Genomic DNA, 72,089 nt, shown 5'->3' with positions numbered 1-72,089 from the left:
TGTCTCTCTCTCTCTGTCTCTCTGTCCTGCCCCCGCTCATGCTGTCTCTCAAAGTAAATAAATAAAACATTTTAAAAATAATAAAAAGAAAAAAGAAGAAATAGGAAAGAAAGGAACATGACTGTTGTTGGTTTGTTATTTTAAAATTAATTTTTAACCCACCTAATTCAAAAAAAAGGATGTAAGGGAGCAGGGATGCTGGGTGTAATGTGCTGTGCTTAATGTCACCGTGCCTGTGCTCCCCAGAGCACACAGGAGAGGGTGGGACACAGTGATTCAGACCTCATCTGTGCTCAATTCAGAAAGACACATTTCCCAGCTTGCCCAGGGCTCTGGCAGGGAAAACTCAGATCCCCAAACTCAGGTCATTCTAGTGCAGCAGTAACCAGCTGGGTTTTCAGCGACTTGGATGGAGCCATCTGTTTTCCCAGCCCACATAAAAATATGCACAAGTAGGGTGCAAATCAGCACATCTACAGCTTCCAGGGGACCTGCTGGGATGTGCCCTCCCTTTGGGGATCACTGAAAGGTAAACCCAGCGTGGGAAGACAGAGGGAGAGCAGCAAGGCTAAGGAGCTAAACAAATCCAGACCCTGCGGTCCCTTCGCCTTTGCCTAGAATAGAGCCCATCTGGCTTCCCGGCCACGTGGCCATTGTGTTCGCGCTCCTGTGCGGGGCACCGCGGGGCATGCTGAGTGCCCGGAAAATTACCAGCGGCCTCACGCAGTTCCCACCCGGCACCGGCACCACCGGGAACTGGCGGCATAGGAACTCCCTTCTCTGATGCTCCTGGGTCCTCTGACTGCCTGGGCCAGCCTCGGATTCCCACATAACGAGCCTGGTGAGCCCAGGTGGTCGGGAACAGAGGGGCTTTTTGTGTCCTGGTCCTAGAGAAGAGAGCCCCTTAGCTTTTCCCACATAGCCACCCCCTCCCACCCTTCTCGGGCTGCAGCCTCCCCTCTCCTGCCCCTCCACATCACAGAAGGGAATTTAGAGCAGTCTTGGCTCTCCAGCGAAGACGGAGGACAGTAAATTCCACATGGAAAATGGAATAAAATGGGGGTGCTGTTAGCCAGCCACCCAGGTGCAGACGGCTTTTGGCAGCCCAGGACCAGGCGGTGATTTAGAAGGGTCTGTCTCCAAGCCATTACAGTTAATTGTCGCAGAGTTACAGACTCATCAGCAGGCAAAGAGCCAGCTCCAAATCCCCAGGGAATTTCGGATGGATTAATAAACAAAGTGGCAAGCATGTAAGGCAGCCGATTCTCTATAAAGAAATGATTTCATTTTGTTTCTTTATTCCTCACTTCTGGATCCACTGCCTAGGATCCACTCCCCTCCACGTCTTGGAAGGCGTCTGGCCAACAGGCTCCTGGGTTGGGCGAAATTATCATGTTCCTTATTTTTGATCTAGCAACACAAACACTTTCCCCATGGGGTAGTGCATTTTCCGAGACTCCTGATTCAGTTCAGAAAGATGCATCTCAACCCGGTCATCTTCTTGACTCGGTGGCAGTCACTGTTAAACCAAGATTCTGCAGAAAGACAGTTCTGCGTCTTCACATCGGTAGCACGGATGACATCACCACTGTCTATGTATAGAAAGCCTATGCGCAATTGGGAGCCGAAGCGGTAGCTTAATTGACATCATACACGGGATCAGCGAATCTGTTCATTGGAGCTGGTGCTGAGGAAAAGAGAAACGCGGTGCTGGGCTTTGAATGTAACTTCCTCTTCCAGTTTCTCTTTCTTTGATGTTTCTGCTAAGGTCTCTCCTGTTACTCCTGAGAGGCAGGAACTGTCTCAGAGAGTACACTGCTCTTTGCTGTAAATGCCTGCTGGCTCCCCTGCCCCACAAAGAGCTGTAAAATCCACGCCATCACAAAGGATCGGGGCCTGCCTTTGTCTTTCCTTGCTGCTTGTGAATTCCCGTCTCCTCTAAGCCTTCTCTATTCCACACAGCCCAGAGAAGTGGAGCCATGAAAAAGCAAAGAATCCAACTTATAAATGAAGAGGGAAATGCATTTTCTAAAAACAAATGTTAAAAAACTAAGTGAACTAATACCTGTGCGAGGAAAAGAAAGTTCTTCTGAACTGCTTAAGAGTAATGATTTCAGGGGTGCCTGGGTGGCTCAGTGGGTTAAAAACTTAAGGTTACAGTTGAACAAAGCACCATCCGACGTGGGCTCAGGTCAGGATCTCATGGGTTCGGGGGCCTGCAGGCTGCTTCTGATTCTGTGTCTCCCTTGCTTTCTGCCCTTCCCCCGCTTGCGCTCTGTCTCTCTGTCTCTCAAAAATAAATAAAACGTTAAAAAAAAATTTTTAAAGAGTAATGATTTCATTTCTGTGTTACTTATTTGAAGATATACTTTATATTTTGCTCTTATTGTGCTTTTCTATTTAAATTTCTCAGTATGACTGAACGCTCTATTATATCGAGTCCGAGCTTCCCGGAATTAAAATTGCAGGGAGATAATGCAGAAAATAAGTGGGTAGTGTTGACCTGCTCCCAGCACGGAAACTGGTCAGGCAGACTTCTGAGGAATAATGCTTCGCAGCAAAACTTACTACTTCCAGCAAGCTTTCCCTGCAGGGGGCCAAAGAATAAGTATTGTATGTTTTGTGGGCCATGCAGGCTTTGCTTCGACTCTTCAATTGTGTCCTTATAACACAAAAACTGATACAGCCGACATGCAAATGGATGAGGGTGTCCGGGTTCCAACAAAACTTTATAAAAACAGGCCACAGACCAGATTTGACTCGTCAGTCATAGTTTGGTGATCTCTGCTTTGTAGTAAAGCCATAGTAAGTTTTCTTCTTTGGCCAAATAATGAGTGGGAGCTTGCAAAACCAAAGTCATTCCGAGGGGATGACACGGCCCCACAAGGTCGCCAGCACATAATAACTGGGTCCCTGTCTTCCACTTTCTAGCAATAATAACTGACAATTTAACAGCTATTGTCAGCTTACAAAGTGCATATTAACTACTTGAACTGCAAATTCTGTGGGATAATATCTTCATATTGCAGATTATTTTTTATCATGGGCTTTAAGTTTCTGGGAATAAGCAGGTGAATTATCCAGACCAGCCATCCCAATAAAAACAACCAAAAATGCTAAATACAATACAAAAAGCACCTACTTAAAAGCACCCCAAAACTAACACATTAGAAAGGGACTAGCAGACCTAAATGGAGGGAAATTATTAAGAAAGCACAGAAGCAACTTTTGCCTTGATACTATCTGCTGATCCGGGCAAAATGGAACTTTTGGTGACTTTATGGAGTGATCAGGACAGAAATCAAGGCCTAGAGACTGTATGAGCTACCACGTCTACCAATAAATCACCCCTATGATAAAGTTGAACCTCAAAGAAATAACCCCTGGCGTAAAAGAGCCAGAGTGAAGCAGCCTTCCTGCAAAGAAACAGGTGGATTTCATATCCCCAGGTAGGTCAAGGACCCTCAAGCCTTGAAATTTGGTTTAAGGCAGCAGTTCCTCCAGACATCTTTCAGAAACAAATAATAAATTCTTTTTGGAGGAAGGTATATATAATTCATCCTGGGCCTCAAATTACTCCTATAAATGATTTTCCAAGCACAAGGACTTAGCATATAGTCAAAAACGTAAGGTTACAATTAAACAAAGCACCGTGTAGTCAACTAAAACAGATTTGCAAATATTTAGCTAGTAGAATTATCAGATACAGGTTACAGAGCAAGAGTGTTTACTATTCTTAAAGGGGAAAAAAAAGAACAGGCATGATAGCAGAAAGCCATAAAAAAATGACAGTGTAAATTTTTCTTTAAAGAACCAATGAACTTATAAGAAGGGAAAATGAAGTAACCAAAAGTTTAAACTTAATACAAGTTTTTAACAGCAGACTAGACACACCAAAGGAGATAATTAGATATTAGAAGCCCCATATTTGGGGGGAAAAAAGGTGGCCAATATTCCACTGGTAGTAAGTACCCAAAAAGATAAATTTATTTCTTTGGAACCTAAAGTCCCACAAACTTTTCAATCTGTGGCCAACTTTGTGGTCATAGGTGTTTGTATTACTAAGGGAAAGAGGAAAATTTACCCCGTCTCCATATCAAACTGACAATTTCTAACCCAGTTTTGATGCCACGTTCTGCCCCCTGGACTACATATTCCTCACCACGCCACTAGGACACTGATGTCTTTGTCCTGTCCAGGAATTTTGATCTATGACCACATCCACTTGATCTGCCGCAGTGGAATTCCAATTCTTCCCTTGAGTTTCAGTTTGCTCTAGATAATGAAATGAAGAAAGAACAGCCTGCTACTTTGATCAAAGAGTCCTTGTGGTTAATAACCAAACAGGAACAAAGTTGAGAGTAGAGGAAAAAACAATGAAAGAAGTGCTAATAAATATATTTCTTCATCTAAAACTATTGAAGAGTCTCTACATGAGAATATTAGTTCCCCTGGTAGTCCCACTGCTCAGAGAGAGGGCTGCACAATCGTGCTCCTCAAACAGCCCCATATGCTGCCCTTAGCTTGGCACTCCCAGGGTCCCCCAACTGCTTTAGTAACTAACTTCACAGTGATTGAACCCTGTACAGATGCCTTCACACGGACCCTCAGGACTTGACCAATTCAATAGGATTCTTTTTTTTTTTTTTTTTTTTGCTTCCTATAATAAACTATAGTCCAATTGAAACCCCTGTCCTAATTTTCTGTTACGCTTTTCATGAATGTTAATTCTGTCTATATTTTAAGTCCCATAAGACAATCAGTACACATTACATTTACCATCTAGTCTTTCTACTGGTCTTCATTCCTTCTTGGATTTCTGGGATAACTTTCTCAGAAAAGAACTCCCTTTAGCATTTCTCTTAGTGCAGGTCTCCTGGTGAGGAATTCTCTGCTTGAATTTGTCTAGAAATGTATTTGAAAATATATTTGAAAGGTATTTTTACTGGATAAACAATTCCAGCATGACATTTTTGTTTTTTCTTTTGGCACTTTGAAGATATCATCACATTGCTTTCTGGCTTTTATTTCTCTTTTGAGAAAATAGCTATCAGTCTGATTAATGGTCCTTTAAAGGTAATGTGTCTATTTGCTCTGAATGCTTTTAAGACTTTGGTTTGCAGAAGTTTTACAGTTATGAGCTTAATCATGGTGATTTGCTTTGTATTTATACAGCTTGGAGTTTGTAACACTTCTTTGATATATTTCATTAATTTTGGAAAAGATCCCAGCTGTTATTTTTTGAGCTATTGCTTCTGAACTATTATCTCTCCCCAGGGTTTCTGTGACTCCAATTATATGTATGTTGGATCTTTCCTCCAAGGTCCACGTATCACTTCTGTGACTTTCTGTGTTCTTCATCCTTTTCTGCTGTGTACTTCAGTCTGAATATTCTAACTGACCTATCAACCAGTTAACACATCCTCTTTTTTGTTATGTCCAATATGCAGTTAAACCCTGTATTAAGATCCTAATTTCAGTTATTACATTCTTGAGTTGTAGAAGTTCCATTTGATTCTTTTACAGAATTCAGTTTTCTGATAAAATTCTCCCTCTTAACATCTATGTCTCTTGAACACATTAATCAGTTTTTTTTAAGTCCATGTCTCCTAATCCTATACCTAGGTTAACTGTGGGTCTGCTTCAATTGTCAGTTTTGTTTTTAATTCTGTTTCTTGGTATTTCTAGTAATATTTTATGGAATATACAACACTGTTTATGGAAAACTGTAGATGTTCAGGACGATGTCATGTTTCTCCGGGGGGCTTTATCCTATCCTCTGATGGACAGCTATAGTAAACCCCAAAAAGTGAGATGATTCAAGTAACTTGTAATCTTACTAAGGTTTTGTATACCTCTGGCATATCAACCGAGAGCCTGCGGTATTTGCTAGAGCTCCTCCTCCTTGGCAAATTCCTGAGCTCCAATTTTTATCTCCTCACCCTCATGACACTGCCTCAAACTCCTTTTTGCTTTCTGCCTGCTTTCCTCTTTGGCTTCGTGCCTGCACACCTTAAGAGTTTAACAAATGCCTCCAGGTGAAAGGTTCTCCTCCTCTCCTGTCAGACAATCTTGGCTCCTCATGTCCTGTCGGCCTCAGCAGCTCTGAACTCTAGTTTGTGTCCCTCTAGCTGCACAAGACCACTGAAATCTCTGCTAAGTTCTCTGCCTCTTAGCATCACTGCCTTTCCTTTCAGGCCGAAAATTGTCACATTTCCTGAATGTGGCACAGGGAGTGTTGGACTCACCTTAATGAGCCTCTCCCTTTCATGGATCTTCACACCCTTCAAGTCCTAGATACCTTGGCTGCTCTTCGATGTCTTAGAAAAATGTGTATTTTGTGTTTTATACGGATTTCCTGGGTGTTTTCAACAGGAGACGTGGCCTGTGAGATACTCCCTTATAACGAGAAGTAGGGTGAGCTTCCTAAAATAGAAACACAAAATGTTTATCTTTCTGCTCTCCTCTTTCTTCTTTTGTCAGGAACAAAAAAAATTTTCATTCTAGATTCCTTCTCAGATGCGTGAGAATATTCTTCCCACACTACTTAAAGGTCTTCAGGCTTCATTACTTTAGGGCTAAGCCTACCCAGATCACACTTCTGAATATGTCTGGGCCTTCAAGTAAGAGAACCTGGCTGTTGCATGTTGCCTGTGGTGTAAGCTTCTAGTCCAATGTCTGGGAAGACACATTTCCTTAATCTGTGTTTTCAAGTTTTAGGTTAGTCTGCAAATTTCTAAATTTCTCAAATTTAGTGAGGCTCTTCCTGCTTTTCAGAAGTGGAGTTTCCTTATTTATTCTGCAAACATTTACTTGGCCCCAATAACTTCTTGGCCCTTTCCTTTTTGAGTCCATCCTTTTTTCAAAATGAAGAAACTATGAGACAACTCTATGTAAGTCTGTTCTTACACTCATTGCTATCCCTCCCTTTTCTTGATAACGCCTTTAAAAAAATATCTTTTAACTATATTTAGAATCCACCCAATGAGGCCCATTTATTAAAATCGCATTAGGCATTATTAATCAATTAAAATATATCACTCAGTAGACATTGTATTGAGCCTAATTTAAAATGCATATGTTGGAGCCATAATGGATCACTGCGTTGTCAGATATGGTGGGTCTTCATCTGTTGCTGATAAAGATGAAACTGTTTCTTGAAAAGTAAAAGCCATCTGCAGCTGCTTTGAAAGTCAATTGACATTTTGTTAATTAGCATTTATTTACAGTAGTTGAATAACAATATCAAACTACAATAAGGAATGAGCAGTTAACAGTAGGGGAAAAAAAAAGCTGGTGCCATTAAGTTTCATCATTTGGCATCTAGTTAAAAACACAAACTCTTTCAGAGATGTAGACGGGGATCATTGAAGTCTGTTTAAATGTAAAGTGAACCAGAGAAGAGAATGGGATCCCAGAGAGGTGGGGTCAAGGTGTGGCTCTTGGGTCTTAGAATGGAACAGATGAGCAACCAGCAGTGGAGTATCCTCTTGAGCAAAAAGAGAGGATAGGAAGTGAGATGAAATTATTTCCTTATTTAGTGACTTTTTAACACATGCCAAATCATCACTGGAATTTTGGCACTCAGCAGATTCCAAATGACTTGGGTGGTCAAACTAAGATGTCAAATTCAGCTCAGGTCCTGAACTATTATCACCCACCTCTGGGCATGAAGCAGGCAGGGAGTGAGGGAAAAAGAGAGGGACCTGATTTTATCAGGAACATTTTGACATGGGGGGGGGGTGGTGGGATGCCTATAATCTTGATTTTTGGCTTGCATCCTTCCCTCCCTGTGACTCCTAAAAGTATGAATGTCAAAACTGAGAATAACGAAGATATTTTCATAAAAAATAGCTGGCGCTATGTTACCAGATTTCCAGTTGATCTCAACTGCTGTTATCAATAAACAAATAAATCACAATTTCACCATACTCCATAGACAGGCACATTTGCCACCTCTACATTTATTCCCTATAATTGGCACCATTCTAAATATTCATTGACGAAAGAGGAAAAAATAAAATCTTCTACTCTTTTGTCTTTTAGGAATGTTAGCGGGCTAACCCAGAAGTCCAATGTGGCTGAATTTTCGTATGAATAAGCAGGACACAGTCCTGCTTCTTCTTTCTTAAAAATGCTGGCAAGCCGGGTTTGCCCCACACTTACAATATTCTGTAACATTACTGTCTTCCAAGAGAGCAATAAAACAAAACACATTGCCAGTAAAGAGCTAATGATTTCCATGATCATAAGCATGCTAACAGCTGTGCACTTATGGAACTGGTATCCATTTTCTCGTTTCTCTACAGGTTTGTTAGGATTTTCCTAGCGGGCCGTGACTCCCCCTCCATGAAGTAGGATGGGCAATTAGTGATGTGGAAGATCTCTGTCGTGCTGGATGGAATCTGCAATTCTGCCTATCTTAATGCTCATGTACAAATTAAGAATACAGATACAGAACACTTTAACAGAAATTTAAAAAAAAAAACAAGCGCATCAACCTTTCCATTTCCTGGCTCATTTCAGGCAATTGACAATGACCAACTAGCTCTGACCAGGAGTGCAAAACTAGTTTTTTAAACCACTCTCATTTACTGCAAAGCAATTGATGAGAGACTGTAAAGCCCAGTTGCTTGGAGAATTTTCACTCTGCTGAAGCCAATGATTGTACCTTAAAAAAAAGTGGTGGCTTTATATTTTAATGATTAATCTCACTTTGAACAGATGGGTTCTAAATCTGCCCAGCTACTTGTTGGCTCAAGTCAAGTGAACTATTCCTTTTGTGAATATTAGCATGTGAAACACTAATAAATATAATATTTATGCTATAAAGTATTCCTCAGTTTTCCTAAAGATTTAAGGTGGGGAGATTTTTAGGGGTGCCCAGGTGGCTCAGACAGTTGAGCATCTGACTTTGATTTAGGCGCAGATCATGATCTCATGGTTTCTGGGATGGAGCTTTGCATCTGGCTCTGCATTAGCAGTATGGAGCCTGCTTGGGATTCTCTCTTTCTCTCTCTCTCTCTCTCCCTCTCTCTCTCTGCCCCTCCCCTGCTCATGCTCTCTCTTTCTCTCTCAAAATAAATAAATAAACATAAAAAAAAAAGATGGGGATATTTTTTAAAATAACCAACCTGGGTGACTCAGCCAGTTAAGCATCTGACTCTTTCTGGGCTCAGGTCATGATCTCCCGTTTTGCGAGTTCGAGCCCCACATGGGGCCCTCTGCTGTCACTGCAAAGCCTGCTTCAGGTCCTCTGTTCCCCTCTCTCTCTGTCCCTCCCCTGTTCCCCCTCTCTCTCTCTCTCTCAAAAATAAATAAACATTTAAAAAAGATAACCAGCCTAAAGTACAATATGGTGGCAGGACACCATCTAATTTTGTATGTTGGATCTGCATTTGGTGTTAATATTCTTCAGGTTACCTTTTTGCTTCAGAACATAAAAAGGCTTAATGTTTTTTTTAGTAAACATCTCCCCGGGGCTCCTGGCTGGTTCAATCAGGAGAGCATGTGACTCTTGATCTCAGGTTTATGAGATTGAGCCCCACTGAGGGTGTAGACATTAGAAATAAATAAATAAATAAATAAATAAATAAATAAACAAATAAACTTTCCCTTTCACATCAGTAACTTTATCTGAGATCTAGGGAGGGCTGAGCTTGCCTACCCTTATTCTAATACCCAGAAGACCACTGGCTTGAAAAATAAATTATCTTTTGCCTGCTGAATTATCAACCACTTTACATTAAATCACAATGTGCCAAGCACTTCAACATATACCATCTTCTTTCATGTGATTCAGTCCTTCAACAGTCTTGCAAATCAGGCAGAATTATTCCCATTTTATGTATTAGGAAACTGGGGCTCACAGAGGTTAAGAGGAGAGTTCAAAGTGACACAACTGGAGAGCATCTAATGACAGACAAATCCTTCTGTGATTCCAGTGCCGGCGCTCTGTCACAGACCAATTTACTCAATTATGAAGACCATTGGGAAGATAGCTGATATTAAGATAAGGCCTTATCCCTAAGTTTTTAATTCAGTTCTGAGCTGTGCTGTCTTTTGTTTGAATTGGTCCTCTCTTCTCTCAAAATCAAAACTAATGCCAAACCCCCCATTATCATTAAAACATCCAGAAAAGGCCAGCTCACCTTTTGTCAGATTAGGGGAAAAAAGTAGACGTATGTGCTATGGAACTTTCAAATTCAGAAGTCAAGAGAGGTAAGATGGGGCACCTGGGTGGTTCAGTCGGTTAAGCGTCCGACTTCGGCTCAGGTCATGGTGAGTTCGAGCCCTGAGTTGGGCTCTGTGCTGGCAGCTCAGAGCCTGGAGCCTGCTTCAGATTCTGTGTCTCCCTCTCTCTCTGCCCCTCCCCCACTTGCACTCTGTCTCTCAAAAATAAAGTAAAATGCTAAGAAAAAAAATTATAAAGAAAAAGAAGTCAAGAGAGGTAAAAAACCCAAAACGATCTCTAGAAGTTACCAGGGACTTTCTTATGCTGCCATAGACTAGCCATCTCTCTCATTTTGTGAGGGGTTCTTTCTTCTTGCCTTGCTTTCCATATCCAAGCAATGTCTGCATCTTCTTAAATGTTCCTACATATGGAGTTATGATCTTCAGTATTTCAAACTCGACGAAAACTAGCCCTTTAAAGAAAGTGCAGTGCACAAGAAAAGTGTGGGCTTTGTCACAGGCAGGCTTGGCATCGAATTCCTTACGTGGCCCACCCCCACACTGTAAGAATAGGCAGGCTAGTAACCTCTGAGCCTCGGTTTCCTGATGATATTTGTCCTACTGAGTTTTTGCTGAGTGTGATAACATGAACATAATATTTGAAATAGCAGGAGACTTTTACAGTAAAAATTATTCTCTTTCCCTTCACTTCCTTGCATTAGTTCATCTGGAGGCAACTTATTTCTGTAAAGAACTTTTCTCCGTTGCTACTTTTTCTGTCCTGAAAAAGTAATTATTTATTATTGGTGTTGTTGTTGTTGCTGTTTTCATTGTGGTAAAACTCACAAAACATAAAATTTACTATTGTAATACTTTTAAGTGAACAGTTCAGCAGTCCCAAGTATATTCACACTGTTATGCAATCATCACCACCGTCTGTCTCGGGAACTTTTTCATCTTCCCAAACTAGACCTCTGTACCCATTAAACAATAACTCCCCATTTCCTCCTCCCCCAGCCCCTGACAACCCCCATCCTACTCTCTGTGTCTATGAATTGGATTACTCTGGGTACCTCATATAAGTGGAATCATACAATCTGTGTCCTTCTGTGACTGGTTTATCTTACTCGGCATAATGTCCTCAAGGTTCATCCATGTGGTAGCGCGTGCCATCATTTCCTTCCTTTTAAAAGCTGAATAATGTTCTGTCACATGTGCAAAGCACATTTTGCTTATATATTCATCTGGGGAGATCATTTTGATTGTGTAGATGCCTGGGCAAAAATATAACTGAGACCATCTTCCTTCAGAAGCTCCTTCCGGGGTTTGAGGTTGAGGAACAGAGGACTACCCAGGAAAACTTAGCACTGGGTGGACAAAGCTTTATTGTACTCATCACCTTCTCACTTCTTCCTCTCTGTGATCCAGCACTTTTCCTTCTGTATCATTCAAGTAGCAAGGGCCTGGCCCAAAACTTAAACCCAAGCTTTCATCCTGACATTAAGTCAGGCAACCACCCAGTGTGAGGAGAAGGTAAATAATATCTACTGTGAATTTTAAAATCTTCCTTAGGCAAAACTTGGATATGGAAGGTTGAGGGTTGCCACGCCTGTGAAGTTAGGAAAGAATCTGTTTTCATTCATCGCTGTCTTTTGTTTCCCTGCTCGCCTCCCTCTCTGTCTTCTCCCTTGCCCCTGCAGGAGAGCAAAACTTGCCACCCCAAAATGTATCTCTTTGGCATGGGCATTATTTGAGGCTGATTATTTTTAAGAAACAGAAGACTCAAGAAGTTTTTCTTTTTGACCTTCCTCTCCCCCTAACTGCCTAAAAGAATTTAGAGAGAGTACCCGTTCCAGGAAGGAAGCTATCACCACAGATAACCATAGGATACTCTGAATTAGGTGTGGTAGACAGGGAGGAACCTAGCAAAGACGATTTGCTAAAATTCCTCTGTGTCCCATTGTCTCTGGATGGCCCAACAAACACTTGATTACCAAATATTTACTCTTTCCATTTTCCGTGTGAATTGTCTTCCTTCGTGTTGAAACCCCAGGACCCTACTCCCTTCTCCTTAGTTCAGAGTGACATATATATTTCATTTTGTCCGTCTTTGGAATCTTTCATGTTTATGTGAATTCCCCATATGTACATAATTAAATTTGATTTTCTTGTGTTAATCTGTCTCATGTGGATTTAATTCCTAGGCAAGCTTGGGGCGTAAAGGAAAATTTTTTCTCCTTAACACCCCATTTTCATTTCTCATACTCATGATAGCTCTTTTGCTGTCATGATATATTTGAGTCTATATTCTTTCCCTGAAATAGGTGCAATGAAACACAGTATTCACCTAAGTAAATAACTTTCTACTTCAAAAATATTCCCAAGAAATGCTCCCTTTTTTTGTTCATTTTGTTTTGTGAATCCAGGTCCCCAAATCTTAGGAGGAAAAGAATAGTGAGACACTAAATACCACAGAGCAATGTTGTATAGTTTAATGGGAATTTGAAATAATGAAAAATCTAGTACAAATACAATCCACTTACACCAAACTTCCGGGTTAGTTCTCAAGATATTATCTTTTTGGAGAATTGTTTCAACCCCAAATCCACTGTAGATAAAAAGAGCACATGGAACGTCCACCCTTCTTTCTAAAAAATGAAAAAAATACAAATCAATCTTAGTTTCTTGCCTTCAGAACAATGTGAAAAATCACCATTGGAAATGTATGCTCTTTCCCACCTAGGCAGATTTCTAATTCTCTTTTTAAAAAATGGAATGAATGATTCTAAGCAGAAGCTGTTTAAAGCCCAAATCCCAAAGCAAAAATTTTCATAACCAAAGTGTCCCTGGTAACGTTCCCACCATTAACAGTGGATTGCTTGGTGCCTTAAAAAAAGAATTGTAGAAGTTTAGAGATGGAAGGGTCTTGGTCCAAGCCTCGAAACAGATGCTTCTCTTCCAGTTTACAAAGTGGGAGACATAGCCCCACAAGTGTGGGGACTATGGCTGGTGTGATCATTGCAGGATGCTGGGTAGTGGAATCAATGCACTTGGGCAGCATGAAGGTGGAGGAAAGAAAGCGAAAGAGGGAGGAGGAAGGGGGGGGGAGAGCAGAGGGGATTAAGGAGGGAGGAAAGAAGCAGAGAAGGAGGGACAGAAAAGTAAGTAGTATTTGTCCTATCTATCTATCTCTCCATCTATCTCTCTCTCACATAGATACATATATCCAATAGTTTTTACTATTCAGGTTAATTAAATTATCTCAACAAAATAGCAATGAAAATATTGATATCCCATATATAGAGTTGAGGAAACTGAAGTTCAAAGAATGCGAACTCCTGTGTTTTTAGCACATTGGAGAAAGGAGGTGTAAATAAGAGAGGCAGAATTCCTCTTGAGGGGGACCCAAGGCAAAAGGATGCATGTGATAGGCTGAAGTGTATTAAATGCTTCCTACCGGGGCGCCTGGGTGGCGCAGTCGGTTAAGCGTCCGACTTCAGCCAGGTCACGATCTCGCGGTCCGTGAGTTCGAGCCCCGCGTCAGGCTCTGGGCTGATGGCTCGGAGCCTGGAGCCTGTTTCCGATTCTGTGTCTCCCTCTCTCTCTGACCCTCCCCCGTTCATGCTCTGTCTCTCTCTGTCCCAAAAATAAATAAAAAACGTTGAAAAAAAAAAAAAAAATTAAATGCTTCCTACCTTTGACTACAGTACTACAGGGAAGAGATCATAGCTCTGCCCACGAGTTACATACACCCTGGTTAATAGTGACTGAGGTCAATTTCTTCCTTATTTGTCAGATATGACAAAAGAAAATAGTAGAATTTATAATGTTTTCCTTTCTATAAATTCTTTTATACCACTAATGTCTCCTTTAACCCCTTACCAACTGCAGGACATAGTCAGTTGCAGACACAGTAGGAAACGGCCTAGAACGAGGATGTAATGCTAAAGAGGAGGAAAACATCACTTTGATCCAAGCAGTGCTTCTATCCCAAGATGTGAGCTTTGAGTATTCTCATTTCAGCTCCTAGAACAATTGGTACATGACTGAGGGGTCAACAACTGATTTCAAAGGAAAATAAAAGATTCCTGAAATACATTGTGTCTGTGATTTGCAAACAGGACTTTACTGACACATTATTTGAATAATTTGGAAAAAGTGAAGGGCTCTCAAATTCACCAGCGTCTCTTGCTTCAAAACACAGAAGTCTTTTTTCAAGGTCTTGAATGTAACATTCTGAGGCTTCATGCAGATTTCTCTGGCAAACTATTAAACTTCTGTGTCTCTCAGTTTCCTACACACGCACACACACACACGCACACACACACAATTAGAAACACTGACTGGTCTTTAAGTCACGTGCCAGCTCCAGCCTTCCCAGCTTCTGTGATTTCCTGAAGGGTTCTTATGTGGAATGCTGAGTTCACCTGACATTTATGCACCACTGAAGATTTATAGACAAATTTTTGTCATCATCATCATCCCAGAAACTTTCAGAGTATCGGTTATATGCTAAGAACTATCTGTATATTGTTTCTACTTTTCACCATAATCCTTAGAATAGGCATTGTTCTCTCCAATATACTGATGAAGAAACCGCACTAGCTCAAATGTTATTCAATAGGGGGGATTAATTGGGGTACCTGGGTGGTTCAGTTGGTTGAGTGTCCAACTTCAGCTCAGGTCATGATCTCTCAGTTTGTGGGTTCAAGTCCTGTGTCAGACTCTGTGCTGACAGTTCAGAACCTGGAGCCTGCCTTGGATTCTGTGTCTCCCTCTCTCTCTGCTCCTCCCCCCCCATTGGTACTCTCCCAGTTTCTCTCTCTCTCAAAAATAAATAAACATTAAAAAATTTTAATAGTGAGTATTAATCTTAGAGTAAGTGCTATAGGATATTTTTAAAGCTGACTCACCAAGAAAGGTTTTTGTTTGTTTTGCTTTGCTTTGTTTTTGCCTAATTCTTTTTCTTTATTTAAGATTACATCCTTAGGCTAGAGTCATAAAAGAATAATTATATTTGCAAAGACATGAAGGTGGGCTCTTTTTCAAGGCAGCACAATTCTCACATCTATCAGACAGTTCCTGAACTTCTCTTCCCACAAACAGAATGGAACCATTTCTATCTTAGTGTCTGTTTTGGACCCTGAACATATTTTGTCCCAGCATCTGTAACATTTTATACAATTTAATCATTACATGCCTATCTCCCCTCACCAGAGTCCCTAACATGATTACTTTTATCTTTGCTGGAAGAGAGTTTTTATCTTTATTGTTCCATCAATTCAATAGCACCTGATATATAGTGGGCATAAAAACCCCTGAATTAATGAGTGAAATGCTGATAAATTAGCTTTCACAGTATTGTGTAAATTTAAACTACAAGCAAAAGAAAACTGTGTGAGTGTATTTTATCTTGTCTATATTTGCGTCAGCATGATAGGCTGGCAGGGAAAATGCCCTCAAGCCCTCTTTCCTTGCCTAGGCTCCCCACTCTCTATGGAAGGTTTTTGTAAGTACTCTCCCTTTTAGTTCAGGAAATACTCTCAGCTCTACTAAACTTCAAACCGTCTAGCCCTGATATCACTTCCACAATTTCTGCTTTATCCCTGTGCTGTGTTCTCCTTCTTCACCTAGCTCCTCACTGTTGACTGCCAGGTGGATGGTGAAGTATTTCTCTACAGTTTTCATTGACAAGAACATCATCACCGTCATAGATGGAGATAGTAACCATGATCTCTCAGCTTATTTCCATTATTTCTTGACTGACCAACATTAGCATTAGATTAGTTATTGGCTTTCTGCTGAAGCAAGTCCATAATTTACCTCTTATCCCTTGGGGCACCTGGGTGGCTCAGTCAGTTAAGCGTCTGACTCTTGATTTCAGCTCAGGTCATGATCTCATGGTTCATGAGATCGAGCCCCATGTCAGGCTCTGTGCTGATGGCGTGGGGCCTGCTTGGGATTTCTCTCTCCCTCTCTCTCTGCCCCTCCCCAGCTCATGCTCTCTCTCTTTCAAAATAAATAAATAAACTTAAAAAAAATTACCTCTGACCCCTCTTTTTCCCTACGTACTTGTGATGGTTAGTTTTATGTGTCAACTGGGCCATGGGATATCCAGATATCTGATTAAACATTAGTTCTGGGTGTCTCTATGAGGGTGTTTCTAGAAGAGATTAGCATTTGAACTAGTGAATTGAGAAAAGTAGACAGTCTTCCCCCTTTGGGGTGGTATAATCCAAGACACTGAAGGCCTATAATAGAACAAAAAGGCAAAGGAAGTTTGGACTGCCTTCCTTCTGCCTGACTGCTTAGTATAGGACATCTATCCTGCCCTTTATCTCCTGGTTCTCAGGCCTTCAGATAACACCACCAGCTGGCCCAGTTCTCCAGCTTACACGCATCAGATGGTGGGACTCCTCCGTAATTGAGTGAACCAATACCACATAATAAATCTCTAGCTACATAGACACATTTCATTGGGTCTGTTTCTCTGGAGGACTCTGACTAATACAGTACTTATTTTTATTTCCTCTGTTGAATCTACCTAAACTTCCTTTTCCATCAGTACTCTTTCTTAGCTTATACCCTCAATTTGTTGAGGAGCACATCATCAGGTAACTTCCTAAAAATCTACATGGGAAGGTAGATTTTTAAAGCACTTGTATATCCGAATGCTTTATTATTGGATTGATCATGTGGCTGACCATTATATTTTGAATCGAAGACATTTTCTTTCATACTTCAAAGATATTCATCCATTTTCTTTTATCATTTGCTGTTACTGTTGAAAACTTTGCTGCCAATCTGGATCTCATCCATTTGACCCTTCTCCCACCCTCCAATCCTGCCCCCATGTCTGGAAATGCTATTTTCCCACAACCCAAATTCCACGCTGTTATGTCTAGGTGTGTACAAACATTCACTAAGCCTTCTTGTCATCAGGTAGGTTCTTTTTTTGTAGGAATTTATATGTTTCACTACTTAATTTATAGTGATTCTCTAGTGACAAATGCCAACATCAGAGTGAGATCTTCCTTGACCACCCAGATAAAGTTGTAGAAATGCCCAGTGCTCAATCTCTCTTCCTTCCTTGCTTTATTTTTATTCAGAGCACACACCAGTCTCTAAACCACTGCATAATTGGTATGTCCAGGTGGTTTAGTCGACTAAGCATTGGACTCTTGATTTCAGCTCAGGTCATGATCCCAGGGTCATGGGATCGAGCTCCACATCAGGTTCCAGGCTGAGTGTGGGGTCTGCTCTGAATTCTTTCTCTTCCCCTCCCTCTGCCCCTCCCCGCTATGCTCTCTCTCTCTCTCTCTTTCTAAAATAAAATAAAAAATAAAACAAAATAATTCACTTACTTTTTTTTCCTCTTCCATCACTAGAATGTAAGACGACAGGGGGTTTGATCTTTTTTCTTCACCATTGTGTGCCCAGAACACTATCTGGGTCCTAGCAGGTATTTAATAAATCTTTGTTAAATAAATCTTTATTTCATATTCAAGGAAGAGGCAATAAAAACTCCCTCTGCATGTGTAGGGCTTGTCAACTGTCAGATTTCACTTCAGACTGAGTGATTGAGTTAAGGCAGATGGACATGAGGAGAGCTGGCCATTAAACCGGGGCCTCTCAGATGAGAGATTAAAGAATTTACACCCAACTTCTCCCCAAACAGTTCATTCTGAAAAACAATTCAGATAACAAAAAAATTTTTTTATAATTTTTTTTTTAACATTTATTTATTTTTGAGATAGAGAGAGACAGAGCATGAACGGGGGAGGGTCAGAGAGAGGGAGACACAGAATCTGAAACGGGCTCCAGGCTCTGAGCTGTTAGCACAGAGCCCGACGCAGGGCTCGAACTCACGGACCACGAGATTGTGACCTGAGCCGAAGTCGGCCGCTCAACCGACTGAGCCACCCAGGCGCCCCTCAGATAACAAAATTTTATTCAGAGTTACAAGTAAATAATTTTAAAATAATGTGTGGGGGGAGGATGTGGAAAGAGAAAGAGAAGAGAAATCGGAAGTAACTCCACCTAAACGGACGATAGGGTTGTTGGTGATGAGTTTTTATCTTTGTATTTTCCTGTACCTTTCAGTTTTTTCCGTTTATTATAGAAATTTGTAAAAGTCTAAAAGTTAATGGAATACGTTTCCCAGATGCTCTAGTGAGGATTATCCCCATGTTAGCCGTCTCCAGTGAACTGCTTTCATGTGAATATTGATTCAGTTCTTCCTCTTCATTCCAAGTCACTACCTGATTCTACTCTCCAGTGTTCTCCATGTCCTTTTAACTCTTTAACCATCTGGAAATATCACTTTAATTTAGGCATAGGTTTATTTAGAAATCTTACATTTGATGGCATTAGCATTTCCGCTACCTAGGCAACAAAGTATGCGTTTTTTTCTCTAACATTTTTTCATTTTTAGCAAAGTGAAATCTCAAAATCTTTTAATAAACTTGTAAAAGAAAATCCAAACTTAAATATATTCCTTTCTCTTAAAGAAAAAAGTGAGGGGATAAGTATAAAGGGCTGCATATAGGACCATGTTTCTTAGAGAAAGCAGAATAAGCCTGGAAAGAGAGAAGAATGTATATTTCAAAATAAAACAGAAAACATCCTGAAATGTCAATGAAATCCACATCCAATTTTCAAAGTTCAATTAATTCCTTGAAGAGCATCCTGACTGAGTATACACACTGCATCTTAAATACACATAGACCCACATACACTATTTCTTCAATTCTGGAAGCAATGCATCTTCTAGAAACATTCCAGTATTAAAAATGCAAATAAAGACTCCAGCAAAAAATGCCCTACCCTAAATTCTAAAGATAACTTCTCTAGGATGCAATTTTGAGTTCTACACTTTTACTTAAAAATTATGGTGCAAACACTATCATATCATTTAAGTTCTTCAAAATCGGATTTTTTTTTCAGAACCATCAATGTACCATAGCCTAACCATGCCGATAAAATTTCTCACTTAATTTCTTTCCAGTTTTTGATATTATAAGTAGAATATAAAGAACATTCCTCTGCAAAAAGGATTGTCCACATTTCTTTTTTCATTTCTTTTTTTAAATGATTTTATTTTTATGTAAACTCGACACCCAGCATGGGGGTCCAACTCACAACCAGAGATCAAGAGTCGCGCACTTTACCGACGAAGCCAGCCAGGCACCCCTCTTATTCATTTCTAATGACAGAATTGTCGAAGAATCCTTGGGTCAAAGGACCAGGGGTTTTGAGGCTCCTAAAACACACTGCTGAATATCCCCCCAGGAGAATGGCACCATGGGACACTCCCTGCCCCAGGGTTACCTGACACTATCCACCTGCTGACCCTCTCTAGCCCTGACTTGACAATTCGGTGAGAGGTGATGTTTGGATTTGTGGGAGTATTAGGGACATTTAACTTTCTCTCCTTTTTTAAAACTATTTATAATTCCTCCATAAATTGCCTCTGCCCTCTTCTACATTTTTTTCCTAAAGTGCTAGTATTTTTCTTACAGATTCATAAAAACTGAGCAAAAATGTTGCCAACTCTTTGCCTGCCATCAGTGGCAAGCATTTCTCCAAGGTTGTCACTTAATGTTTTCTGTGACATTTTCTTTTTAGTTTAAGGAGTGATAGTTTTGATATACAGTGTTAAAAACTTTCTTTCATCAAATCTATTCATCTTTTCCTTGTTCAAAAAGTCCTTCTTCTGAGAGCAATCCTTACTTTCCTCCACTCTTTGTGTTGTTTTATTTGTGACATACGCTATGTTACAGGGACATGGCTGGAACTGATCACCGCGTGTGACATATGGCGCAAGGTAAGGATCCAGCTAGATATTTCCCATAATCCATTTATTGAGTAATCCTTCCCTGCTCTTGCTTTGTAATGTCACCTTTACAGTGTCTCAAATCATTCTAACAGGGTGATTTCTTTTTTTGAGGGCTATTCTCTTTTCTTGATCCCTGCTTGTGACGATACCACTTACCATATGTATCATCTGTCTGGTAGAACAAATTCACCCCTCCTCATTTGCTTTCCTTTCCAAATTTTCTTTTGCTGTTCTCATGTTTATTCTTCCAGCAAATCTCCCAAAGAAAAACTCCATCGAAAATGTATTGGAGTGCATTAAACCTAAAAATTAATGTGAGAAAAACTGATACATTTCTAACAGTCCACACAGACTCGCTGTATGCCTTTCTTCGTTCAAGCCTTATTTTCTGTTTCTTGAAGTTGTACTGCGATATTTTCCACAAAGGTCTGACACATTTCTTATTAAGCTTATATTTCTAGGTGTTTTATATTTCTGCCACTATTGTGAAAGAGATTTTTTTTCTCATTATATTTTCTGACTGTGGCTGATGTGTTTGACAGCCATTGATACTTATATTCATTCATCTTGCTGAACTCACTTCTAATTATTTTGTAGCTGATTCTCTAGGGTTTTTCTAGATATATGATCATATCATCTGCAAATAATGGTAACTTTGTTTCCTCCTTTCCGGTAATCACACTTCTTATTTCTGCTTTCTACTATTAAACAATAGGGAAGATAGAAACATTCTTGCTTTATTCCTGATGTTAATGGAAATGTCTCTATTGCTGTTTTCACATAAATAATGATATGAGCTACCAGTGTAAAATATTCTTTAATGTTTTAAGGAATGATTCTTCTATTTATAGGTAACAAAGAGATTTTTTCCATCAGAAATGACTTTACCAATGTCTTTCAAAATCTAATGATCATATGAGTTTTCTTTGTGACCTATCAATATGTTATAACAATACATTTCCTAATATTAAACTAAACTGACATTTTCTATTTGGTTGTGGTGGATTATTTTTTTCAAATATTTTTTTATACTTCAGCTGGTTGTTAAATCATTTAGAATTCTAAAATATATTAGTTCAGGGGTGCCTGGGTGGCTTAGTCAGTTAAGTGTCCTGCCTCAGCTCAGGTCATGATCTCACGGTTGGTTCCTGAGTTTGAGCCCCGCGACAGGTGAGTCCCGCTTCTCTCCTTCTCCCTCTCTCTCTCTCTTTCTTTCTGCCCCTCGTGGGATTCTCTCTCTCCCTCTCTTTCTGCCACTCACTCACTTTTGCCCTCTCTCTTTCAAAAAAATAAAAATAAAAAATATCAATAAATATCAATACAATTTTTAAAAAATTAGTTCGTTTCTTTTTATCCTATTTTGTTAGGCTTTCCTACTGGTAATAATAATGGCAGTTGTGATCATTTTGCAAGTGCTTACCACATTCCAAACACTGCATTTTGTCGTTATGATTTTTACAATATTTAAAAATTAGATATAGCATTATCTATATTTTACAGATAAGGAACTAAAGCCCAAAGAGGTTCTTAACTGAGGCTAGGATCACACAGCTGGAGAGAGAAGCCTGTCTCTACAGCTTGTACTGCATAGTTCTGGAGAGTTAAATATGAGTTGGGTAGTTTTCCATGCTCTGAAAGAGAATACACACAATAGGAAAAATCTGTTCCTTGAAATAATGAAAAGACTGATCCATATGCATACTGGAGGCAAAATCATGCTGTGAAAATACATGGGCTTTGAAACCAGAAAAATGCTAGTTTGAATTCCAGCTCTGTCCATTACTTAGTACCACTCAATAAATAGGAATTATGGTCATTATAAAAAGTCTTGTCCCCAAGCCTTCTTTGACAACATTTTCCACTTACACCTGGGTCTTTTTCTAATGTTTTTCCATAATACCCTATTGCCCCAGGAAGGCAAGCATTTCATGTAGACGATGAAATGTATTATTTCAGTCATATGTATTATTCTCTAATAGTCTTAAAATCTCTATGTTTGTTTTTATATCCTCCTTGGTCTTTGGTATTTAATTGTGTGCCCCCTTTTGTCTCAACTCAATTTTCTAAACATTTGTCTATTGTTTTCTTTTAATAGCCTTTTTCTTTTAGAATAGTCTATTTCTTTTAGAATAAGCTGAACAATGGTCCCCAAAGTGTCCATGTCCTAATCTCCAGAACTGGTAAATGTTATCTTGTATGGCAATAGATTATCTGCAGATGTGATTAAATTAGGGATTTTATGCTGGGGAGGTTATTCTGGATTATCCAGGTGGATCCTCTGTGATCCCAGGCTCCTTATAAGAGGGACATGGGAAGGTCAGACAGAGGACAAAGCATTATGATCCCAGAAAGACAGATTAGAGAGATGTAGCCACAAGTAAAGGCATGTGGGCAGCCTCTAGAGACTAGAAAACACAAGGGATGGAATTTCCTCTGGAGCCTCCAGAAGGAACCAGCCCTGTCAGCACTTGGACTTTAGTCCCTAAGACTCATTTTGGACTTCTGACCTCCAGAACTGTAAGAGAATCAGTTGTGTTATTTTAAACCAATAAATCTGTGGTAATTTGTTACAGCAGCTATGGGAAACTGGTGCAAATAGTTTTAGATGGACAGAAAAGTTGCAAAGATAGTACAGAATTTCCATTTACTCCATACCCAGTTCCCTCTATTGTTACTATCTTACATAAGTATGATACATTTGTCACAATTAATGAACCAATACTGATAGGTTACTGTTAACGAAATCCATACTTCACTCATATTTTCTTAGTTTTACAAATGTCTTTTTTCTGTTTTAGATTTGGATCCAAGATATCACATCACAATTAGTAGTCATGTCTCCTTAGGCACCTCACGGCTGTGACAGTTTCTCACATGTTTTGATGACCTTGACAATTTGAAGAATACTGACCAGACATTGTTTAGAATGTTCCACAGTTGGGATTTCTCATGACTAGGCTGGGATCATGGGTTTGGGGGATGAGGACCACAAGGATAAAGTACCATTTTGATCGCATCATGTCAAAGATGCATATTGTCAACATGACTTATCACCATTGATATTGACCTTGGTCACCTAGCTGAGGTCATGTTTGTCAGTTTCTCCACCATAAAGATACTCCATTTCCTTCCTTTGTCTGGTGTTTTTCAAATAAGGAGCTTTTAAAATTTGTTCATTCCACTGGTTTTGTTTGCTTTGCTTTGTTTTGTTGCTTAATAAGTAGTTAATGTCTGCTTTAATCTTAATGGATTTTTTTCTGTCATGTTTGTGGTTCCTTTTTTATTCTTTTTCTAATTTATTCAGTTATATCCTAGGTTTACTTCTTTTTATTCTTTTTAAAAAAATACATACAGTGTTTAAGGACACATGATCTCTGATTGTCAAGGGGTTGTTTGCTTTCTTAAACATTTATTATTAATAGTGGTAAAAGAATGTATTTTATATAACTTCTGCCCTTCGGAACATTGTCAGTTTTTCTTTTGGTCTATTATATGATTACTTTCTGTACTTTCTATATTTCCATGAGTGCTTTGAAGGAAGTTATGTTTTCTGCTTGCAAGCTATAAACTAAACACTAAATTTGCTGTGGATCGGAACATACTTGTTTTGAATACTCAACTCCTCAAATAGGGCCTGACACACAATAGGACTTCACTAAATAATTATGGAGTCAATGATTATAAAATTTTGACACCCCTGTTGTGACAACCAAAAATGTCTCCAGACATGCCCAACTGTCCCCTCGTGAACAAAATCACCCCCAGGAATGAACTACTGCTCTAAGATAATATGATTATCCACATAGAAAATCTCAGAGAATCTGCTCCAAAAGTATCAGAATTAGTGTTTGAGTTCACCAGGTTTAATTGATACATATAAAATCAGTATTTTAAAAAATTACATTCCTATGTAGTGGGAATACCATATACAGTATAAACACTTAGAGAAAATAGTTTTAGAACAAAGAACATCAACAATAGCAATAAAAATTAGAATAAATTTAATAAAAGATGTGCAAGAACTTATGAAGAAAATAACAAAAATGTAATGAAAGATGTTAGAGAAAACCTAAGAACAGAAAGATTCACCATTATCCTGTGAGAAGACTCATTATCATTGAGAAAGCATTTCTTGCCAAATGCTCTATAAATGCAATGCAGTTCTGATCAAAACCCAACAGGGAGTTGACTCTGAAATTTATATTGAGGAGCATGGAATAAAGACAGCTAAGCCACTTTTGTAGAAAAATGATTTTGGAGTCTTGCTATAACATACATCAAATTTTACTCCAAAGCTAGAGAGTAATCAAGAGTGTAAGCAGAGATGGGTAAATAGAACTAGGGAACAGAATAGATATTTCATTTGTAAGACCTGCATATATATGGAAACTCAATAATGGCAGAGGAGGCTTTTAAAACCTTGGGCAAAGTCAGTAATATACTGAGATAACTGACCTTATCTTTTGAAAAGATTCTTTTTTTGTTGATGTTTACTTGTTATTTGTCTTTTACCACTATAATGTAAGCTCCATGAGCGCAGGGTTTGGATCTGTTTCCTTCACAGCTGTATTTAAATGTTGCCTTGGATAACTACTATTCATTTATATTACAGTTCATCAACCTAATTTGCTTTTGTTTTTGAGGGTTTGTGGCTTCCTTTTCATTGCAGTAATCCCAAAGGACAAAATGTCTTACACCTAGTTCCTCCACCATTGGTAGACTATGGTTCTTGTGATAGCTTGAACAGTGGCACTTTATGCTACTGAGTGGTTATGCTCGCACACATATCCTTCAGCTAAGCTGGCTAGAGCATGGCCATCATCAGGCCTGCACCAGGCTGAGCCCCTGAATGAGGCCAGTCATTCCACCCTCTCAGAGGAACGACATTCACAATCCAACATGGTACCCTCAGTCAGGACCCTCTCTCACAGGTAGAAGCGCAAAAGAGCTTTCCTAAGAGAAACAGGGGCCAGTGGGTAGCTCAGGACAAATTCATTAACCCTCCTGGAATATTGAGTGAATCTACATGCCTCTCAGATATTAATTCACTTACCAAGAATTTGTGTGTTCCCTTTACTAATGGCCCTCGTCCTGGGTGTGGAGGTTGGGGACCCCACCTAGACATCCCGTCTGATATTGGTCTCTTGGTGCTTCATGGGTTAGTCTAAAGACAATAGAATCTATTTCCACTCCAAGAAAGAAACCTCTTCATTTTATAGTCTAAGAAATGAATACATGGAATGATAGAGTGACTCATTCCAGGAAGCAAACTGGTATGTTCGAAATAGGGGTGGTTGGGTATAGTGAAAAGCACTTGGTTCTCTGAAGTTAGAAACATCTGAATGTGAATCCTGCTTTAGCAACTTATCAGCTGAGTGACCTCAGGGAAGCTACTTCACTTTCCTAAACCATTTTTCTTACTTATAAATTGAGAAGGATAATATCTTTGCACGATTGCTGTGAAGATAAAAGACAAAGTATATAAAGTATCTGGCATGTACTAAATTTAACTGTAGGTTTCCTGTTTTTTTCCTTAATTTTATTACATGCCTCTTTCTACAAAACTAATCTTGAAAGTAGGATCTCGGTTGTTTTAGTCCCCTGTATTCTCCATAATACCCAACCCAGTTCAGAGCATACAGTGGGGGCTCCAGAAATACATCTTTAACTGGAAAAGATTGTTTTCTGAAAAGACAACATTCATTTAAATGAACAGTGAATTTAAATCTACTCTCGTGGGGCACCTGGGTGGCTCAGTCAGTTGAGCCTCCAATTTCAGTTCAGGTCACGATCTCACCGTTCATGAGTTCAAGCCCCGCATGGGTGCAGATCCTGCTTTGGATCCTCTGTCCCCATCTCTGTCTGCCTCCTCCCAGCTCATGCTCACTCTCTCTCAAAAATAAACAGTTTTTAAAAACTAAAATAAAAAAAAATCTTTGTATTTTGCCAGTTTCACTATGATATGTCGAGGTGTTGATCTGTTTTTATTGATTCTGACAGGAGTTCTCTGTGCCTGCTGGACTTAGATGCCTGTTTCCTTCCCCAGACCGGGGAAGTTCTCAGCTATAATTTGTTCAAATAAACCCTCTGCCCCTTTCTCTCCCTCTTCCTCTTCTGGAACTCCTATGATACGAATATTATTTTGTTTCATTGAATCACTTAGGTCTCTGATTCTCCCCTTGTGGTCTGGTAATTTTCTTTCTCTCGTTTTCTCAGCTTCATCATTTTCCATAATTTTATCTTTTATTTCACCTATTTTCTCTTCTGTTTCTCTCATCCTTGATGTCACTGCATCTAGTTTATTTTGTACCTCATTTACAGCATTTCTTTTAAAAAAAAATTTAATGTTTATTTATCTTTGAGAGACAGAGAGAGAGAGAGCACATGAGTAGGGGAGGGGCAGAGAGAGAGGGGGTCACAGAATCTGAAGCAGGCTCCAGGCTCCCAGCTGTCAGCACAGAGCCCAACGTGGGGCTCAAACTTACGAATCATGAGATCATGACCTGAGCCAAAGTCGGACACTTAACCAACTGAGCCACACAGGTGCCCCTACAGCATTTCTTAATCCATTGTGACTACTTCTTAGTTCCTTGATCTCTGCAGCAATAGAGTCTCTGCTGTCTTCTATGCTTTCTTCAAGCCCACCTATTAGTCTTATGACTATTATTCTAAATTCTTGATCAGAAATATAGTTTATATCTGTTTTGAGCAGTTCTCTGGCTGTCATTTCTTCCTGGAATGTCTTTTTAGGAGAATTCTTCCATCTCCTCATTTTGGCCAGTTTTCTGTCCTGCACATGTTTTAATATCTTCTTATGTGTCCTGCCCCTGCCAGCACTACTATATTAAAAAGGGGTCAGACACCGTCCAGGGCCTGGCACTTCAGAAAATGTTTTTGGAGGGTGTTACATGCACTCTGTTGTTGCATCCTGGCTGCTTTATCTCACTACTTGTGGTGGTGGATTGGACCACCCGCCAGGTGTGCTTTGATTTGTTCCTTAAAGTAATCCTGGAAAGGAGGAAAAGGAGAGGGGAGGGGAGGAAACCTTATCCCAAACTAAGAGAGAAAACGATAGGGGTGGTTAGAAAGACCAGGCAGAGAATCAAAGAATTTATAGGGCTTAATCCAGAAAGAGAGAGAGGAAGATAAAGAAGAAGGAGATACAGAAAAAGTGCAAAAAGAAGATAGTAAAAAAAGCCTGATTAGAAAAACAACCAGACGAGAGAAGGAAAAGAGAGAGAGAAATTAAAATTTATAAAATCTGCTCTTTTGTTTTTTCCATTCTTATTGCTATATTATGTTCTTATCTTTTACATATATTCCCAAGTGTGAAAAAAATACCACATAAATAAAATGTTAGTAATGAATAAAATTTCTAGCCTATAAGAGGGTAGTGTTCTTGAACAAGATTTAAGAGCTTATATAGTTTTAATCCATAGAAAATAATTAAGTTCTTCCCAATGTTAATTTATATTTTAGTATAAAAACTCCACATATCAGAACTGCAAAGATTTCCAGAATCATGCCAGAGGGTAGCTTCTAAGTTTATTCTGGCATGACGCCACTCACAGGGTGAGAAAAAGTTCATGATTTTCCATTGTGTGAAGTCACATGTACAAAGTCCTTTTGTCCAAGTGGCCTTGTCATGTGACACTGCTAAATATTTTTCACTTGGCCTTCCAATCACGTCCAAAGTGTCATACCCCTAGAAGCAATTTGATGTATGAATAATGGAAACCTGAGGTGAAGCTCAAAGCAGTGACCAGTTAGTGGGAATTGTACTGCGTCTAGTGAACGAAACGCATAAGTCTCCGAGTTTCCTTAGAACATGGGCAAGGTGAGGAAAATTCAGATTGAGAGCTGAATTCATTCTAGGGCTAAGAGGTAAAAATAGAACACTGGTCGGGTTATTGGAGGACAAAGAGGGAACGAGTTTATCTTGCTTGAGAACAGAGTTTGAATGAGAATGGAGTTCAGAGCATTTTAGGACTCCTCCATTTTACCAAAAAGAAGCAAAAGCAAACTGATCATTTATTACAGAGTAGAAGGCAAAGGAATTGGGATTTATTTTCCCACATGGCATAAATAAAAACATGCAACATTTTTCGTGTTTTGGAAAATAATCAAAAAGAGCTATTTGGCAGGAATATTATTTTGAAATTCCTGATGTAAGCCACTCATTTTCGCCTTCTTAGGCAGGCAGACCCGACTCCCCTATAGCTGTTTAATCACAGGAACTCACAAAGGCCTGTGTCTGCTTGTTTTATTCTGCGGATTCTCAATCAGCCCTTGTGAATGCTTGTTTTGACACTGGCCGTTAGCAATTCTGTGTGCCCTGTCCAAGCTCCTCCTTTCCTCCAGTAACAAATCCTCATTAGACTTCAATTTTTCAGCCATTTAAACCCTGACTACACATTTTAGAATATTATCTAGCTCATCTATTTCCCAAAATTAGACGGTAATTTTCTCAATAAAAGATACAATTGTTGTGATATATCTCTATCATTTAATGTGCTAAAACAATATCCTTCTAAGAGCAATGTTACTATGCATTTTACAATTGCTGGACAGCAGAGGTGGGGGTTGTTTTCTTTAAGGATTTCTTGAGAAGGGGTCATGTTCCAAGTCCTTCTTATATAGTCTAAAAGAAATAAATGAGATTAAAAAGAAGTTGCAAGCAGATGAAATATTCCTCTAGTGGTATTTATTATGGAAATGATTTCTGGGGTCCCTGATGAAATCTGCTCCTTTTGCTTCTTTCCCTGGCTAATCGGGTGACTAGATCCAAGGCCACTTTAAGACCAAATGAAGGAAACACTCACAAGTCCCACGGATCTCTCTGGGAAGGTTTCTAGCAGTCCTAGACATCCAATTCTTTGCCATTTTGCAGGAGGTCTTGGGGACCCCAGATTCTCTTTTCATGGCACCCCTGTGGATAATGATCTTATTGATTTAAAAATGATGGTACTGGGGCGCCTGGGTGGCTCAGTCGGTTAAGCGGCCGACTTTGGCTCAGGTCATGATCTCGCACTCCGTGAGTTCGAGCCCCGCGTTGGGCTATATGCTGACAGCTCAGAGCCTGGAGACTGTTTCAGATTCTGTGTCTCCCTCTCTCTGCCCCTCCCCCATTCATGCTCTGCCTCTCTCTGTCTCAAAAATAAATAAACGTTAAAAAAAAAATGGTGGTACTAGGGGTGCCTGGGTGGCTCAGTCAGTTGACTGTCCAACACTTGATTTCAGCTCAGTGCATGGTCCCAGGGTCGAAGGATCAAGCCCTGTGTCAGATTCTGTGCTGAATGTGGAGGCTGCTTAAGATTCTCTCTCTCCCTCACCTCTCTCCTTGACTCATGCTCTGTCTCTATCTCTCTCTCTCTTTCCAAAATTAAGAAAAAAAAATGACGGCTCTGCAATTTCTAAAGACAGTAGTGATCTGAATAGGGAAAGTGATGTTTTTTGAAGCTGCACGAATTTCCAGAGAAGATAAAGAAAACATCAGTTGGCCATCTCAATGAATTATTTTCAAGAAGTTCATGGAGATTATGGGAGGGGTAGACACCCCAGTATCTCCCAAACTCACATACACTGGCATTTATTCCCCTTCATGTATTTCTCCTTGATAATAACCCCACACACACCTCTCTGACAATCAACCAAACTGAAGAAACCTACCGCACTACAGTCAAGAACAAGTCATTCTGTACTAATAAAAGGTAAATTCTAGGAATCATATATTTCGTAGAGTTCTGCTTTGCCTAACTTTTGAGGGCAGGGGGAGAAGAATACCCTTTTATCTCTTAAGATTCAGTATGTGGAGCTAAGGCCAATGTGATGTTTTCAATATTTGATATTTGAATCTAACAATATGAGTTTTCTTTGTCCGTTATAGCTTACAAGGTGCTTTCTTTTATATAATGTTGTTTGTCAAAGAGAAATCATCAGAGATGTGACAGGGGTATACAAGATCAAAGAATAAAGAGCATCCATTTATTGTTCCTGCTGGTGAGACATTTAAAATGTTACTTTGTATTAAAACAAACACATCTATTATTAACTATAATGCATAATTCACATGAATTTCTCAGATAAAACATGAGACTTCAAAGGAATGTCATATCTAAAATTTGCAGCTATGAGCTTTGCCCATAGCTTGCTAAGAGCAGTAAGGGTTCTTGGTGGAAATATGAGTGGCATAAGTATGTATTTTTCTTATTTTATTTTCCCAACATGTACATTAGATAGCATGTGTATCCCTTTACAAAACAGAAAATTAAAGCTTGGGAGGTTGAACACTTCTCCAAGTCACTTTGCCACTTCTTACTTGACAAGGCCCTTTCTGGCTGCTTCTCCAGGAGTAAGACTAGTCTACAGTGGTTTTCACGGTGTGGTAGACTGAATAATAGCCTTCCAAAGATGTCACATCCAAACCCCCAGAACTTGTGAATATGTAACCTTACATGGCAAAAGTGATTTTGCAGATGTGATTAAGTTAGGGGTTTTGACATGGGGAAATTATTCTGGACATTCATGTGAGCCTAATACAATCATAGGATCCTTGTAAGAGGGAGGCATGAGGATCAGAGTTAGAGAGAGGAGAAATAAGGATGGAAGCAGAGGTCAGAGAAGAGACAAGATTCTGCGCTTCTGCCTCTGAATATGGAGGAACAGACCCCAAGTCAAGGAGTGTTGACAATCCCTCAAAGTGGACAAGGAAGTCATAGCAAGAAGACAGGTTCTCCCCAAAGCCTCTAGAAAGGAACACAGCCTTACCAACGTCTTGATTTTAGCCCAGTGGGACCCCTTTCATACTTCTGACCTGCAGAGGATAAGTTTCTATTGGTTTAAGCCATTAAGATCGTGATAGTTTGTTATAGAAGCAACAGGAAATTAATACATCTGGTAAGGCCCTGATAGTCCCCCAATTTTCCTCTCATCATTGTCTCTTAGTGGTACCTCATTGTTTTATTTTAATAATTATAATTTGTCACATTGCTACATACACATAGCTTTTAGCTCTATTAAGAGTTCCAAGGGGCACCTGGGTGGCTCAGTCGTTCAATCATCCAACTCTTGATTTCAGCTCAGGTCATGATCCCATGGTCATGAGATTGAGCCTGCTTGGGATTCTTTCTCTAAATAAATAAATAAATAAATAAATAAATAAATAAATATTAGAGTTCCATAAGTTTTTAATTTCATTAAAAGACAAATGGACAAGTGTGGATGAGAATGTAAAGAAATTGGGCCTCTTGTACATTGCTGGTTGGAATGTAAAATGGTATAGCCACCAAGGAAAAGTTTGGTGGGTTCACATTAAGTTACACATGGAATCATCAAATGACCCAGGAGTTCCACTTCTGGGTATATACTCTAAAATACTGCAAACAGGTGTTCAAACAAAAACCTGTACACAAATGTTCACAGCAGTGCTATTCGCAATAGCTAAAAGGTGGAAACAAACCTAAATGTCCATCCACTGGTGAATGGATAAAGAAAATGTGGTATATCCATACAATGGACTATTATTCAGTCATAAAAAGAAATGAAGTAATAATATATGCTGCAGTGTGGTTAAACCTTGAAAACATTATGCTAAGTGACAGAAGCAACTTACAAAAGTCCATATATTGTTTGATTCCATTTGTATGAAATATCTAGAGTTCATAAATTCATAGGGGCAGGAAGCAGATTTGTGATTTCCGGGTGCTGGGAGGAATGAGGAATGGGGAGTGACTGCTTAATAGATTACAAGATTTCCTTTTGGATTGATGAAAATATTCTGGAGATGAGATAATGGTGGTGGTTGCACAACCTTGTGAATGTGGTAAATATTATTAATGGTAAATTTTACATGATGTGTATTTTACTGTAATAATTTTTTTAAATTTTTTTTATGTTTATTTTTGGGAGAGAAAGACAGAGCATGAGCGGGGCAGGGGCAGAGAGAGAGGGAGACACAGAATCCGAAGCAGGCTCCAGGCTCCGAGCTGTCAGCACAAAACCAGATGCAGGGCTCGAACTCAGGAACCTCAAGATCATGACCTGAGCCAAAGTAGGAAGCTTAACCAACTGAACCACCCAGGCGCCCTTGTAATAATTTTTAAAAAAGACAAATGGAAGGGTGTCTGGATGGCTCAGTTGGTTAAGCATTCGACTCTTGATCTCAGCTCAAGTCTTGATCTCAGGCTTGTGAGTTCAAGCCCAGCATTGGACTCTGCACTAGGCATGAAGCCTACTTGAAAAAAAAAAGACAAATGGAAGTAAAAATCTTTGAATTTGAAATGTGATAAAGTATCTGACCCCTGTCACACTGATCTGTAGCTCCCAGTTCTCTAGTCCAAAAGTGTCCAGTTAAAACTTTGATTTGGGGGAAACTGATTATTTGAATATTTGCTGCATATTTCCAAATAACATGCTTATAGTATACTGTCATCTACTGATTTATAAACTTTGACATCATCTATTGATTTCCAATTATAGGTAAGGGTTTCGTTTGATTTTCAGCAATTATATTTTGAATACCCAAGAACTTTTTTGTTCTTTGACTTTATGCTTTTGCACTATATCGTTCTTCCTAATCAATGCAATATCTTCTTTCTCTGAGAATGTACGATTATTTTCAGTTTTATTCTGCTCCTGCCTTGCCTCTGTTTCGTCCAAGTTCTTTCTTCTTGTTTATTTGCTTCCTTCTGTGTCCTTCATGTTGAAGACTGTCTCTAAAAGTCTATGATCCTTGACTGTCTGTTCATGTCTGAGTGAGGCACTAAAAAGTTGGCTGGCAGTTCTTAGCACTGCAGAGTAATAAGGCCAGTTGGAAATTTTATGAGGAAGCATCTTTAAAAAAAATTTTAATGTTTATTTATTTTTGAGAAAGAGAGTACACAAGGCAAGGGAGGGATGGGGACAGAGGGAGACAGAGGATCCAACCTGAGAGTCTGATGTGGGGCTCGAACTCACGAACCTCGAGGTCATGACCTGAGCTGAAGTCAGAGGCTTAACTGAATGAACACCCAGGTGCCCCGTATGTCAGTATCTTAAAGTGTCTTCTCTGGGGACACTTGGTTTCTGCAGAGAAAAATTCTTTAAATTTGTATTCTTGTGTGCAGTGGGGGTGGACGTAATATACCTGACTGCTGGCCCTTTGGGTTTTCCATTAATAATTCTTTCCCTTGCCCTCCACCAAGCACCTGTCTGGTTCCATTTCTCCAGGGAATAAACTGCTGGTCTTCTGAGAAAAGCTTAGACGTTTAGCAGATTTTCCATCAGTCCCCTATTTCCAGCCTGGGGCTTTATCCACACCTTCTACAGCCCGATCCTGTTAGCGTTCTCCTTCCCAGATGCCTGCCAGGCAAATGAGTGCATTTCTCAGTGGTATTCATTCTGCTAGGACGTAGGTCACGGTTTTGTTGACTCCTTTGTCCTCTATCAACAATTTGCTGGTATTTTTTGCTCATGTTTTTATTCCTTTACTTCACTTTAGTGGGATTCCCATAGGGAGATAAGATAATTTGGTATGTTTACTTTACTGTTTTAACTGGAAATCAGATGTGTTTGCTTTAGGTGGGATATCGGCATGCTCACTCATCCTGTCTCAGGTGTTCCTCACAAACATTCTGTAAATATGGCTGATATGATTGTCTGAAATTTCACAGCTAAGGGAATGGAAATTCAGAAAAGGCTTAACTTGCCCAAGCTGATAAGTAAAAAAGCCAGGATTTGAATGCAAGTCTTTAACTCTAAGGATCTTTAGTAGTAATGGTAATATTAATACCAAGAAAGGCTAACAGTTTTATAACACTTACTATGTATGGTATGCAGAATAATGGCCCCCAAAGGTGTCCATGGCCTAATCCCTGGTACGTGTGAATATGTTATGATACATAGCAAAGAAAAATTAAAAGTACAGATGGAATTAGTTTTGCTAATCAGCCAATCTGCTAGGGAGATTATCATGGACTATTTGGGTGGGCCCAGTATCATCACAAGATTCCTTGAAAGTGGAAGAGGGAAGTAGAAAAGAGGAAACAGTCAAAAGGAGATGTGACTATAGAAGACACAGAGAGATGCACTGTTGTTGGCTTTGAAGATGTAAGAAGGGTGCCCATAAGCCAAGAATGTGAATGCCCTGTAGAAGCTAGAAAAGGAAAGAGAACAGAGCCTCCCCATGACCAGAGTCTCCAGAAAAGAACACAGTCTTGTCGATAATTCAATTTTAACCCAGTGAAACCCGTGTCGAGCATTTGACCTACAGAACAGGAAGACAATAAATATGTGTTGTCTATGCCTCTATGTTTCTGTCAATGTGTTGTAGCTGCCATAGTAAACTAATACACTATTTGCTAGGAATTTTGAGATACCCATATAATAGAATACTTCTGAACAATAAAAAGGAACAGTGAAACATATAAAAAATGGATGAATCTTAAAAATATGCTGAGTGATGGGGCACCTGGGTGGCTCAGTCAGTTGAGCGTCCGACTTCAGCTCAGGCCATGATCTAGCTGTCCGTGAGTTCGAGCCCCGCGTCGGGCTCTGTGCTGACAGCTCGGAGCCTGGAGCCTGCTTCAGATTCTGTGTCTCTGTCTCTCTCTCTCTACACCTCCCCCACTTGCGCTCTGTCTCTCTCTCTCAAAAATTAAAAAAAAAAAATATGCTGAGTGAAAGAAGTCAGACACAAAAGAATGCACACTGTATGATTCCATTTGTAGAAAACTCTAGAAGAGACTAATCTAACCTGTAATGATAGAAAGCAAATCAGTAGTTGCTTGGGTTGGATATTTCTAGGTAAACTGGAAACAACTTCAAGGGAGCATTTTAGGATAATGGAAATGTTCTTTATCTTGATAGTATTGGTGGTTATACAAGTATATACATTTGTCAAAACTCACCAAAACGAACGCTTAATGTGAATACATTTCATTGCATATGAATTATATCTCCATATATTGATTTTTAAAAAATTTATGAAGTCCTACAGCTGAAGTTATAAGATAGTCCAACTCTAGAGTCTGTGTTCTCACCACAGGTAATGCCACCTATCATACTATTTGGTCACTATTAAATCCAAATCGTTGTCCCTAATTGTGTGGGTTAAAATCTTTTGACACACCTCTCATCAAGGGATGGAGTCTAGTTCTCCTTTCTTTGAATTTGGGCTGGTCTGTGAGCACTTCAATCAATTGAGTAAACCAGAAAGTGCACTATCCCAGTTCTGGGATAGCCTTTAAGAGACTGGAAGCTACTATATTGGTTTCTTGGGGCCCTGGGATGCCTTACAAGGTCATCTTGTAAGACCTTACAATGGTCTCTTCACAAAGACTGTTACAGCCACTGTTTGATGAATGCCTGAGAGGAAGCAGGTGGCCAATTAGGAGACTCTTGGCTCAGGTGGGAGATTGACGATGGCCCAGATTAGTCCAGAAGTAATGAGATGAGAGAAATGGGCATATTCAGGCTATATTTTGGAAAGAAACCTGACAGGAGCTGCTGAGAAACTGAGTGTTGGTGGGGAGGGAAGGAGAGAAATGCAGGACACCTAAGCTTTTGTCTTCAGCAACTGTGTGGTGCCAGTGAAATTGGGAAAGTGGGGGAAAAAAGAGGAAATCAAAACTTCTGGTCACTTAGCATGTTCAGTTCAAGATGCCTACTAGAGATTCAAGTGGAGATACCAATAAGACAGCTGGATATATGGTCTGAATTCAGGGAAGATAAGCATTTGGGAGTTGAATCAGTATGCAGAGAGTTACATATGTGGCTCCAACACTCAGTAGTTATGTCACCTTGGCCAATTCGTGTAATTTCTGGGTCTTAATTTATCTATAAAATGACAATAATATTGTCTCTTTCCTAGCGCTGTTATGAATTTTAATCAGATAATGCCTCTAAGGAATTTGGCACAATGCCTGGCACATAATAAGTGCTGAATAAAAGGCCCCTATGACCAGGGAATAGTGAAGGGAAAGACAACGGCAGGTGAAAGAGGTTGACAGTGGAGTGATCACGTCAGAAGTTTTAGGCACAGTAGATAGTGTTCAGTAAGTGGCTATTAGGGGCCTTTATGCAAGGAGTGATGTGACTCGGCATCGCTAACAATATCGACAGATTATTTAAGTATTCACAGTCGATATTGTTTTGTCAGACTGTAGATAAACAGTCTGGATTGTTGTAAACACAAACACACACATTTTAAAAACCCTGATTATATGAAAATGCGCTTAGAAATGATAACAAATGAAAACATTTTTATCTGAAAGGTATTAGGCTAGACGTGACAGTTCCTGAATCTGCAGTATTGTGAGGGTTTCTCTGCTATTCTGTGCGTAGCTCTATTTTGTACGTTGACTGTTCTTGAGGAGTAAGCAACAGGAGCTCAGGGACAGCTGGCACTTTGTAGCTAAGCAGAGTTCCGGGCCCATAAAGTGAAGCATCGGTGCTTTGTATTTCTCATGCTGCATTAACGCAGATGCCGAAGTCAGATGTTGCCCAACATTTCAGAAAATATCTTCATTCCGATGTAGCCAATGGCTTACATGTAGCCAGGAGATGATTCAGTTTCAGAAAAGTTACTTTTCGTAGAAGAACTACATAAATATCTAGTTATCGCACAAAATCTTGAGCTTGTTTGCTTTTCGGGGTAGGTGTGCTACTGATCATCTATATTTTCCTTACCATCGGCAGGCCCTGATGCGGTAACTGAGCAGAGGACCCTGGTGGTTCTGCTTTCCCATTTCTCTTTATTTATAGACTTGATGTAACAAGTGATGATGGGCCTCCACAATTCTTTCAGCTGTTCTTATTAAGCCCACGAGTGGGACAATTATAGTGTCACATCTGGAACACTACAGGGGAAGGTTTCCATGAAGCGCTGAAAAATCCCAGTGGCAACAGAAATGGGAATGCCCTATGATCAGTTTTCCAGTTAACTACGGCTGCGTGACAAAGTACCTCAAACCTTGGTGTTTTAAAACAGCAACCTTTTTATCATCGCTCACGATACTGTGGGTAAGGAGTTCAGGCAGGGGTCAGCTGGGCGAGTCGTATGATGCAGATGTGCCTGTACCGTGTGACGTTGTGTGGGGTCATTCAGTGGTGTTCACCCAGCAGTTGTCTGGTCTGGAAGGTCTAGGACATTTCCACTCACATACTTGGTGTCTTTTGGAGACTGGCAAGAAGGTGGGTGGGGCCAGCTGGACTGTCACCTCCTCTATGGAGTGTTAGGGCCTCTCCACGTGGTCTCTCAAGCAGGGTCTTGAGACACTCACTCCTTATAAACCTCCAGTGGCTTCTTCCCGCTACACTTAGGATAACAATCCCCGCCAGTTCTCAACCTCTCATTGTTTAGTATTGGCTTTTTGTTATTGTTGCCGTTGTTGTCTGGGAAAAGGAACTCAAAAGCAAGGAGTTGTGTCAATCATACTCTTTAGTTGGTACATTAACATCTTTCGTCCACATGAGACCCCCCCCCCCCCCCGCTTGTTTGTTAGTCGGTTGGCCTGTTTATCTCCTTTGATCCAAATTCCCCACCTGCATTTCCTCCCCGTAATGTGAGCAACCATTACTAATGTGTTTTACACATGTTATTATAAATTGTTTGTTGATGGCTTTATATACCCACGTTTTTAACTTATATAAATGATACTGTGGAGTAAATCACATTCGGCTTCTGACTTTTTTCACTGTGTCGTATTGCGGAGATCCCTCCCTGCTGCAAGTTGCGTGTCGCCTCTAGTCTGAGTCTTCTGGCTGCTCCATAGAACTCTCCGGTGCATCCATCACCTTAGACTATCTGCTCCCTGATGGACAGACAGACACCCAAGTTACACTGGCTCCCGTTCCTTGGCACCATAAGCAATAAATGTCACACTTCTGTGGACTTGTGTGAGAATTATTTTACAATACATACCAGAGTGAAATTGCTGGGTAATCTTGTATGTTTAATTTGAAATGTACTAAATGTACTGCTAAATTGCTCTCCTGAATGCCTACAGCCTCCGTTCCCCCCAGTAGTGCATAACGGGGCCAATATCTCCCCCTGCCAATGTCCCTGCCAGCATTAAGCATTATCCAGCTTTCTGAATTTTGCCACTCAAATAGGTGGGACGTTTATGACAGCTAATGAATTTGAGCATCTTTTGTGTGCCCTTTTGGCTTCCTCTTCTGGGATTTGCCTGATCATGGCTTTTGCCTATTTTTTCCACCGGGGTTATTGATTTTTCTTGCTGATTTTGCAAGACTTTCTTGTAAATGCTTATAAATGTTCCCTGATTGATGTAAACAATGAAAATATTTTCTCCCAAGCTATCATCTGTCAACTTAATCAGTGTTATTCCTTATTCGAATAGCAAGTCTCTGCTTTGATAAAATTAATTGTTAGCACTTCTGAATATTTTTAAGCAGTACTTTCTCACCACCAAGGTGCAAATAATAAGGGCTTCTTGTTTTTCCCTTCCAATGTGTGCACCTCTTTTTTCCCCTTCTGACAGCTTGGAAAAGACCTCCAGTGTTATGGAACACACTGGCAATGATACTGAGTACCCTTTTCTTGTTCCCAATCTACCAAGAGGTACCTCTTGAGGTTTTCCAGGAGTACAGTTTTTGTTGTGGGTTATCAGTTAAAGTGAGTCCCTTCAGTTCCTTGTTTCCTGATAGGCTTAGCATAAATAGGTATTGACTTATTTGTGGTTGATTAAATGCTTTTCTACATCCTTTGAGATTAATAATATGTTAATAAATATAAATATTTTAATATGTTAATAAAATTCTGTTTTAAAATGTTTTAATAATAAGTTAATAAATATTTAATATTTTAATAATATTTTTACAACACTCTACTAATGTGGTAAATTATATTGACAGATTTTCTGATGTTAAACCATCCCTCCATTCCAGGGATAAAAGGGATAACTAATCTCTTATTGAGGATTTTTGTGTGTATGGCTGTAAGTGTGATAAGCCTATCACTTTCTTTGTCTATGTGTTTTTCGCGCTATCCTAAAATACCTGTGAAGTCAAGATTACGCTTACCTCACAGAATGGTCTGGGCAATTCATTTCCTGTTCTGTAATATTTGTATAAAACGGATATTGGCTGTCTCTTCAAATGTTAGTTAATACTAATGTGTAAATCCATCTGAGATTTGGGGAGATGGTTTTTCTTTTAGCAGGTAATTATTTTCATTTCAGCAGATGATTACTGGTGTTTGCTGATGTATTTAAGTTCTCCATTTCTTCTTGTGCTAATTCTGACATCTTGTAATTTCTTGGCATTTCTCCATTACATATAGATTTTCCGGTATTATAATACTCTTTTATTATTTTTTAAAATCTTGATTGAGACTGACATTATTTCTGCTTTTTCATTTTTTTATTCGCATTCCCCTCTATTATCTTTTATTATGCCAACATTAAATTGTAATATAACATACACACGGAGGAGTACAGATCATAGGCATATAGCTCTATGAATTTCTGTGAGGTACATACCTAGGAATAGACATGGTGGATCAAACCTATGTATGGACAGAAACACATATGTACCAAAATTATCACACCAACATTATAATTGCCAAAAGTGATAATAACTTAAGCGTTCATCAATGGTAGAAGAGACAAGGAAATGTTATTATGTGTATACCATAGAATGTTATACAGCAATAAAAGAACAAACTACTACCACACACAAAAACATGGGTAAAATGCACAAACATGATGTTGGGCCAAAGATACCAGACACAACTGAGTACATACTATATGATTTGATTTACATAAAATCCAATACAGGCAAACCTAAGTTATGATTATGAAAATCAGAATAATGGTTAACTTTGTGGGAGTCGGGGACTGGAAGCATTCTAGGGTCCTAATGATGGTCTATATCTTGATCTGGTAGTGGTTATGAAGATGTGTTCATTTTATAAAATGCAATGAACTATTTGTAGTTATGATTTGTGTACTTTCCTATGTGTATAATACACTTTAATAAAACAGATTCAAAAGAGACAGCAACTATCACAGTGCTATACCTAAAAGCCTTATAAGTATCCCACACATTGTAAGAACATTTCATACAAAGTGATTTCAAGAAATTGAAAATCAGGGGCGCCTGGGTGTCTCAGTCAGTTAAGCATCCAACTTCTGCTCAGGTCATGATCTCACGGTTCATGGGTTCAAGCCCCACGTTGGGCTCTGTGCTGACAGCTCAGAGCCTGGAGCCTGCATCAGATTCTGTGTCTCCCTCTCTCTCTGCCCCTCCTTTGCTCGTTCTCTCTCTCCCTCTCTCTCTTTCTCAACAATGAATAAACATTTTAAAAAATTGTAAAAAGCACAATATTTATAAAGAAGTTATAATAGTCATAAACTTGCTTATGCCAAATAACATAGGAGCTTAATACATAAAGCAAACCTATTAGAACCTATTTAAAGTGCAATCAGAGTGAAAGATGTCAGGATAGTTCCTTCAGAATCAGAGAATCTGGTACTCGAGTAAAAATAAGGACAAGAGGGACTGAACAGCATATCAAAAAATACAAATTAATAAAATTTTAGATTGATTTTAAAAAGCTCTAGGGGAAAATATACAATTTTCATAAACCATAAAATATTTACAGAAATCAATAATATACATATTCATAAAGAAAACTTTATAAAGTGAGATTATAAATAACCCATCAAAATTAAGAATAATAATAAAATATTGACCAGAAGTAAAAAGCATTGGCTACATGAAAATTAAGAAACATACTTTTAGGGATGCCTGGCTGGCTCAGTCAGTAGAGCATGTGACTCTTGATCTCCGGGTTCTTGAGTTCAAGCCCCATGTTGGGCATAGAGCTTATTTTAAAAAACACACACACATATTTCTAAATAGCCATTAGATCAATAAGCTCTCAAAGCTAAAATCATTAATTCTGTATAGAAAGTAATGAAAAGGGAGAACATGTCATACATGAACTTACTTGACACAGCCAAAGGTGTACTCAGAGCTTTAAAAACAGTCATAATGCCCTTATTATTTTAAGCAAGAAAGATGAGGGGCACGTGATTGGCTCTGTCGGCAGAACATGTGACTCTTGATCTTGGCATTGTAAGTTTGAGGCCCACGTTGAGTGTAGAGATTACTTAAAAATAAAATCCTTAAGGGGGCATCTGGGTGGCTCAGTCGGTTAAGTGTCTGACCTTGGCTCAGGTCCTGACCTCATGGTTCGTGGGTTCAAGCCCTACGTTGGGCTCTGTGCTGAGAGCTCAGAGCCTGGAGCCTGCTGTGGATCCTGTGTCTCCTCTCTCTGGCCCTCCCCCTGCTCATGCTCTGTCTCGGACTTTCAAAAATAAATAAGTGTTAAAATTTTTTTTAATAAAATAAAATCTTTAAATAAATAAATAAGCTGAAAGATGAAGAAATTTAGTATCTACCTAGGATTTTAGAAAATGAATAGGAAAAGTTTTTTTTTTTTTTTTTTTTTGCTATTTAGGAAGAGAGAATTTATAGAGATAAAAATTGAACCTAACCAAATGAGAAACAAAATTTAGTAGAACAATAAATGAATCCAAATGCTAGTATCTCAAAAGAATCAGTAATAGGCATAACCCATTGCAAACTTTCTTAAGGAAATAAGAAAGAAAGGTAGAAAAGATTACTAATGGAAAAAGAGACAAACTACAATATAGCAATTTTTTTTTAATTATAAAATGAAACTACACCCAACTCCTTGGCCACAAATCTGCAGATGTAGAGGAGATAGGTAATTTCTCAGTAAAATATAAATGACCAAAATTAACCACAGAAGAAGACATGAAAAACTTTGAATAGGCTAATTATCACAGAGGACACTAGAAAGGTCAAAAAGATCTTTCACTAAAAATGTTACCTACTGGTTTCATAGCTGAAATCTACCTAACCTTTAAAGAACAGCTAGTTCCAATGTTATTTAAATGATTCTAGGCCATAGAAAAAAATGCAGAAGCTCCTTATTGATTTTACAAAACCTGAACAACTTTAATACCAAAACTTTGTAAAGAAGGTACAGAAATAGATAACTGCAATCTTGCTTATGTACATAAATGTAAATTTTTCTTTTTCTTTTTTTTAATGTTTATTTATTTTTGAGAGAGAGAGAGAGAGAGAGAGAGCACAAGCGGGGGAGGGCAGAGAGAGAGGGAGACACAGAATCTGAAGTAGGCTCCAGGCTCTGAGCTGTCAGCACAGAGCCTATTGCGGGGCTGGAACTCACGAACCATGAGATCATGACCTGAGCCCAAGTCAGACGCTTAATCAACTGAGCCACCCAGGCATCTCCAAAATTTTCTTTTTAAAAAGACAAATAGTGGGGCGCCTGGGTGGCTCAGTCGGTTGAGCGCCTGACTTTGGCTCACAGCTCTGTGGGTTTGTGCCCCACATCAGGCTCTGTGCTGACAGCTCAGAGCCTGGAGCTTGCTTCGGATTCTGTGTCTCCCTCTCTCTGCCCCTAACCCACTTGCATTCTGTCTCTGACACTCCAGGTAAGGGATGGGACTTCCAGAAAGGCTGAGGAGCTCAGCAAATACTGTCCCAGAAAAACAATGATAAAACTGGACAAAATTGTTAAAAAAAAACCCACAATCATTTCAAATTCTAAAAATTAACCAAAGCATGCACAACAAGTTGAAAAGCATTATTTTCTCCTAGTTACATTCCTTGTTATGAAATCTCTTTTCCTGATACTCATATAGCCATGTCAACATTCTTTAGCTCAGTGCTTTTTATCTTTTTACTTGTAACCTATTTACGTCTTTAGGTGAAAGGTGGATTTCTTTTGTGTCATTTACACAAATGGACTAGGGTTAGGTTTAAATCTACCCTTTTGCTATTCGTTTCCTATTTGCCCCATCTCTCCTTTGTTCTTTTTTCCCCCTTTTACCTGCTTTCCAAAAAAAATTTTTTTAGTATTCCATTTCACCCACTACTGTGTATTAAGCACACCTGTTTTTCTTTTGTAGTTGCTTGGCAGTTGGTAATAGATATCTTCATCTCATCACAGTCTCCCTTCAAATAATTTTATAACATTTCTCATGTATTTTAAGAACCTTACAAAAGTGTACTCTAAACTTCTCCCCTCAAATACCTTGTTGGCCTACATTTTCATTCTTTCTATGTATGTTATAAACCTCACAATACATGTAAACACACCCGCCTCTCCCCCTGTGTCTCCTTGCCTCTGACCCCACTGCCACACTCCACTCACAATGCCTCTGACACCAGATGTGGGGGCGTCCCCATAACAAGCAATTCTGTGACACCACCTGGGGGTCCTACCATTTAACTTGGTTCTGCAGATAGCATTGGATCTCGCAGGTTAAGGGCTCAGTCCCATGAGACCACCACCTCCTATATTTGATATATATACTATATTTGACAGTTATTCAGATGCCCCTCCCAAGTCCAGGTGGCCACCTGTGCTCCTGATTGGCCATAAATCAGAGGTTCCGGGGACCCCCTCCTTGGGTTCAGTTAATGTGCTAGAGTGGCTCACAGAACTTAGGAAGACAGTTTAGTTACTGTTCACCGCTTCATTTGCCACTTCCTTGCAAAAGGACATGATAAAGGATACAGATGAACATCTAGATGGAGGAGATGCAGAGGGAAAGGTCTGGGGAAGGCTCGCGGGGCTTCCGTGCTCTTTCCAGGTGCACCCCTCCCTCACTACCTCCATATCTTTACCAAATGTGAAGTTCTTTAAATCCCACCCTTGTGGGATTTTTATGGGAGCTTCATCACATAGGCGTAATCAATCATTAACTCCATTTCCAGCCCCTCTCCCCTCTCTGGAGAAGGGAGGGGGGGTGGGGCTGGAAATCCAAGCTTCTAATCATGGCTTGGTCTTTTTGGTGACCAACTGCTGTTAATCCCATTCCTTGTAATTTTATGTCCAGTATGACACCGGAAAAAAATTAAGTAGGGAAGAAAGATAGACTCCGGGTGGATATTTTCAATATGGCGACCAGAGAAAAACCTTACAGGTGTCGTGAAATTTGAGCAGAGACCTGAAGAAAGTGAGGTGACGAGATCCGAGTCTGCTGTCCACAAAAGCAGGATTATGCAGTTAGCACTTTTCTCTTTTCTATTTAATTTGCTCTTTTCTTCTAATAGAGCAAGAATAACTTTCCATTGTCTTGTGTGTGTGTGTGTGTGTGTGTGTGTGTGTGTGTGTGTGTGTGTGTGTTTTGTCTCAGGGTCTCCTTAAATATGTTCTTTTACATTTTTATTTTCTATCTGGCTCTCTCCTGTCTTCCTTTCCCTTATTAACTCATGCTGCTTCTCTTGTAGCTTCTGTATCTATAATGGTTTTATATTACTTCCATTCTTTCCAAAGTTTTGACTATTCACTGTTCATCTTCTTTCACCTTATATTTGAACTTTTATCTCCCCTTCAATATCATATTTCTAGAGACCACATTTTCTTTAATTTACTCAGGAGGAAACATAGTCTGTGGCCTATGTCTTTTTATCTGATTTTTGTTTCTCATGTACCTTTTTCTTTGTGGCCACTTTCTGATTATTAGTCAACATTGAGAGGGACCAATTCTAGACCAATTACTCACAAAAGTTTGCGTGGGAAGGGTTCAGAAACTGAGTAGAGACGAGGTAGCTTGGACTTAGGACTTTCTCACACTTTCTTGCCACATGCTGTCGATACCGCATGCTCTCAAATTCTAACGTTCTGGAGCTACCCTTGGGGTAAGCAGAAAGTTCACCTATCTCTTATATGCAATGTTTTTTTTTTTAAGTGGTGATTTAGTGACCCTTGTTCCTGGGTGTCTTCTTTATCTATAAGCTGCAGTTGGGCTGATTATCACCTACCTTCATTCATCTATCCCATCGAATTGATAGCTTCTTGCAGAGATGAGAGGTCTTACTATTCATTCCCTCATCTTCTGCTTCTCTATGTTGTTAAACCATGCTTGGGATACTGTCAAACCTCACCTTCACCCTGTCGGACCTACTGATTCGAGAAAGTGAATAATGGTTTGGCCCTCAGCTTGGGCCAACTACTTCGAGGAAACCCATGTGCCGCTCAAGGTCTGTCAAGATATGTGCCCATTCTTGGTGTGCTCCTGTGTTTGGTCCACATAATACTATATTTGACAGTTATTCAAATAGACTTGTTCCCTGGCATTGCTCTTGCTTTATTTCATGTTCTTTTCTATGGTTTGTTATTGTTGGGCTCACAGAGAAGAGTGGAATAGAAAAAGTCTTCATTCCAATTTTTAATTAGAAGTTTCTAGGCACCTGGGTGGCTCAGTTGGTTAAGGGTCTGACTCTTGATTTCAGCTTGGGTCTTTTTTTTTTTCTTTAAGTTTTATTTATTTATTTAGAGATGGAGCTCCTACTCTGGGCTCAAACTCATGAACCATGAGGTCATGACCTAAGTGGAAACTAAGAGTCAGGTGCTTAACCTACTGAGCCACCCAGGTGCCCCCTCAGCTTAGGTCTTGATCTCAAGGTCATGAGTTCAAGCCTCTTGTTGGGCTCCACTCTGGGTGTGAAGCCTACTTTTAAAAAGTCCCTACTATTGGAGCACCTGGGTGGCTCAGTTGATTAAGCATCCGACTTTGGCTCAGGTCATGATCTCACAGTTCGTGGGTTCAAGCCCCACGTCGGGCTCTGTGCTGACAGCTCAGAGCCTGGAGCCTGCTTCAGATTCTTTGTCTCCGTCTCTCTCTCTCTCTCTCTCTCTCTCCCTCTCTGCCCCTTCCCTGCTCACACTCTCTTTCTCTCTCTTACAAATAAGTAAACATTAAAAAAAATTTTTTAATCTCTACTTATTTACTTTAATTTAATTCAACTCAGTAAATATTTTTTGAGTGCTTATAAAGTGTAAGATGCTGTGTTTAGTGTTAGGAAGGGTAAAAAGATGGGGGTAGAAAATCACAGCAAGTATTTGAAGAACACAAGTAATCCCATTCTGTTGGAACACAAGCATAAGGAAAGAAATCCGCACCCACCACCATGATGGCCACAAGAGCCCTGTTTCAGCAGAAAAGTCTTTGCAACTTTGCTTATGTGAAATAGTCTCATTTATGTTCTGGGAACCCTCAGGACTATCCTAATAATAGCAATGCCAGGAAGTATTAATAAATGATGCCAAACCATCCAAATAATTATGGTAACAAATATTCAGCATGCTCTTTGGTATAGGTAGTTTCATCCAGAACCATGTGGGCCACCTAAAAAGAAAAAAAGAAGACCAAATGTAGGATAAGCACAGATCTCTAGAGTGGCAGAGCGGTTCCTTGTCTAACTGAGAACGTGGCTGTGTCCTGCAGACTTAAAGTAGAGGTAGTGGTCACCTTCTCTTCTCTGTAAGTCTGGGGATATTGAAAGCAAAAATTACTACAAGGTTTCATAGGGTTAGATTGCTTCTCTCTACAGCCCCAAACCGTGACAGAAAGTCTTCACCTTAAAGAAACAGTAACTGACATTCAAAGCATTTTCTCACTCATTTGCCCCTGACCTTCTTGTCCAACTCCTTTTTTCTGACTCCTCTGTATTCCTCAAGAACCATATTTTGCTCAATCTCTGGGTTCTAGGAAGAAGCCAATGGAACTCTGATCTGTTTTTTTGAAAAGCAGAGCTTACAAGGTGAACAATGTTTTTTTCTCTCTCTTTCTGAATCTTGTGGGATATCTTACAGGTAGACTAGCTATGAGAGCCTTTGAATTGGAGAGGCACCAGGAGTGAAAAATCTTAAGCACTATTGACCTAACAACAGACCTTGGCTTTGAAAAACGTTAGTATATGCCTATATCAAATTGGCGATCCATGGTCCTGAATTGGAAATAACAATATATAAGCAGATTCTACAAAATATATTTTATTACATTGACAATAATAATTAGATAAATCCTATTAGGAATGATAGAAGGAGGAGGATTGACAATTACGGAGCTAAGACCTCTGGGGAAATGATTCTCTGAAATGTGGTCCCCACACCAACAGCATCAGCATCACCTAGGAAGTGGGCAGAAATGCAGAGTCTCAGACTTCTCCCCAGTCCTACTGAATCAGGAATTTTGTGAGCAACACCCAACAGTCCATTTTAACAAGCCCTCTAGGTAATTCTTATCTATGTTAAAATTTGAGAACTGATAGCACTAGGGGCAGAAAAAGAACTCAAGGTACAGATCAGTAGTTCTCCAACTTTATCCTGCATCAGAATCACCTGGAAAGCTTATTAAAACAAAGATCACTAGAGCCTGCTCTAAGAGTTTCTGATTCCGTAGGGTTAGCTAGAAGGGAAGACAATTTTCATTCTAATATGTTCCTAGGTGATATTGATGCTGTTGGTCCTGGGACCACTATGAGAACTCTGGTCTTGAGTAAATGCAAGACTTCCTTGGCTCCAGATTAGAAAAAAAGATTTTCTGGGTTGAGAAGTTGGGGAGCTGGGAGTGGGGAGGAGAAGTGAAGACCACATAGACATGTCCAGGATTTATACAGAGAAAGGTTCTGCCCGCTTTGGGCTCTGGGGAGGCAGCAAAATACAGGCAGGCAGGGCTTTAGTTTCACTCACTGAGTTTTCTGCTGTCCACATGTTGTAGGAAAGTAGTAGAAAGAGCCAGAAGTCCACAAAGGGCCAGGCAGACAATCTTCAAAGTGGCCTTCTTGAACCAAGGCCCAAGGACCAACCACGATGATGGCATGTCAATCTATACCTGTGTGAAGAATCGAATTCATAGAGAAGATTGGCTCCTCCTACCCTGACACCTAGTGCCTCATAAGCCTCCAGAACTCAGTCATGAACTGAGGAAGAGTGGTGGAATCTCTAAATGGACCTAGATTGTTTCCACCGCCATGTAGGAATGAGGCCAAGGCCATCCCCAAAAGGGTGAAGGATCCGGGGAGAAACAACCAACATAGTGCAGTTGAAAGTGTCCATGCTGTTAGCATCTTTCATAGGCTCTTTGGCATATTGTTAAAGACAGAAATTTTGAAATTTAATTTCAGTGATGCTTAGAAAACATGAACGAAGTGCAATGCCTCATGATAAATCCTTCAAGCTAGGACCTGAAATGGGAGTTTCAGTTGCCATACCCAAGGGACTGGTCTGATGGGGGCATAACATAGAAATTAAGTTGAGTTATAAAACATGAAATGACTAATTATGAGGGAACAATTGGAAAAATTGAAACTGAGGAACATTCTACCGAACAGCTGGCCTATACATTCAAATATGTATTGCATATTAGATTATGGGATTGTATCAGTATCTTCCTAAATTTGAACAAAAAATGAATGTAACTTTGCAGATTGAGATTTATACCTGTTATCTCCATACCCATAGCTCATGCTTGCTGCTTTCTCCTGAATGGAGAGAAATAAATAATGGAGAAATAATTCAGCAAAAAGAACTTGTACGCCAAGAATAGGAATTGTTTGCTTTTCCAATTTTGAACTATTCTAGAACTTTCAAGGGTCCATGGGTGAGTTCCTTCTGTGGGTGGTTAGTAGGCTGCACTCAGAGTGAGATGTGCTGGAATTGTCCAGGGCAGGTGTGGAATATCACACAGGTTTGATTTCAGTTGTTTCAGGATGATAAGAGCCACAATTTGCTACCTGAGACACCTGAGACATGAAGACCAGCCTCTTGCAATCCCTTTCAGAGTGACTGCTCTTTGATTTCTCTCCTCTTGCGATCTTTCTTGCTTTTGAATTTCTGCACTGCTTGCAATCTGAACTAAACATTCTAACACTTGATCCTACGCAGCCTGGTATTTTTCCCCAGTTGTTTCATGTACATATCACTCATCTCCCAACCGAGATGTAACCTCCCCAGAGGCAGGAACTGTGTCTTCCATTACTTTTGCATACTGAATGTGCACCTGTAAACGCAGAAGGAACATTTGTCCATTTATTCACAGAATACAGTGAATGAATGAATGGTAGTGCCCGTTTCTTCTAACATGCCAGTTTTAAAAAAATAAGCTTCTCTCAGACATATGTCTGTTGGATTTGGGAGAAGTATTTACTGAAAAATTTGAGAATTCTCCATCTGCATATGCTAACTTGTTATTTATGTCATTAATGGTTGCCTGTATAGTTCTTTCAACTTCTTGTCAGAGAATGACTGCATGCCTCATTATTTGTGGCCAATAATAAAACATCACAGGGGTGTCTGGCTGGCTCGGTCAGTGTAGCATGCGACTCTTGATCTCAGGTTCATGAGTTCAAGCCCCATGTTGGGCTTACTTTAAAAAATGCATCTATAATAAGCATAGTCAGTGCTTACCTCAAGTGAGCTGTTAGACTAAGCTAGACAAGACTGAAATAAGAAAAATATTGCTCTGTTGTCCCTTCTTTTTATGGTGTTCATATCTTCCTAACCTACCTCCCTACTCCCACTCTCCCAGTTCTTTCCTAACTAGCAGCCAACCAATTCATTAGCTAGTAAGAACTAAAGTATTACCCCTCCATAGGACTATTCGTCTTTCAGTAAAGGAGTCATTAAGAACTAGATTTCTAGGGGTGACTGGGTGGATCAGTCAGTTAAAGCACCACTCTTGGTTTCAGCTAAGGTCATGATCTCATGGTTTATAGGATTGAGCCACCCATCAGGCTCTGACAGCTTGGAGAGACTGCTTGAGATACTCTCTCTCTCTCTCCCTCTCTCTCTGCTCTTCCCCACCCCTCTCTCTCTCTCTCTCTCAAAATAAATAAATAAACTTAAAGTAAATAAAAATTTAAAAAGCTAGATTTTAGGATCTACAGAAATGAATTGCCAATTGTAAATATTCATATATTGAAAAGTCAGTAGGAGATATGTAGGGATCAGGTTTCTTAAATCTTCCCTTCTAGGAAGGAGCCCATTTTACCTAGTCATGAAGACAGTGCTAGTAAGATTTATGAAAAAGATCCCATTTCTTTCTCTTTTCTTTTCTTTTTTCTTTTTTTTTTTTTTTTTTTTTTTTTGAGTGAGAGTGTGAGCAAGGGAGAGGGGCAGAGGGAAAGAGAGAGAATCTCAAGCAGGCTCCAAGGTCAGCACAGAGCCCAACTTAGGGCTCGATCTCACAGCCATGAAATCATGAGTCAAAACCAAAAGTCAGATGCTCAACCGACTGAGCAACCAGGTGCCCTAAAAAAGATCTCATTTCTATGTCAAGTTTAGAAGCCCGATTTTTTTCATTTTATACAGGTATATTCATGCTTTTGGGGAATGAATTTGGGCTAATGAAACTTATAAATCATTGGCTCATAAATCAGAAAGTAATTTATTAACTTGTTTATGCCTTTTTGTTATTACAGTATTCCTGTATTCTACTTAAGACATAAATGTCAAAATCTGGTAGAAGTGCTAACAGTTTCTAATACCATGCTCAGAGCAGACATTGCTAGTTGAGCGTAGAGCTCCTTTCCTTCTTAACACAGCACTCCAGGCAACCATTGCTCTTGATCTGTGCTGGTTTACAACATAAAACCTTGATGCCGTTGCTGTCCTTCCTGATACCAAGGTACCCAGGAAGTAAAAAATTATTAGAATTGGCAATAATGGAATCAGAGCAAATGATCTGTTAGCAAAAAAATACAATTAGAAAATAAAATGACACAAGCAAAAATAAATCAGAACTAAGGAATTATAAAAAGGAGTAGGAAGTCAAGCTAGGGGAGGGACATGGCTTTATGTAGTTAATGCTGTTAGAACTTAATATAAATTAACTGGATTCAGAAGTTAAGAAAGAAAAATGAAAGAAGGGAGGAGGGAAGAAAAGAAGGAAGAGAGGAAGGGTGGGAGGGAGGAAGGACATCTTTTTGATGGAATGTCATATGAGGGATGAGTGATTTTTTAGGCAGTGTCCCTATTTCAATGACACATGCAACAATGAACTTCATAAGGCTATTCCTCAGTAAATGCCAAGGGCATAAGCCTTAGGCATAATTCAGTAAAGACAGTTTCATAGTGGGTCAAGATAATGTGCTCTAATTTGATACCAAAAAAAGAACATAGGCTACTAAGAAGTGTGGGTGAATAATCCCAGAAGGAATTTGATGGTTTTGCAGAATATTTTCTACATTTGGGATACAACTGCCAACCCACTACATAGTATAACTTCCTAATGACCGTGATACTAAAAAATAGTATCATCCTTGAGCAAGCCCTTATAAAATAACACTCTTCCTCTCTCCCTTTTAAGTAATTTTTAGAGTTTGCCAGAGACTTCTGTCATTGTATTCTCTCATAACATTGCTATGTCCTAGAATAAGGCGTTTCTGAATTAGTTAGATTTTGGAAGAGTTGCTTCTTGGGAACATATGAAACGTATTAACTTGACCATGTTTTTCTACACCATAGTGTAGCACACGCTGGTGCTGTGTGCCCAAACATAGCAATTGTAATTCCAGATGCTTCCCAATCAAGAACAGTTCCTAGTACATCTAGGTCCTCAATAAATATTCATTGAATAAATGAATATCAAGAACCCTTTTATGTTAGTTTCTCCAACAGGCTTTAGGTTTTGAAAGTTTGTCCAGTAAACAATTTGCATTTGAATAATGATAAATTTTATATGTTCAGATCAGTGTGATATAACTCTGGCCTTGTTAATTCTGAATGTTTTGTGATATTTGATTCTTACTGAACTTCACTTAGAGAGAGTGAAAGACACCTCCTGGTCTTAAAATGTTGCCTTTATTTGGGAACTTCTCTCAATGATATATGCATGATCCTTACCACATACCATAAACCAGACTAAATTCTAGAGGAACTTAAGAGGTATATGCAGAAAGTGAAATGATTTTTTAAAAATTAAAAGAAAATTTAGGGGCACCTGAGTGGCTCAGCCAGTTAAGTGGTGGCTCAGTCGGTTAGGCAGCCGACTCTTGATTTCAGCTCAGGTCATGATCTCTCAGTTCATGTGATCAAGCTCCACATCGGGCTTCGTCCTGACTGTGCACAGAGCCTGCTTCTGATTCTCTCTCGCGCTTTCTCTCTGCCCCTCCTCTGCTCATGCTTGCTCTCTCTCAAAATAAATAAATAAACTTGGACACATTAATACATGAAGCAAAAATTAAAAGAAAATTTAGATGAATATTTATTTTCCCCACAGTTTAAAAAAGGAATCTAAACATAAAAACATTAATAAAAAATGGTATATTTTATTACCTGAAAGTTAAACTTCTACACACAAAAAATCTAAAGGCAAATAGAAAGTAAGAATATATTTTCATGAATAGGTAAAGATTTAATAGCCTTCATTTATAAAGCACTCATACAATCAGTAAGAAAAGTAATTTCTCAATAGAAAGATTGGCAAAGGACACTGACAGTTTTAATAAGAAAAAATAAAAATAACCATTAAGAACATTTTTAAATGGCCAACACTAATAATAATAAATGGACATTAAAATGAGATACTCAGTCTGATCTATCACTTTAGTATATATTTCCACAATAATAATAATATTTAATACTGGCAAAGGTACAGATTTTCTGGAAAGCATTTTGGCAATATGTGCCAAAGACCTTTAAGGCTCCCAGGCAAACCAGGACAAGGTTGTATGTATCACATTATTTTATTACATTATTTATAATGGCCAAGAAATGGGGGCAGCGGGGGGGTGGGGCAGGGAATCTAGATGGCTAAAGAGAAAAGGAATGGTTAAAATAAGTAAACCATGTAATGGAGAAAATTTTTGATGAAATTGTGAAATCATGAGAAAATTTGTGAAATTTGTGAAATAATTAAACCTGCACACACAAACCTGTGTGCAGAGACATATACACAGTGTAGTTTCAGTTACCTAAAACCAATATATCTGTATATGCATAGAAAAAGTTTAGAAGCAAATATACCAAAACATTAACTCTATGTTTTGCTAATTAACTAATTTTTTCTTCATTGTATTTTTCCCTTATTTTCCAAAATTTTCCATAGTGATCATAAATTATTCTCCCAAGTTTTAAAAAGCAGCACATGAAATGCCTGATCTAACTGAAAAATTCTAGAATGCTTCCATATAAACATTCAGCTTTTTCTAGATGAGTATTCTCCCCGGGGGTGCCTGGGTGGCTCAGTTCGTTGGGCGTCTGACTTTGGCCCAGGTCATGATCTTGCAGTTTGTGATTTCGAGCCCCGCGTCGGGCTCTGTGCTGACAGCTTGCTCAGAGCCTGGAGCCTGCTCTGGATTCTGTCTCCCTTTCTCTCTGCCCCTTTCCTGCTCACACTCTGTCTCTGTCTCTGTCAAAAATAAATAAACATTAAAAAAAAATTAGATGAGTATTCTCCTAGCACCTTTTCTGGGTTCTGCATTTTGACGTTTCATGTCCTTAAGCTGTTCTCAACTTACCTCCCCAGGGGACAGGTGCACTTCCGCGATTGGATGATACAGTTTCTCTAAGAGTATACCTTAATTACTAAAAGCCAGGTCAAATCTGATGGGTCAGATGTGCCTTGTAATTAGGAAAAAGAAAAAGACAGAATGTCACAAAGAAATAGTCAAAGGCATCCCCGTCAGACTTTAGAAGCAAGCTTTCTGCCCAGTACACTTCCCCCAAGAGCCTTCCTTGAATCCCTGGAGGGTTCGGGGTTCCTCTTCTAGCTTCTGGTGTTGCTCTGGCTTGCCCTCAGCATTTACTGCCTTAATGAGATCATCTTTTTCTGTGCCTTTCTTCCCTCCCTGCCCTGGCTGCAAATTCCTTGTGCACATGTCTCCCATTTTACTCATCTCTGTAGCCTCAGAACGCAGTACTAGTCAATCAGAATAGTACTTCTTATCTAGTGGCTTCATCTGCACCTCGACCTTTAAAAACAAATTCAAATAAGAAGTGAAAATATTAGTCTCTTGAAGCCAAGATCAGGGAATGATACTCAATCCTGCTTGCTTTCTCAACTCAGCACAGCAAATCGGGCGCATATAAAATTAGTGGTTTCAGATTGTTCTGGCCGAAAGTGGTATATGAAACCCAAGCCTTGTATCATTATCACATGCTCACTTACAACTCTCCCCGTCCATCAACAGACTAATCATTAACTGCAATAAGCCCTTCTTTCAATAACTTTGCTTGGAAATGACTGCCCAAAACCATGAAACAGAATTGAAAGCTTCTCATTTTACTGAAATTGGACCAACATTTACTGTTGCACACTCACTGCTGTGGTCACTGTCTGTTCCTAGCCTTGCAAGCCAAGGGTCTCTTCTCTGTTAGCTGCCTAGCTGTCATATTGGTACAGCCAGAGGCTGAGGCTATGGTGAGCAATATGGGCTGCAGGAATCCAGCGAGGCTCTGCAAGCTAGTAAAATTCTTCCATTTGGGAATTGCCTATACTGGATTATCAATACTATTTTCTCTGGGGCGCCTGGGTGTCTCACTCAGTTAAGCATCTGACTCTTGATCTCCGTTCGGGTCATGATCGAATGGTTCATGAGATCAAGCCCTGTGTTGGGATTCTCTCTCTCCATCTCTCTGCTAGCTCTCTCTCTCTCTCTATAAATAAATGAACTTAATACAAATACTGTTTCCTCAGACTTTCTCAGGAAATCTTCCTGAGCTTTTCCATCTCGACAACTAACATCCTTAAAGGGCCCTGCTCTGTGAAGCCTTGCCTGACCACTCTGTCCTTCAAGCCCTCATCGGACTTTGTATGGGTTTCCTCCCATGTCTGCTTCTTTCACTAGACAGTAAGTTCCTTGAGAGCAGGAGTAATGTTTTATGTTTTTTTTATATAGCACAGTGCTTGAAAAACTGTCAATAACGAATGGAGTTGAGCCACTGGGGGAAAAAATACCACTCTAAGTACTTATTATATTTTTAGACTCACTCTGGGAGTTCCCGCCACTTCTAAGCAGAATTATAAACATTTTCTATGACATAGTGTGGTTGGTAGAAATCTTTGAATCATATTTGTGTCAGTTACTAGCTTTATATCCTAGTAAGCTAATGTCTCTTAAGCCTCAATGTCCTAATCTTTTATAAAATGGGAGTAGTAATAATGTATAGTGGTCACGATAAATGAAAAGTATGCCATTCTTTTGGCACATAGTAGGGGATTAATAATCTTTTAGCTATGTTTACAGTTTCCCCCATACCTACCAGAACAATTTTTCCCACCAGTTTTTCTCTTATCTTTTAAGATTCTTATTGTTTTTTCCCATCAGGGTTTCCTGATGCTCTAGAGCAGTAGTCTCGAGAGGGAGCAGTTTTCTAGAAAAGGCCAGATATTGGATATCTTTAGATTTTACAGTCCTTGTTCCATATTCTTTGTTTTTGTTGTTTTGCTTTTGTTTCTTTACAACCCTTTTAAAACGTGATGCCGTTCTTAGCTCACAGGCTATCAAAAAGCAGTCCAGATTGGACACATGACCCATATGGGTTTAGGGGTTGGCTATACCATGCTCTAGAGTCAGGGTTCTTAAAGTGTGCCCCACCAGTGGCATCAGCACCTCCCAGGAACTCATTAATGCAAATTCTTGGACACTACCTCAGACCTAGTGAATCAGAAACTCTGAAAACAGAGGAATCTGTGTTTTAGTAAACCATCCAGGTGATTTTAATGTAGATGTTCACCCTTGACTGCATGTTAGAATCACCTAGAGGGCTTGAAAACATTTCAATACCCAGGCTTCACTCTACACCAAACCAGGAACTCTGTGGGTGGAACCATAGGTATTGAAAGCCCTGCAGGTGAATCAATGTGCATCTGCAGCTGGAAGCCCATTGTATAGAGCTGGGGGAGAGGCTTTGCATCTGCAAAGAAAGACTTAATACTAATATTGCCAAGGGATTCAATACTATGAGGTCTTTTCTTGTTTTTAAAAAAAAAAATTTTTTTTTAACGTTTATTTATTTTTGAGACAGAGAGAGACAGAGCATGAACGGGGGAGGGACAGAGAGAGAGGGAGACACAGAATCGGAAGCACGCTCCAGGCTCTGTCTGAGCCATCAGCCCAGAGCCCGATGCAGGGGCTCTGGGCTGCGAGATCATGACCTGAGCTGAAGTCGCGAGATCGTGACCTGAGCTGAAGTCGGACGCTTAACTGACTGAGCCACCCAGGCGCCCCTTTTCTTGTTTTGACAATTTCTTGAAGGAATCTTATTACAATCAGTTCATCAAAATAGCTATTCAGTACTGCATATAAAGCACTAGACACTGGGGATATAAAAGAAGTATATTAATATGGTCCTTTCCACCTTTGAATAATTTGCATATATAAAGCAAATGTCTCAATTTCAAAAAGCTCATAATTCAGTTTTACAAGGAAAGAACAGCTCAAGAATCATTGCCCATATTTCCTTCGTCACTGAGTTTCAACCTGAAACATCTTCATTGGTCACTGATTCCACTCTCTCTTCACCATTACTACAATGGGCTGCACCCATTGCTCCATTATTCCACATCAAGTAAGCTGTAGGGTGTTTTATTCTTGTTGCAAAATCACATTTTCCTGTAAATATTCTGTGGAAAAGTCTTCGTACGGTTTTATATTGGTAAGATAATTCTAGAGTGCCACATTTGACAAATGACATCAGCTAGCCTGCTGTAGCCATAAACCATTTTAGAACTCTTATGCGTAATTTGGCTTCAGGTCAAGGTGGTGTAATATGAACCAGCAGAATATACAGCACAGTGTGTCCTTAGCAGCTATCCTAAAGATCAGCAAAACTCATTCCTGTAAAAGAAGCTCACCCGTGAAGCAAGGTCAAGCCCAGTGGTCATTAAATGTTCACTTAATGGAATCACTCCTTGCCTAGAGGTGCTTCTGCTTTGTAACTCTTCTGTGGTGGTCCCTTTGGTTGCCTACCTTATACCCATTCCCTCCTACCACCCTTGCCTGTCTTCTCTGCTGTAGGTGTTCCCATGTTGTTCAAGAGTCAGATAGCCATGTTCCTCAAGGGAGGAACCTGGCCTCCTCTCCAGACCCAGGGGCTAACTCTTGACCATTTAGGCTAATCGTAGTAATTTCATTTCCTTTGTCAGTGATTGATTTAGGAATAAGCTTGTGATTCATAATTCTGGCCAATGAGATTTGAGAGGAAGACTGCAGAGGGAGCTTTTGGAAGGTTCTCCTGGCTGTGCAAAATGCTGTGAAAACATGCAAAGGAAGACATTTCTTCTTAGGCCTTTGGATACAGTTTTGTGAGGATATGATGCTTAGAACTGCCATGGCCATCTTGCAACCATGAGGGAATACATCTGGAGCCAAAAGCCAACACAGTGAGAATGATGTAATAAAAAGATAGAAAGAATCTGGCCTCCACAATGAGCTCGTTAGCTGCTGAGTTAAAGAACTCAGATATCACCTGACCTCCAGATTTCATTGTCATGTAAGATAATAAGTATCCTTATTATCTAAGCCACTTTGGGTAGATTGTCTGTTCTTATAGCCAAAAGCATCCTAATTAATACATCTGTGTTAGTCATATAATCAGATCTGAAAGAATCTTGTGTTATACTTAGTGTCTGCTTACTCCACGAACATACCTATTAGTACTGGCGATTTTTCTGTTGGGAAAAACATTTTTTTACTCATTCCTTTCTTAGTTTTCTCTTGTTTCCAACACAAAGCTATGTCTCACTGAGTACTTTATATCTACCGCTGTTATTCATGAAGACCTGAGTGAGCCCTTAACTTTGATACTGCCTCAACCCACAACAGAATGGTAATCCCATCCACCCCAGGCACAGACACAACAAAGGATAGTCCTCACCACACAACAGCTGACATTTTTATCCGCTTGTGGTTGTTAACATTGACATTGACAATACCGTAATCCTGAGTCTGAGTTCCTCAAAACCTTCTCTCTATAGTTTGGTGCTTGACACATAATTGCCATTCAATAAATGTTTATTTGGATGAATGCATGAATAAACGCTAATTATTTGTAAATATCACATCAAGGAGGATTTAGAGAATTGAAGATATTTGAGGCTCTATTTTTGAGGCCGAAACCCAAATACTAACTAGCCTCTTTCTGCGACATCTAGCTAAAACCAGAGTGGGAAGTATTATAGCTACCCTTTTAGGAATGAAGTGCCTCCCCCCCTCCTCTCTTTCTCTTGCTCTTTCTCTTGCTCTTGCTTTTACTTGCTCTGTTTGGAAGTTTCAGAACCTTAAGCGATCTGGTCCTATGAAAAATTTTAAAACAGGTATTTTCATGTCCACAAGAAGATTATTATTGGAGCCCGAAGAATTCCGTCATTGCCCGTTGAGAGTCTGTGACATACTGGAGTACGGCATGCATTTTGAGAGGCACATACACTTGTGTCTGTTCTATAGTAACCAGTTTATTTGGATGACTTCAAGGGCAAGAGACCGTAACATCGCTTTGAAGAAGCTCCTTCATTGGAACTATTTCATCCATCAGACTGACTCCGGTAGCTAGAGTTAAGAAAAGGTGGGTTTCATTCAACCTCCTGTGCCCTTTCCCCCGGAAAAGGGCCGATTTGTGACATTCAGGTTGAGCCTGCGCAAGGAGGAAAATGCCTCTTGTTTTCTGGTGGAAACTTCATCATCTGTCTCAAAGAAGGGAAACTGCTTCATGCTAAGATTAAATGTCTCAAGAAGCAGATCATCTTCACTGAGAGAGATTGGATGACCTCAAGGGAAAGAAAGGAATATCGTGCTAAGACCAGGCTTCTCTGAAGCTAATTCTGCTTCGGAAATGAATTCCTCGGTGCCTAGCCCTTCTCAAATCGTCCCATGAAGGAGGGGAGAGCATACTAGAGCATAGGAAACGTGTGGGTTAAATGTGCTTCCCTCAGTCCCTTGTCATCTGCGCAAGGATATAAAAATTATTGGCTGAATCCTATTGATTAGTATTAATCCCTCCACAGCAGTATTAATCCCTTAACAGTCTGAATCTCTACCTAGCAGTTAAGGTTTCCTTATGAAATGGTGACTTGCCTATACGTCTGTCTCTTTCATTACATTTTAAGTGCCTTTAAACCCAGTGTCTGAAATACTTACAGTAGCAAGCATTCAGTAAATATTTTGAAATGGAACTAAGTCATTGTGTAATAGTGAAAAGGCTCAGGCTCACTGAGTTGACAGGTAGTTACTAAGCCTAGAAGAAATCAGGCTGAGACTGTAAGCAATGGTACTTTGTTTATATGAGAAGACATTGTGATTTGTAATCAGAAAGACCACCTTTCAGACCCCAGCTTTGCAACTCACTGGTTGTTCTCCTTTGAGTTAGTTACTCAATCTCACCGAGCCTCTGTGATACGAGGATAGCGACACATTTCTTCAGTGGGCTGTTGGGAAGATTAAATGAAGTGGTGTGGGTTGATTATGACCCCTCAGAATTCATGTTATTGAAGTCCTAACTCCTTGAATGTGACATAATTTGGAAAGAGGGTCACCGTAGACATAATTAGTTAAGATCAGGTCATACTGCCCTAGGGTGGGCTCCTAATCCAACGTGACTGGTTTCCTTAAAAAAAATAGAAATTTGGGGGTGCCTGGGTGGCTCGGTCGGTTAAGCGTCTGATTTCGTCTCAGGTCACGATCTCACGGTTCATGAGTTCAAGCCCTGCATCGGGCTCTGTACTGACAGTTCAGAACCTGCAGCCTGCTTCGGATTCTGTCTCCCTCTCTCTCTGCTCCCCCCTCGCTCATGCTCTGTCTGTTTCTCTCTCAAAAACAAATATTAAAAAAAAAAGGATACACACACACACACACACACACACACACACACACTCAGGCAAAACACCATGTGAGGCTGAAGGCAGCGACTGGGGTAATATTTCTACATGCAAAAATAACAAAGATTGCCAGCAAACCAGCAGATGCTCGAGGCATGGAACAGATTCTTTCTCTAAGCCCTCCAAAGAACCAACCCTGTGAACACCTTAATCTTGGGCTTCTAGCCTCTTGTTGTTTAGAGCCACTCTGTTGGTGGTACCTTGTTACGGGAGCCCTAGCAAACCCACAGGGGCGGCGTGAACAGAGGGCAGTGCATATGTAATAGGTATTCAGAATCTGTACTTATTATTCTTTCTTTCTGTACTAGACTTTCATGGAAGTTTACATTCAAGAATGACTTGTGCTGGGGTACCTGGGTGGCTCAGTCGGTTAAGCCTCCAGCTCTTGATTTTCACTCAGGTCATGATCTCACAATTGTGAGATCGTGTCAGGCTCTGCGCTGAGTGTGGAGACTAGTTGAAAGTCTCTCCCTCCCTCTCTTTGCCTCTCCCGTGCTTGTGTGTGTGCATGTACTCCCTCTATCTCTCTCAAAAAATTTTTTAAAAAATTAAATTATTTTTTAAAAAAGGAACAACTTTGGCTGCAGTTAAACATTTGATTTTGGACGAGACAACTGAAAACTATAGGGAGTAATGATATCATGATTTATGTTAGGAAGGCAGAGATTGGCTAACACAAGTCAGAATAAAAATATGAAGACATGGCACTTAAAGTGTTACATGGCTTGAGAAAAATACCACATTTTCGAGAAGTTATTAAAACTTTATTTATTTTTTTTTCTCCTGGTATTTTTCTTCTTCTTAAAGCTAGAATTAATGTCAACTTTTGATCTTCATGGTATAACCTTAGAACTAAAAATGAACCAACCAACCAAAAATGAAATCAAACCATGGATGTCTTTAAGAGTCCATTTTCTCATAAGTTGCAAACAAGACTGTCTATGGTTTTTATGGGGAAAGTACAGTTAAGTTCTCCCTCTATTTCCCAAGACAACAAAGGCCTTTTCTTCTCATGTCCAAATTTCAAAGTCTTGAAGTGTGGCCATTCATAGACATTCAAATGTGCACCAAAGGGTTTCTGAGTGGGCATTTTGCTCCATTATATTGCTGTGTGTTGAGGTGCTCCTCCTTGGAGAAGCTTCAGGGCTAGTGAGAGAGACAGATGAGTGAACTAATGATTGCCACACAAAGGGAAGAGAACAGTGAGAGATTCAGGAACATGATGCTGGAAGAAGCCACCCTGCCAGAGAAAGGGAAGAGGGCTTTCCCAGAAGGACTGCAATGAAACTCCATGTTAAGCAATGAGTAGAAGTTTGTGGGTTTCAGCAATATGTAAACTACAGGGAGGGGTGCTGAGTGAAGCATGAGGAGTCAAGGGGAGGGAGGGACTTCCTGGTGGAAGAAGTCAGAGTTGAGATTTGAATGAAGCAGGAGAGCATGGAACCCCATGGTGAAAGGAGGGACAGTTCAATACCTTATCATGGCCAGGGAGACCTGCAGGAGATGAACTTGGGGTACTGAACCTGAGGTGATGTCATGAAAGATTTTATTGGCCATGCTAAGGAGACTTAATCCCATTGACGGTAAATATTTTTTTATTGTGGTAAAATAATGTAGTAAAATAAAATTTTATGCACAACATAAACTTTACCATTTTAACCATTTCTTAAGTAGGCAATTCAGTGGCATTAAATGTATTTACAATGTTGTACAATAGCACTGCCCATTCACAGAACTTTTCATCATCTCAAACAGAAACTCTATTCATTAACATTAATTCCCCACTTCCCCCCTGCTCCACCCTCAGTCTACTTCCAACCACTATTGTACTCTCTTTTTTTTTAAGTTTATCTATTTTGAGAGAGACAGAGAGTGAGTGGGGGAGAGGCAGAGAGAGGTGGGGAGAGAGAGAGAATCCCAAGCAGGCTCCGCACTGCCAGCACAGAGCCTGATGTAAGGCTCAAAGTCACCACCCATGAGATCATGACCTGAGCTGAAACCAAGAGTCAGATGCTTAATCAACTGAGCCACCCAGGCACCCCTCTACTTTCTATCTCTATGAATTTGCCTACTCTAGGTACCTCATAGAAGTGGAATTATATGATATTTGTCCTTTTGTGTCAGTTCACTTAGCATAATGTTTTCAAAGTTCATCCAATTGTAGTATGTATCATGTTTTCATTTTTTAAGGCTGAATTACAAACACACACACACACACACACACACACACACACAACACACATTTTGTTAAAGCATTTATCTGTTAATAGACATCTGGGATGTTTCAACCTTTTGGCTATTATGAATAACACTGCTACAAACGTTGGTGGACAAGTATCTATGTGAGTCCCTGTTTTTAGTTTTTGGGGGTAGATACCTAGAAGTGGAATTATTGTATCATATGATAAGTCTATGTTTAGCTTTCTGAGGAACGATTGAACTCTTTTTCACAGCAGCTGTTCCATTTTACATCAGCAATGTTCAAGAGCTCCGGTTTCCCATATCCTCACCAACATTTGTTATTTTTTAGTATTTTTGTCTGATAGTAGCCATTCTAATGGGTGTGAAGTGGTATCTCATTGTGGTTTTGATTTCCACTTCCCTAACAATTAGTGATGTTGAGCAACTTTTCATGTGCTCATGGACTATTTGCATATCTTCTCTGGAGAAAATATCTATCTTCCTATTTGCCTATTTTTTTCACCTTCAATTTTTTTTTAATTTTAGTTTTTATTTTTTTAAATTTACATCCAAATTAGTTAGCATATAGTGCAACAATGATTTCAGGAGTAGATTCCTTAGTGCCCCTTACCCATTTAGCCCGTCCCCCCTCCCAGAATCCATCCAGCAACCCTCAATTTGTTCTCCATATTTACGAGTCTCTTCTGTTTTGTCCCCCTCCCTGTTTTTATATTATTTTTGTTTCCCTTCCTTTATGTTCATCTGTTTTGTCTCTTAAAGTCCTCATAGGAGTCAAGTCATATGATTTTTGTCTTTCTCTGACTGACTGATTTCACTTAGCATAATACCCTCCAGTTCCATCCACATAGTTACAAATGGCAAGATTTCATTCTTTTTGACTGCCGAGTAATACTCCATTGTATATATATACCACATCTTCTTTATCCATTCATCCATTGATGGACATTTGGGCTCTTTCCATATTTTGGCTATTGTTGATAGTGTTGTTATAAACATGGTGGTGCATGTGTCCTTTCGAAACAGCACACCTGTATCCCTTGGATAAATGCCTAGTAGTGCAATTGCTGGGTCGTAGGGTAGTTCTATTTTTAGTTTTTTGAGGAACCTCCATACTGTTTTCCAGAGTGGCTGCACCAGCTTGCATTCCCACTATTTGCCTATTTTTTAACTGAGTCATTTCATTTGTTTTTTTTTGTTGTAGGTTTGCAGGAGTTCTTTATATATGCTGGATATTAATTGCTTATCAGACATGCTATTTGCAAAGATTTTCTCCCACTCCTTGGGTTGCCATTTTGCTTTTTTGATATTGTCCTTTGAGGCACAAAAGGGCATTAATTAATTTTAAACAGAGAATTGATATTTTCCAGTTGGTGTGTGGAGTGTGGATTTGAATGGGGCAAGGCCAGGCGGCAGGAGAGACAGGTTAGATGACCACAATATCCAGGCGAGAGATCGTAGGGTCTGAACTGGAAAAAACGGAGAAGAGATGGAAAGAAGACTTATTTAGGAAGTAAAAGCAACCAGATTTTGGTGAGAGAAAAAAAGGGGAGGGAGATGTGTTGGGAAACCACTTTGATATTCAGTAAGAGATGATGAGGATCTGAACTGAGGAGCAGCAGTGAGGGCAGAGAAGAGACAAATCTGAGGAGATTCAGTCCTAACTGATTAAATAGGTGTAGAACAGAGAGGAGTGATTGATGGCTCCAAGCATGGACAGCCCAGTAAAATATTACCTTAATTTCCAGTTAACAACCTAAATTAAATTAGTCTTAGACACAGACTAGTCTAGATGTATCACCCCCTGTATAAGATGGTTTGGTTGAGCCTGCCCTGAATTTTCCCTCCCACCCTCACTTTCCACTAGAATCTTTTCCTCTTATAAAAGTATATTCCTATGATTTGTTACTGCTCATGATACCAACCTCAAATACTTTCAGAAGGGTATGAGATAACAAATAAACCTAAAGAAATAAACCCAGGTTCAAATCTGGATCACCATTTACTACCTTTGCAACCTTGATTAAGTGACCTAAACTCCATGAGCTTCTGTGTCTTTCTATGTCTGTTCAGTGGGCATAATAGTAGCATCTTCTTCATGCAGATGCCATGAAGATCCAATGGAAATGATTCAAGTCAAACCTTCAGTGCTGGACTGAAAGCCTCAATATGTATGAGCTTTTGCAACCATTGGTATTCCACCTCTATATCCAATGGCAAAGTCCAGTTAGATCTAAAACAGCTTCAAGACTGTGGCACAACAGAGAGCAATGAGGGCAATATATGAACATCAGTAACCGGGGAGGATCATGGAAGAATAAAAGCCTTGGAATCAGAAGATCCTGGGTTTAAAGCCTGAATTATTCTCTTGACTTGCTCTATGGCCTCTTCTGCCTAAGACCCAGTGGGCGAGTGACAGCAGGTCAGTACCGGTGATGAAGGGAATGTTGGTATTCACCCTTCTCACAGAGGTTTGCCACTGCGTTATGTCTGTCTTCAGAGGAATTACCTCCAGTAGAAATGGCAGCTCTGCCCATTTGGAGCCCAGATCTACAGAATCAGTGCTTAATCTCCTACCCACATGGATGCGGCAGTCAACTTAGATGATGCACAGGTATTTGTTAGGAGAACTAGCACATATTTCAAATCAGAGCCTACTGGTCACAATCGAGGGAGTTATCTCTTACTACATACGCTCTCCTCAACCTTCGCTAGAGGTGACACTACGGTAGGATGGGGCCTCAGCCTGTTGGCCACTCTGAACCTCAGGCAAATTCTGAGGAGCGTGGGTTACAGCTGTGGTGTGGTGCGAAAATAGTACATCACAAAGTGACTTCCCGCCAGGCTTTCTCTACCAACAAAAGATTGAAGCTCTTTTGTAGTTGAGAGTGGGAAGGACTTGGACATTGTCTCATTTAAATAAGCATTTTCTGCCCCGTGCGTTCAGTTAGCAGTGGTGATATCAAGTATTTAAAGCTGTTGTGTCCCATCTAATTATATTTCTACAGAGAAATGTTGAAGAAATATCGAGCTATATGTACACACTTAGAGAGAGATGAAGAACCATAGTCTGAAACCACAGGATTTTAATATGTGTGACATAGGCTAACCCAAGCTTTGAAGAACATATGACACCCTCCTTTCCCCACAAAAAGCAATATGGCAGCTTTTAGAAGTTTTTTGTTTAATTTTCTTGCTAATGCTAATTAGCCTGTGACTATATTTTGTCTACCTTCAAAGGATGTACATATAATGGAGAGTACTAGTCACAAACATTGTGTTCCACAAGCTAACACTGACCCATGCGCGTTTTAAATTTGAATTGATTGCTGACATTAAAAACGGAAAGATTTTGGGGCGCCTGGGTGGCTCAGTCGGTTAAGCGTCCGACTTCGGCTCAGATCATGATCTCGCGGTTTGTGGGTTTGAGCACCACGTCGGGCTCTGTGCTGACAGCTCGGAGCCTGGAGCCTGTTTTGGATTCTGTATCTCCCTCTCTCTGACCCTCCCCCATTCATGCTCGGTCTCTCTCTGTCTCAAAAATAAATAAAGGTTAAAAAAAAAAACGGAAAGATTTCACATGGAAATTCAGATTTCTGTTCTCTCCTGATAAAGTACAAAGAACTCACCTCCACAGATGTCAATAACCACCTGGAGGTGAAAGGCACCCCCACACGACTCAGTCCCCACCTCATCTGTGGCCATCATCCAAGTTACTCCCTAGTCCTTACAGCCAAGTGAGTAAGAGACCCTTATATCACACACATTCTATAGCATTCATGTCACAACATACAACTTATATCACACACATTCTATAGCATTCATGTCACAACAAACAACTATTTATTTATATTTGTTCCACAATAATCAACCAGGTATTTATGAAGCATCTACCAAATGCCCGTTCCAGTCCCAGTTGCTCTTGTAAGACAAGAAGACAAGGAAAAAAATCACTCCTATATCAATAGCATTTATAGTCTGGTTCTGTACCGCCCGAACAGCCTTTAATCATGTGGCACTACTGAGCATTTGAAGTGTACTTAGTCTGAATTGAGATGTGCTGTAAATATAAAACACACAGTGTATTTTAAAGATATTCTACAAGAAAAAGTAAAATGTATCATTAGTAATTTTTATATTGATTGTAGGTTGAAAGGATAATGTTTTGACAAAATGAGTTAAATAAAATTTATTATTAGAAGTGATTTCACCTGTTTCTTTTTATTTTCCAGTGTAGCTATTAGAAAATTTAAAATTACACATGTGGTTCACGTTATATTTCTATTGAACAGCCCTGGTATCGTTGGTGAATGTGTTCAGCAGAAATTTATTCAGACTCCAAGAAGTTGGGACGAAAAATGCACAGTAATGGAAATGGAAGATGGATCTGAATGGATGAGATGTGACTAAATCTATGTCTATTACCTCATAGAGCCTGAAACTGCAACAGGCTGTCTGTCCGTTAATCCTATTCTGACTCTTTCCCTTCTGCCTCACTGGCATGCACTGGGGACGTTAATGGTGACTGACTGTGAGAAGGAGGGGGAGGGGAGGCAGCAAAGCTTGGGATTTCAATTCTGCTGGGAAGTGTGGTTTGCTTAGGTGCTCTGAGAAGCAAACAGCCAAGATGGGATTAAATATGCAAGGATTTTGTGAGGGAAAATACTTGAGTGAGAAAAAAATAGGGAGGGACCCAGAGAAGCCTGGGAGAGCAAGTCAGAACAGTAGAGGAGGAGGGAGGGACTAAAGGTTGGGGGAACTGTCCCTTGCTGCTGCTATGGAGCCTGAGGATGGTTCAGCAAATAGCAGAGTGTCCTGGGGGCAAGGTCAGGGGTACAAGGAGTCCTGGGTCTCTCAGGAATGGGTCTACTGTAGTATCCCTGCTGCACTTGGTCACTGGCTTGGAACAGCCACTGGAAAACCATAGTCTGAAACCACCAGATTTCAGACAAGCTTGGCCTCCACACAAACACAGCAATAGGTTTCAGAGCACAGCGAGCCAGGGCCCTTGGTTAATAGTGTTCTCTCTAGTTGAAGGTCTCCTAGTGCATTTTCATGACTGCCACAGAAGCCAGCTCTGGTATCTTACAGGCTCTTAGTCAACCTAGAAAAGGCATGGCCAAAATATTTGCTGCAAGAGAGCAAAGACTTAAAATAGCCACTCCTTTTTCTCATCCTTAGAATGCCAGCATCTTTACCTGTTCACATAGGACTTGTGTTCTGATCCTTGAATTATTTGTATGATTCTCCTTTGAAAATGTTACATAAACAAATATGTGTATGTGTGTGTGTGTGTGTATAGATATAAAAGAGCATCCCCAAAATATATATATTCTTTATAGCATGAGTTGAAGTGCTGATGGTCTAGCAGGGAGCATAATGGGGGTTTGAAATAAAAAATCTTAAAGGTGATTTCCAATCTCAATAGCTGTACTTCTCTAATTGACTCTTAAAGGAGTAGACTCTTTTTTCAATAGCCTTTTTCTGTAACTATAATAAATTAGGCTCTTTGAAAAGTGGAGGAAAAATTTTTTTTGAAAAAATATATTTTAAAAAGTAATTACCCCAAATTCCACCACAGAAACCACCATTATTGACATTTAATATTTTTCAAAGCACACGTGTATATATTTTAACCTTCTTATAATCTCTTCTTTTATAGTATAATGTAGCATATACATTTTCCCATATCATTAAAAATGCCTTAGCATGGTATATACTATACATTTTGCATGCCTTTTTATGATAAATTCCTAAAAGACTAGTAATTGCTAGGGCAAAGGGCATACAAACTTCTAATGCTTTTGATATATATTGATAAATTACTCTGTCAGCAGTTCATGAGAGTGCCTGTTTCCCTAAACTTTCCTCAACCCTAGAGATAGTAATTTTAAAAAATCTTTGCCAGTCAGATATGGAGAAAATGGCAGCATATTTATTTTCTTTAAACACTAGTAACATTGAACTTTTACATTTGTTTTATACAAAATTTTATACAAACTATTAAGTTTGTATTTCCTCTTTTGTGAATTATTTTGTCTTATCTTTGATCAGCTTTCTATTGAATTTGCATCTTTTCTTATTAGTTCATAGGACTCTTTACATACTGATGGCCCAATCATTTATCTATCAACTATATTGCAAGTATTATCTCAGTGTGTCATTTACTTTTTGGTTTGTTTATGAGGTTTTTATGATATACAATTGTTTTATGCATTCAAAACTAGCAATCTTTTCATTTATGATTTCTGCTTAGTTAAGCCTTGCTTATTTGTATAAAATGTTTATACAAAATTTTAAACCTATGTGTTTTTTTTGTACTGAAGAGAAAATAAAGGTAGCTTTACTTTTCACATTTAAATATGTCATCCTATGTCAACTATACTCCAATAAGAAAAGGTTAAAAAATAACAAAATAAAGATGAAGACATTGAGGCAGAAAATATAAATATATATGTCATCTATCTGAGATTTATTTTTATATATTGCTCAAGGTAGGAATTCACTTTTGTTATTTTACATACTGCTATCAGTTTGTCCCAACACTACTGATGGCATAATCTATCTATTCCCACTTATTTGAATTTTCATTTTTACTATGTACAAGGACAGTATTTTAAGTTTTTCTGTGTGTTTAAAAAATCTCCTTTTTGGGGTGCCTGGGTGGCTCAGTCGGTTGAGCGTCCGACTCAGCTCAGGTCATGATCTCTCAGTCCGTGAGCTCAAGCCCCACATGAGGCCCTGTGCTGGCAGCTCGGAGCCTGGAGCCTGTTTCGGATTCTGTGTCTCCCTCTCTCTCTGCCCCTCCCCTGCTCATGCTCTGTCTCTCTCACTCTCAAAAATGAATAAATGTTAAAAAAAATTTAAAAAAATCTCCTTTTTATTCATTTCCAGTTTTCCTGCATTGTTATCAAGATGAGGTCAATATGACATGGTGTGTTGCAAAGTAAATTTTTACTGCTAATAAAATATTTAAACTTGTGATTGATGTATATATGAATTAGAGTCCATCTGATATATCAATACTAATATCTTTCTCATTCATTGGTGTTATACTTCTTTTTTTTCTAGTTTTATTGAGGTATAATTGACATATAGTAGTGTATAAGTTTAAGGCATAGTAAGTTGACTTGCATACATTGTGAAATAATTACCACAATAACTTTAGTTAACATCCATCATTACAGATAAATATATATATATTTATATTTTATATATATTATATATAAATATATCATATATATATTATATATATATTATTTATATATATATAATATATATATATAATAATATATAAATATATATATTTATATTTTATATATATTATATATATATATACATATACATATATATATATATATATTATATATATATATATATATATTTTTTTTTTTTTCCCCCTGTTATGAGAAGGCCTAGGGGGCATTACAACTCTTTAGGGTGGGACAGACAGGTAGAAGCTATGTGGAACCACATCTTTAGTGTTTATTTTTTTTAAGTTTATTTATTTTGAGAGAGACAGCACAAGTTTGGGGGGGTGGGCAGACAGAGAGGGAAAGAGAGAGAACCCCTAGCAGGTTCCTCACTGCCAGCACAGAGTCCAATGCAGGGCTTGAACCCGCAAAGCCGGGAGATCATGACCTGAGCCAAAACCAAGAGTCGGAGGCTTAACCAACTGAGCCACCTCAGGCACCCCAACCACATCTTTACATTGGAGGTCTGGTCATTCTAGGGTTCTTGTTCTTGAATTTCCAGAAGGACTCTGTTTCTCACAATGTTTTAGAGAGTCTTGCAGTAATTCTCCCTGGTTCCTCTGACTCAAGCTAGTATAATTAAGCCTCTATTCCTTACAATCAATAAAGCCTAACTGAAACACCATGCACGTGTTGGACGAAGGCACTAGTTCACATCAGATCAGTAGCCAGAGGAGAAAGACGTGAAACTCGAACACAGATCTCTAAGGGAGTGTGGCGGCCTTGGAAAGTGGCTGGGTTTTCCAGTTATGAAGTAGTTCACTGTTAGTTAGGTTGGGCCCTCTGTGCAACAGTCCCCCTAAGCAGCTGGTTCTGAGCACTGCAGTGGGATCTAACTCTGAGCATTGCTGTTGGTTCACTTCCAGGAGGTTCTCTAGGGATCAGTTCACTCCTCCCTGGCTACAGTAGCTTCAGCTCTCCAGCATGGCTAACACTGAGACTTCACTGCCAACCCCTTTTCCTTGCTCCTTGAGTCTTGCTTTCACATTTCATGAATTAGAGATTGTCTTTCCTTTCTTTCAAATGAGTCTCACTTTGTTTACAGAAAGTGTCTAACAAATATATTTTTTTAGATTTTCTAGAATGTGGTAGCACTTTGATTGTCTCCAATAGTTACAGGTTTGCCCTTGTTTTTAAAATTCCTTTGGAGGAGCATGAAGGGCTTTACTAAAGCCCTTGTGCTCCAATTACCATCATGAGCTGAAAATTACATTTTCCAGTTTAATTCTTCTTTTTCTCATTTAAAATTAAAAAGTCCTAATTTTTACATGATACTTCTTTATTGAATCCTCCCAAGTAATCACGGAAAAAAAATACAATGAAAGCAGATCAGCTGGGAGAAATACCAGGATATCTTTAATAGCTGTAAAGCATTATTCAACATATGTTTGTATACTGTCAGAATAATAGGCATCAGATTCTTCGATATTTTGGTCTATTCTTTTCTCCATTCTTCTCTCTTATAGTCAGTTCACATCAGGATACCTACTGGGTGATATCAGCAACGAATAACTAGTCAAATAGGGGTGCCTGGGTGGCTCAGTTGGTTAAGTATCCGACTTCGGCTCAGATCATGACCTCACTGTTCATGAGTACGAGTCCCCCGTGGGGCTCTGTGCTGACAGCTCAGAGCCTGGAGCCTGCTTCGGATTCTGTGTCTCTCTCTCCTTCTGCCCTGCCCCCACTCGTGCTCTGTCTCTCAAAAATAATATATAAAAATGTTTAAAAAAATTTTTAAATAACTCAGTCAATAAACACTTGTTCAGCGCCACAATTTACAAAGTTTTAAGCAGAGGGTTATAGGAAATGTGAAGAGTAACCAAGTGCTGGATGTTTCAGCTGCCATCACAGAATTACAAGCAAACTTCAACAGAGCTCATGAAAAAGTGTTCCGCGTGATTAGTCATTAGGGAAATGCAAACCCAAACTACAGTGAGATACCCCTTGGCACCTGCTAGGAAAGCTACAACAAAACAGACCTGTAATAACAAGTGTCTGCGAAGATGTGAAAAAAATGGAAACCCTCCTATTCTTTGAGGTGATAAAAATGTTTCAGAATGAGATGGTGGTGATGGTGATACGGTCATGTGATTATACGAAAAACAACCAAATTGTACAATTTACAAAATACGTATCTGTCATGTATTAGTCAGAGTTGGTTAAGTACTGTAACAAACAACCCAAATCTCAAAGGCTTGAAGAAAGCTCATAACTTCAACAGGAGGTGGGGGAGGAAGAGCTCAATTCTGACAACAGAGATTTTGGAAAGCTTCTCAGAAAAAATGACATTTAGGGCAGGCCATAAAGAACCAGAGATAACATAGTAACAGCCCTTCACGAAGCATCCACATCTGCTCTTTAAATGTGCCAAACGCCAGGCCTTTATTTTTAATTCTCTGTATAGACAGGATTGTCCCTTTGTTGCAAACAAAGACCCTGAGGTTCAGAGAGGTCAAGATGGCTTGCCCACGGCCACAGAGCTGGTGAATGGCAGAGAAAGAGTAGGATCGGTTGACAGGCAAGCTCTTGCAATATGTAGAGGTCTGGGTAGTCTACACAGAGGGAACAACATGTGCAAGGGCCTAAGGACAGTAATAGTGGAATGTGGATGGGAACCAGCAAAGCAGCCAGGTAGCCGGGCCATGCCTCCAGTTAGCGACCGGAACTGAGACCTAATCTTCAAAGGTAGGCAGGGCCTAAATTATGGAAGGTTTTGTGTGCATGATGCAGAAATCTAGAAAGCAAGACCTCCTGTTCCCTCAGCTTATAATCCATTGGAGAGACAAGACCAACATGTGAAATAACAATACCATGAACACATTATAGGCTGGAAGTAGGATGATATTCTAAGCAGATACCAGTAAGAACTGGGTGACTTGAGTGTCTACGGATTCGTTTGGTACACCCACCGAGCCGGAGCTGTTGTGTGGCCTGGAAAAGGGGGCTCCATGCTAGAAAGCT

Source organism: Panthera onca, chromosome F1 (assembly GCF_046562875.1).
Source record: "Panthera onca isolate mPanOnc1 chromosome F1, mPanOnc1 haplotype 2, whole genome shotgun sequence".
Lineage (NCBI taxonomy): Eukaryota > Metazoa > Chordata > Mammalia > Carnivora > Felidae > Panthera > Panthera onca.
The sequence above is the reverse complement of the archived record's forward strand: the minus strand, read 5'-3'. Positions refer to the sequence as shown.